General features: G+C 37.5%; 5 protein-coding genes and 1 pseudogene across 5 annotated transcripts; 3 read left to right on the top strand and 3 right to left on the bottom strand.

Annotated features, from left to right (window-relative positions):
* The first annotated feature begins 11,574 nt into the window (after positions 1–11,574).
* On the top strand, positions 11,575–12,510 carry LOC136320594 (olfactory receptor 51A7-like). The gene has a single exon (XM_066253751.1). The coding sequence runs from the start codon at positions 11,575–11,577 to the stop codon at positions 12,508–12,510; it is 936 nt and encodes a 311-aa protein (XP_066109848.1).
* Positions 12,511–19,053: 6,543 nt separating this feature from the next.
* On the bottom strand, positions 19,054–20,031 carry OR51T1 (olfactory receptor family 51 subfamily T member 1). The gene has a single exon (XM_066252783.1). The coding sequence runs from the start codon at positions 20,029–20,031 to the stop codon at positions 19,054–19,056; it is 978 nt and encodes a 325-aa protein (XP_066108880.1).
* A 19,816-nt stretch (positions 20,032–39,847) lies between these two features.
* On the bottom strand, positions 39,848–40,679 carry LOC136319597 (olfactory receptor 51H1-like). Its single transcript, XM_066252782.1, is given in 2 exon segments — positions 39,848–40,204; positions 40,206–40,679. Coding segments are annotated over 2 exon segments (831 nt in total).
* A 9,530-nt stretch (positions 40,680–50,209) lies between these two features.
* Positions 50,210–51,154, top strand: LOC136320593 (olfactory receptor 51H1-like). Its single transcript, XM_066253750.1, has one exon. The coding sequence runs from the start codon at positions 50,210–50,212 to the stop codon at positions 51,152–51,154; it is 945 nt and encodes a 314-aa protein (XP_066109847.1).
* Positions 51,155–58,390: 7,236 nt separating this feature from the next.
* LOC136319596 (olfactory receptor 51H1-like) lies at positions 58,391–68,898 on the bottom strand (annotated as a pseudogene).
* Positions 68,899–69,686: 788 nt separating this feature from the next.
* LOC136319595 (olfactory receptor 51S1-like) lies at positions 69,687–71,491 on the top strand. The gene is given in 3 exon segments (XM_066252781.1): positions 69,687–69,882; positions 70,341–70,425; positions 70,714–71,491. Coding segments are annotated over 3 exon segments (1,059 nt in total).
* The last annotated feature ends 598 nt before the right edge of the window (positions 71,492–72,089 follow it).

Below are 72,089 nucleotides of genomic sequence, written 5' to 3'. Positions count from 1 at the left end.
CTTATTTAATGTGGTACTAGAGGTTCTAGCCAGAGCAATCAGACAAGACAAAGAAATAAAAGGCATCCATATCGGAAAAGAAGAAGTAAAGGTATCACTTTTTGCAGATGATATGATCCTATACATCGAAAACCCCAAAGAATCCACAAATTCACGCATCCACAAATCCACAAATCCACAAAGCCAATACAGTAAGGTCGCAGGATACAAAATTAACATACAGAATTCAATAGCTTTCTATATGCCAAGAATGAAACAATTGAGAACGAACTCAAAAGAATAATCCCCTTCACGATTGCAACAAAAAAAATAAAATACTTAGGAATAAACATAACAAAGAATGTAAAGGACTTATATAATGAAAACTATAAACCATTGTTAAGGGAAATCGAAAAGATATAATGAGATGGAAGAATATACCTTGTTCTTGGCTAGGAAGAATAAATATAATCAAGATGGCTATATTACCCAAAGCAATATACAAATTCAATGCAATTCCCATCAAACTTCCAATGACATTTTTTAAAGAAATAGAGCAAAAAATCATCAGATTTATATGTAACTATAAAAAACCCTGAATAGCCAAAGCAATCCTAAAGAAAAAGAATGAAGCTGGGGGCATTACAATACCTGACTTCAAACTCTATTATAGGGCCATGACAATCAAAACAGCATGGTATTGGCAGAAAAATAGACACTCAGACCAATGGAACAGAATAGAAAGTCCAGAAATAAAACCACATATATATAGTCAAATAATTTTTGATAAAGGGGCCAACAACACACAATGGAGAAAGAAAGCCTCTTCAATAAATGGTGCTGGGAAAACTGGAAAGCCACATGCAAAAGAATGAAACTGGACTACAGTCTCTCCCCCTGTACTAAAATTAACTCAAAATGGATCAAAGATCTAAACATAAGACCTGAAACAATTAAGTACATAGAAGAAGACATAGGTACTCAACTCATGGACCTGGGTTTTAAAGAGCATTTTATGAATTTGACTCCACAGGCAAGAGAAGTGAAGGCAAAAATTAATGAATGGGACTACATCAGACTAAGGAGTTTTTGCTCAGCAAGAGAAACTGATAACAAAATAAACAGAAAGCCAACTAAATGGGAAATGATATTTTCAAACAACAGCTCAGATAAGGGCCTAATACCCAAAATATACAAAGAACTCATAAAACTCAACAACAAACAAACAAACAATCCAATAAAAAAATGGGAAGAGGATATGAACAGACACTTCTCCCAGGAAGAAATACAAATGGCCAACAGATATATGAAAAGATGCTCATCTTCTTTTGCTATTAGAGAAATGCAAATCAAAACTGCAATGAGATACCACCTCACACCTGTTCGATTAGCTATTATTAGCAAATGTTGGAGAGGCTGTGGAGAAAAAGGAACCCTCATCCACTGTTGGTGGGAATGTAAAGTAGTACAATCATTATGGAAGAAAGTATGGTGATTCCTCAAAAAACTGAAAATAGAACTACCTTATGACCCAGCAATCCCTCTACTGGGTATATATCCCCAAAACTCAGAAACATTGATACGTAAAGACACATGCAGCCCCATGTTTATTGCAGCATTGTTCACAGTGGCCAGGACATGGAAACAAACAAAAAGCCCATCAATAGATGACTGGATAAAGAAGATGTGGCACATATACACTATGGAATACTACTCAGCCATAAGAAATGATGACATCGGAACATTTACAGCAAAATGGTGGGATCTTGATAACATGATACGAAGCGAAATAAGTAAATCAGAAAAAACCAGGAACTGCATTATTCCATACGTAGGTGGGACATAAAAGTGAAACTAAGAGACATTGATAAGAGTGTGGTGGTTACGGGGGGGGAGGGGGGAATGGGAGAGGGATAGGGGGTGGGGAGGGGCACAAAGAAAACTAGATAGAAGGTGACAGAGGACAATCTGACTTTGGGTGATGGGTATGCAACATAATTGAATGACAAGATAACCTGGACTTGTTATCTTTGAATATATGTATCCTGATTTATTGATGTCACCCCATTAAAAAAATAAAATTATTTAAAAAAAATTCTAAGTAAAAGAAATCCAAATTACTTCATTTTTTAATGTGAAATTTTAAAATTTATCTACATTTTAATTAAACCCTTATTTTTTTGTTAAGGTCTTTATTAAGGAGCTAAAATTATATTATAAAAAGTACAATATATAACATTGTGACTTATTACCAATTTTTTTGAGCTCCGGATATCCCAATGTTGAATAATCAGTATACATCATTGGAGAAACATATATATCCAAGTTAAGCATTGTACATCCCATCTACATCTTATTAGCACAAAGAATACATGCATAAATAAATAAAAAATATTTAAATTAATAATTTCAATTGCAAAAATAAAAGACAAAGATCCAAATATAAAGGCAGAGGCAACAAAAGGCAAGAATTAACATGTAACTTAATTATAACCAATTTACTAGTTTATCATGACACATAGTTATCTTGGGAAGTCATACATGGGTATAGCTAATCACATTAATACACTTGTTATCAATTTTGACACTCTAAGCCTTGCCACACATTTCAAACATACGGAGTTATCAGAAAAGGGCATACACTGGTTACACCTAAGTCACTCTTAGTGGTTTTATGTTTACTATACACATACCAATATATATGGTGAATGTAGCCATATTATTTTCGGAGTACGTGGAATTTAAAACAAGTCATATTACCAAGAAAAAAGGAGAGATTTTGCAAAGATAAAAGAACTCATAACAACCTTACTGCTTATACAATTAATAGGAAAGCTTCAAAGTACACAAAGAAAAAGTAACAACCAAAACAGACACATTTGTAATCAGATTCGGCAACTTTAGTACTTCTCTGGTTGAATGCTGCTTTTTTGCATATGTAGATAAAAATCACTGGAGCTGATCATTTCAGATTTCTGCATCATAATATATATAAATTATATTTTAATCATAAATTCTCTGGGGCAGAACCAGTTCTCTTTGGTAATGTTCAGGTCTCCACAGTCTGTGGAACATCCCAGCCTGAATTAAAACAATGGTCCTGAACCAGACCCTCTTCTGGGAATTTCCAGGAAATTTCTCAGGGAAATAATTTGTTTCAAGAGGGTAGCAGAGCTGGAGGAACTGGTGTCCCATGAGAGCAAGTCAGGAGACAGCTCAAGGAATCTGAGATCTATAAATAAAGATCCTAGACACTGAAGCTAAGAAGCCTTTTGCCTAAGGTCAGTTCTCTTTCTCTCTGGGTGAAATGGTAAGTTCAGCAGAGCCCTAACATAATATTGCTTTTATAATATGTCTCTGTCTCCTGAAGTGTGTCTGAAATATGTGTACTGTAAGAACTGGGACTTAGAGAGGACTATAAATAAATAAGGCTGACTAAAAGCACCATAATTTTGATGCAGGAGGGGCTTAAATTAAAAACAATTATATATATATATAATTGCCACAAGGGAACAGGGAGAGCTTTTTCTTGGAATTATACTTGCCAGACAAGATGACAGTTTAACTTAAATTTGGGGAGGAAGCTACAAAAATAAAACTTCACTCAGTCTTCTTTTAGCCACTGGTTGTCACTATTCACTTCACCTATCTATAACTAGCAAAATAAATAGATGCCAAAAAAGCATCTAGTTATTCACGCAAAGTTACATAACTGGTTGAATGTTAGATAAAGTCAGAACTCTATGTAAGACAGAATCTAAAAAATAGGAAAACTAGTCTGATGAAAGGCTAAATTTTCTTAACCAAAAAATTGAAAGATAGGCATCCCAGGTTCAGAAGTCAGGACAAGGATAACAGTCTCGGCCACTAGACTAAAATCAGAGCCAAGGGCTTTGGTCTAGGAAGTGAGGAAAAGTGATATGACATTATGATCTCAGGTGTGGATGAAAAAGGGGCCACATGCTGAGCCTGAGAAGCTTAGGGGAGACCCGCATGCAGAGGTAGATTTAACAGCAGGCACACCAGGTGCACCCTGGGCCCCGACTTCTGAAGGGCCCCACAAAACCCCAACTTGACACTTTTTTCTAATGACACCAAGTTGGGTTTTATATATGCAATTTTAACATTAACTGTACATAATATTTTTTATTTATTTAAAAATATGGTTAGTATGTATTTTTATTTTCCCTGTCTCCCTCTATTTTTTTAAGAGGCCCAGTAATTTCTTCCTCCAATGACCTTAATACGCCTCTAACTGCATGGTGGCCTTGCAAACTCGGAGACTTAAAGTAACCACACAGGATGGTCTCAAATTAAAGCTTTCTAACTAAAAACAGTTTATGGTGGGTATTCATGTCCTAGAAAGGGTTTTTTTCTCTAACAAATGTTAATGCTTACCTTAATTGAACCTATCGTTTTTTGCATCTACAATAATGTACCTGATAACGTGCCTTTGAAATGTATTGTAATCTTCTTTTTCTGCCCCTCTCAGGTCAGGCATCCCAGGAGAGCAGAAAACACAACCCTCCTCATTATTATTATTAGCATGTTAATTAACTATTAACTATCTTATGCCTGCCTACATAAAAGAAGTTTGAGTATATATATTTTTGCATTTTTCTAATCCAAGAGATCTCCCCACTTTGCTTTCTTCTGCTCCCTAATCTATCACCAGTGGGTTTTCTGTAACCCCTTGATGTCTTCTCCTTTGATTTATGTTGGGCAGATAAAATGTATTATGCTCACTTTGTTAAAGATAACGCTGCCCACGTGGAGGCCGTTGCCCAGGTAATATTAATGTGTGTTGGGGGGCAGGCAGGATTGTTGAAGCCTGGGGCTTTGTTTTGGGACTAAGCCTTTCCCACCCTTTTTGATGTGGGGTGGTACAATCCAATCATGCCTCAGAGAAGTGACTTTGTATTAGAGACTTCCCTATTTTGTATATTGGATTAAAGGTTTTGAATCTACACTATAAAATGGGGGCAGAACGAGAGTTTGCTCTCTTGGTTCCTGGGATGATTAGCATGAGAGAGCAGAGGGAGCAGAGCAGAGAGCAGAAAGAGGCCATGTGGCCAGGAGAAGCAGCCAAGATGGCGGAGTGCTGAGTGAGATGCCAGTTTATGCAGAGTTTGTATCTGGGATAAGGAAGGAGATGGGGAACTGAGGAGAATAAGGCTGGTGAGCTAGAAACCTTTGATTCTAGGAAACTCGGATAAGTCAGTGGCTTTGTGAGCACTGAATGTGAGTGGGTTTTAGAGCCCAGTGTGTGTTTTTACTTGCCCGCCGGGTGCAAGCTAGAATTACAGAAAATGGCCTATCAGTTTTTGGCTCCATTGTTTCTTTACCGACTGTCCGAATCCAATGCGAACCTGCATGAGCCAGGAGGCTGCTTTGATAGTGTCCGTGGCTTCTGGCTTTACAATTTACTATATAAAATAAACAGTAAAACTGCCATTTTCTGGAGCACTTTCTCAATCCATTGAGATTTTGCTTCCCAAATGGTCAGCAGTTTGGCTCAAATAAACTCATAAAAATTCACACAGGTTGGAAAGTTTCTTACATTAATACAGGTTATTAGAACTTTAGAATAGAAACCAGGTAACAACCTAATTATACCAAATAAGTCATATGCATTTGGAAAGGAAGTAATATAGAAGAAATATAGCATAGAGCTTGGCATTCCTCAGGAGAGTAAGACACTCCTAGGTTTGAATTTCAGTTCTATCTTTTGCTAGTTGTTTCTTTTCTTCCCCCTAATTTATAAAGCAGATATAATAGTGCTTGCTTCATAGGGTTGCCCTGAGAATTCAATAAAATGATGTCTAGAAAGAGTTTAAGATATTATTTGTCCGAGAGAATATCCCTAACTTTTAATTCTTATTAGTAATAAAATTTGGGCCTTTTCCTCAAGATAATCAATATACTTAAGAAATATTTGAGTAGTTTTTCTACATAAGACACTGTTCTTGAAAAACAAATACATTGGGCCCTTCTTGACAGTAACTATTATCCTAAAAGTAATTCTGCTATTTTACTACTTTCTATTCATCAGTAAGTCTATGATGCTTCACAGATAAACATCTGTTTTCAAGTTCACATAAAAAGTAGAGCAAACATTTTGAAAATGGATCTACATGTAAAATTTGTCTAATATATAGACATTGTAAATGTTTGCACATAGTAATTATTCCCAATATTCTTTATTTTCTCCTTTAAAAATATCTACCTTTTTTCCCCCCTCTCACCTAGTCAGAGCCATCTCTTACCTTCCTCACCTCTGGATCTGGCTGAGCAGGTATTGATCATGTACCTTTGCTTTTACTCTTCCACAGCTGGTGCCGCTTACTGGATTTGGCGACCAATTATTTCTACGGGCCATTTATCGCTCCTCTGATATGATTTTTCTTTTTAAGGATGAAATTAAAGTGACTTGTGTTGATTAAAACAGCTCTAGAGCTAACTTTATAAGGTATTGGAACTGGCAATGTAATAAAGTTTAAGGTTTTAGCCTTTCTTGACATTTATGTTACTTATTACCTCACTAATTTTTTATATATCCTCCATTATAATGCAATTTTCTTGGGATTTATTCCTTTTTTAAACATATTAATTGAAACAGGATAGAAAAAATATAATTGAAAAGCTTAAAATCAGTTCAAAATATATGCCTGTTCATAACAATATGGTTTTTTTTCAAGAAATTAATAATTAGCATAATCTCTCTCTGTTTCGGTTTTCAAACTAGGGAAACAGGAATAATAATACCATGTCTATTAAATAAAATAACAAATATAAACAACCAGCACAATACAATGAAGGTTAATAATTATCCCTCTCATTTCCCTATTTTCTCTTTCAATCCATTCTACTTTCCATCGTCTTTTTTCCAAAACTTAGAATCTGAGAATAAATTAAGTGTCCTGTTTATCTATCTATAAAGTGATGTATTTATTAATTAGATAATGCAATATACAAAGGTTAAGAGCTATCCTTTTTAGTTTTACATGTTTTATTTATTGCACTTAAATTGAATTACTTTCATGTTTTATAAAGAATATTTTTTAAATTAATGCCAGTCTTAAGACCTTCTAAATTGTATTTTTAAAATATAGAAAATATTTTGTTACATTAACAAAAAATATCCTGATGGTATCTTAATAAAGATCATCTATTTATTTACTTATTTTATCTAACCAATATTGTTGAGATAATATATGTCTGTAAACAAAAATCTAAAATTTTAAAGAGTTTTTATTCAAGTACTAATTTGCAAACCCAGAAATGTAGCCCTCGGTATGAACTGAGAATGTATTTCTGAATGGAAGAATTTGAGCATGGCTTATAAAGGGAAAAGTTTCAAGGAAGTGATGATTAAAGAGATAGATGAGTTACTAGGGGAAACAAGACCATAAACTTATATCATTTGTTTTCTGATTGGTGGAAGCAACTGAACTTTCAATGGTTGGCTGACTCAGTAATTGAGCAAGTGGGATTGTAAGGTAAGAATAATAGGTAATATACAATTAAATATTTATCAAGTCCAGTTTCAGCACAGGCCTGTAGAACACAAAGGCTGTCTTTGATCATACGGGGGTATTATTTATCAGTGATACGAAGAGTACAATTTATCAGACAGTACACTCAACTTAGGGGGCTGCTGGCTCTGTAGGTAGTTCTGGAGCCCAAAGGAGCAAAGTCATGCCTTGCAAAGAGCTTCAGAGATCAAGCTACAAAAATCCAAATTTGGGGCCTCAAGGTATGATATTAAAGGTCTTATAAGTCCTCATGCCAGGGGTGAATAAAGCAAAGTTAGTTATGCAAGTGCATTTGCCTACTTATAGTAAGTAAATGTTATATAAGAACTATTTAAAAAAAATAAAAATAATAGAATAGAGGGTGACTGAGGCAGTTAGAGTGAGCATGAAAGTCCTCCCAAGGGATGTGATTTTGGAGAAGGAGCAGTTAGAGCCAAGGAAATAAGCAATTATAGCAGTCCTGAGACAAGAAGACTGTTGCAATTTCTTACAAGCAGCAAAAATGAAAAGTGGTTGTAACTTACTAGAGAGGTTTCTAGAGGTCTTATCTTATTAGTCATTATCAGTTACATTAAAAACTATAGATTTTATTATAATCATGAAAGAAAATACCAAAGAAATGAAAGATTCTATGCATAATACTCTTCTATTTATAATTTTGCTGCCTTTATGTTGATAATTAAACATTTAAATAAAAGTTTATCTAATTTATTTTCTACATAAACCAGTTTTGCAAACACTCTGGGTAAAAAGGAGGACATTAAAAATTACTTTGACAATGGCATATTGAATGAGGTTGAAAAAAGGCCCAGGGAATCAGGAAGAGAGACAGAAGAAACGAGCACCGTTTCTGGTCCTCCCAAAGCCAGAGGGTTAAATCCATGCTGAAAGAAGATTAATTTTGACAGAGGAATATTTAGGGGTAAAAAATGCTTTGTGGGTTAAAGGAATTTGTCATCGTGATATTGTGATTTATAACAAGATATATGCATTTGATCTTCCCTGTTCCTAGCATAAAACTCTCTTGGAATTTCTGAAGTGCTGGGAGCAATAAAGGTGTCTTTTGTCATGTTAATTATGTGGCTTTTGGACCTCACTTAAGATTGGGGGTTGGTTGCCAGGAGAACTAACTACATGATTAGAAGATTGAAACTTTCAGTCCCAGTCTTGACCTCTGACCTCCAGGGCAGAAAAAGTGGCTACAGGTTGAATCAATTGCCAATGGCCAATGATTAATCCATCATGACTATGTAAAGAAGCATCCACAAAAAAACAAAACGACAGGGTTTGGAGAAATATCAGGTTGGTAAACACATGAAGCTGAACACATGGAGATGTGGAAGAGAGTGGCACACTCAGAGAAGCATGGAAGCTCTGGACCTTTGCCATACACCTTGCCCTGTGTATCTCTTATATCTGGCTGTTCCTGAGTTATGTCCTTTCATAATACACTGATAATCTAGGGAGTAACTGGGTTTCTTTAGTTCCATAATCTGCTCTAACAAAGAAATCAAACCAAATGAGAGGGTTGTAGGAACTTCCTCTGTTCATAGCCAGTTGGTCCTAAGTATAAGTAACAACCTAGACTTGTGACTGGCATCTGAAGTTTAAGGAGGGGATGGTGGAACCCTCCAATTTATAGCCAATTGGTCAGAAAGAGTTGATAATCTGAACTTTTGATTGGCATCTGAAGTTGGGGAGGGGATTTATTTTATAAGACTGAGCCCTTAACCTATGGGATATGATGCTTTTTTAGAATGGATAGTGTCAGAATTGAGTTGAATAATTTTATGACATCCTGTTGGTGTTCTAACAATTGCTTGGTGTTGTATGGAAATACCTCTCTCTTTCCAACACATGTTGGAATTCGGTCTCAGAATGGAAATCAATTCAGTTTAATAAGGTTCAATTACTAGAGCCTGAATGTGTCCTATTTGTCAGGAAATGTGCTTGGTGTTGCTACTATCAAAATCATTAACATTAAGGGATAAATTGATCTTAATGAACTTACTGACTACTGTGAAAAGCAGACAGGTATTTACAAATTAACAAATCACAGGATAACTTCAGTACTCTAATAGAGTTAGAATGCAAATTAAGATAGAAGTACATAGTCCTAGCCGGTTTGCTCAGTGGTGGAGCATCAAACCTTGTGGAAGTCCCAGGTTTGATTCTCAGTCAGTGCACACAGGAGAGGCGACCATCTGCTTCTCCCCACTTCCCCCTTCTCCTTCTCTCTCTTTCTCTCTCTTTTCTTCCTGCACCCATAGCTTGATTGATTTTTTGAGCACATTGGCTGGACACTGAGGATGGCTCCATGGAGCCTCCACCTCAGGTGTTAAAAATAGCTCAGTTGTGAGCAGCCCCAGATGAGCAGAGCATTGGCCTCAAATACGGGTTACCAGGTGGATCCAAGTTGGGGTTCATATGGAAGTCTGCTCTGTGTCTCCCCTCCTATCACTAAAAAAATAAGTTAGAGGTACATAAACTCTGCTTGGAGTGATCAGGATAAAGACTTCGAGGACCAGTCTTCTCATTTTAATTAGTTGACCTAATTAGAGTTGCAAAGATCTAGTAACACTATTCTAAAGGACCTCTGCATACTTCTGGTTGGGGATTTCAGAGGTGAGGGTGTGGCCAGTACCCAGATTATGATTTAACCACTGCTTTATCCTTTTGGGAAGACAGCTCAGGTTCCTAGAAGATGATTGGTCCTTAATGACAATTTATTATGTCTCATTCTAGAGGATGAACTAATTGAAAAGCTATGTTTCTGATTCTTAATACTGTTGCCAAGAGTCTGCTAACAAAGCTGAGCCTCTCACTTAAACTCTCACTTTCTTTAGGCAAAAGATATACTTTTTGTATCATAGAACCTCATTGTCTATGATGAACTTCATTCCATAAAGAGAAACCTCTAAATGTTCACAGTTAACTCATTTGTCTATGGAGGGGGAAAAAAAAAAAAAAAAAAGGTCTAAAGTTATAAAATCTATTTTATGGTGTCAGAAAAAAAAAATAGATTCAATTTCAATCTCCTTCATCACCAACAATCCAGATGACTAAGCTACTTAGTGATAGTCTATATTGGACTGTAGAGAAAGTCCAAGGATCTCTTCTCTCCTCCCAAGGATGGAGAGCGCTGGTATGGATTAGTCAATTTTAAGGTCACTCTGCTTCCATACAAAAACATGGGATTTTTCACTGTTCTGTGAGAGAAGGTTGACAGTCAAGCTCACAAGACCTGTTTTCTGTCTTTTTTTTATACTGCTTCCTGTGGGAAATTGGGCAAAATTACCTTTAGAAGCTTCAGTCCTGGACTGAAAATTGTTTCTAGCAAAAAACAAAACAAAACAAAACACCTCCAAAAATGGAAAAAAGCACTTATTATTGGATCTCTTAAAATCTAATTCTTGCATTTTCCTTTTTTTAAAAAAAAACATATTAGGCTTACTCTGGACCAGGGGTCCCCAAACATTTTACACAGAGGGCCAGTTCACTGTACCTCAGACCGTTGGAGGGCCGCCACATACAGTGCTCCTCTCACTGACCACCAATGAAAGAGGTGGCCCTTCCGGAAGTGCGGTGGGGGGCCGGATAAATGGCCTCAGGGGGCCGCATGCGGCCTGCAGCCGTAGTTTGGGGACGCCTGCTGGACCAAGCAAAAAGAGTTACCCTGTAGTTTAAACTGACTATAAAAACTTTTTCACTGGGTTGGGAATAGGGAAGGGCAAATTAAAAGTAAAAGAGGTTTTTTTTGCAGGTCACTGCTCCTTACATGGGTATTTTATTCTGAGGACCTCGCAGAAAAGTGTGATTTATCAAGACAGTACTTACATTTTTGGCTGTCTTTGTCAATTAACATTATCTCTATTATTAATTGTTTGTTTAGAAGAAATATTTTATTCTTTTATTCTCTAATATGAGAAATCTCTCAAAATGGTATTTTCTTTGTTTATGTCTCAGACAAAACTGCTGAAAGGAGGATGATGAGTATAATAGACTTGTGTTGAAAGAGTCCTTTCAGATCTGGGCATAAATTTTTTCCAACTGATGTGTCATGAACACTCTCAATTTCTCTAACACTGAAATCACCACCTTCTCCCTGGTTGGAATCCCAGGACTGGAGCATGTTCATGTATGGATCTCTATTCCCATCTGCCTCATGTATCTGGTGGCCATCCTTGGCAATTGTGTCATCCTCTTTGTGATCAAGACGGAACCCTCACTCCATGTACCCATGTACTATTTCCTTTTCATGTTAGCAATCTCTGACCTGGGCCTGTCTCTCACATCCCTTCCCACCATGTTGACGACCTTTGTTTTCAATGCTACTGAGATTTCCCCAAATGCCTGCTTTGCTCAAGAATTCTTTATCCATGAATTCGCAGATATGGAGTCCTCAGTGCTCATGGTTATGTCTTTTGACCGCTTTTTGGCCATACGCAACCCTCTGAGATACAGCTCTATCCTCACCAATGCCAGAGTTGTAAAGCTGTGCATGGTGCTTTTCATTAAAAGCATGCTCTTAATGCTCCCATTTCCTTTCACTCTCAAAAGCTTAACATATTGTAAAAAAAGCCTGCTTTCTCACTCCTATTGTCTCCATCAGGATGTCATGAACCTGGCCTGCTCTGACAACACAGTTGACTTTTTCTATGGTTTTTTTATTGCCTTCTGTATGATGTCAGACAGTGTGTTCATTGCTGTGTCCTACATATTCATCCTGAAGACCGTGATGGGAATTGGATCCCATAAGGAACGGCTCAAGGCCCTCAACACCTGTGTCTCACACATCTGTGCCGTGCTCATCTTCTACGTGCCCATCACTGCTTTGGCCTTAATGCACCGTTTTGGCAAGCACAAGTCTCCAAGTGTCACGATCCTCACTGCTGACATTTTCTTGCTAGTGCCACCTCTGATGAACCCCACTGTATACTGTCTGAAGACAAGGCAAATTCGTGAGAAGATTCTGGGGAAATTAGGTCTAAAATAAAGGTATGGGAGCCTGACAAGACAGTGGTGCAGTGGGTAGAGCATCAGCCTGGGATTCCGAGGACTCAGGTTTGAAACCTCGAGGTCACCAGCTTGAATGTGGGCTCATCTGACTTGAGCGTGGAGTCACTAGCTTGAGCATGGGATACTAGACATGACCCTATGGTCACTGGCTTGAGCCCAAAGGGGGTTTGAAGCCCAAGGTCACTGGCTTAAGCAAGGGGTCACTTGCTCCGCTGGAGCCTCCCAGTCAAGGCATAAATGAGAACCAATCAATGAACAATGAAGGTGCCACAGTGAAGAATTGATGCTCCTCATCTCTCTCCCTTTCTTTCTGCCTGTCCCTATACCTCTCTCTTTCTCTCTCTGTCTCTCTCTCTCATTAAAATAAATAAAATAAATGAATAAAATAAAATAAGATAAATGTATGAGAAAAAGTGAAGTAGATCCAGCCAGGAACAGAGAATAAAATAATACCTTTCTAAATAAGTATTACAGATAATTCATTCTTATGTTTTTTAATCATACTTACAGTCAGTTCAACATATAGACTGGGCACTGAGGTCTGTGAACTTGGAACTGAAACAAGTACAGACAAGTGTGTTTGCAATATTATTAAAATCATGAATCAGTACACTGATGTGAAAGTTTAGTTACACTGTGTATAGCATAATAATAAAATATACAAGGATGTAAAGATTTGTCCCATTATAGAGAATGAATATTAAAGGAGCTAGAAGGTAAAAGATGTTACCCCAATCAATTCACTGATTTTCTTTCAGGCAGCCTTCAGACATGCTGTATTTGTTGAGGAGTCTTCAGTCAATTTAATGAAAATTCTTGATCTCTCGTTCAAGTGGAAGAATTCTGTTGTTAACTATGAGTTGATTTAAGATTTTTCTCCCTTTGCTCTTTCCTTAATAATCAAAAATGAATGACCAATGATTCTCTTTAATTTATAATTCCTTTAGCCTTGAGTTATGAGAATAAACTCTCTTTAAGACAGACCTTTTTTATTTTTTACAGTAGGGTTCCAAAAAGTTATAGTTATTAAAAGGAGAACAGAGGGACTATTTCACTATAGGAGAGAAATAGGAAAGCTAATAGCATAGAAAATTTTAAAGCATTGATGTTATCAATTACTCTAAAATACATGTTCTAAAATAATGGCTCTCATTTCTGTTTAGATACTTGGTTTTGAATTAAGATATTTGCAATTACACTAAACAAGCTGGAAATCATTTTAAGCTAGCAGAAAATATGACCATATATTAAGTGATATGAAATCATATTCATGCATATATGTTCCATTTTTAAAAGATAAATAGCAAACTAAAAATGATTGGCTATCTCAAATTATTTTCTATAACATTCATTTGTTTCTTTTCCATCTGTTATTTGTAAGTACTTTGTAGAGACAAAGGTAAAAAACATAAAATTTAGAATAAGTCAACTAACCTGTAAAAATTTTGTACTGTTAATGGGGAGAAAACTATGGATAATAAATTTAAAGCTTTGCCCTGGCCAGTTAACTCAGTTGGTTAAGAGCATTGTCCCAAACCAACAAGTTTGAGGATTCCATCCTTGGTCAGGGCACACATGGGAAGCAACCAATGAATGCATGACTGAATGGAACAAAAAAAATGAATGCTTCTCTTCCCCCTCTCCTCTCTCTCCTTTCCTCTCTCTGTCTTTCTAGAAATCAATCAATAAATTTAAACAAAAATTAAGCCCTGACCAGTGGTGGTATTCAAATAATTTAATAAACAATTCTCTGCCTTAATGACCATTTTCAGTATAAAAAGACAATATACCAAAAGGTAGTTTATTATTTCATGCATTTAATACTTAAATAAGACCAATAAAAGAGGTACACAAAACTAGATTATGTTATCAGTTTTAAAATATTAATGAAAAAATATTAAATAATACCTGACAAAAAACAATAAACCTGTTAAAGATATTTCCATATTGCTTCTTGATTAGCATCCTCTGCAATTTTTTTCACATATGGACTGAATGAACATTACTACAGGCACAATATTACTGTTGCACAGATGAACGTTAAAAAAGAGGAAGGAATATAAATTTGTGATTTCCACATTGTGTTGCTGCCCAGGCATCCACCTTAGGGAGAACCCTGATTACAAGTGCCATTTTAACAACAGGTTTGCCTAACTCAACAAAAAATTAGGTATCAGTTCTTCCAAACCGGCACAAACTAGCTGAATCCCACCACTTGCCCTGGCCTAATAGCTTGGTTAGGTGAAGCATTGTCCCAGAGCGTGGAGGTTGGCAGTTTGATTCCCTGGTCAGGGTACAAACATGAGCAGTTCAATGTTCCTGTCTCTTTCTCTCTGCTTCTTTAAAAAACAACAACAACAACAAAAAACAACCAAAGTTTTACTACCTGAGGTGAAATCACAAATAATTAATATTATTTATGTTTTAAAGAATTATTTTGAAGAAGTTCTCTGATGAATAAATATTATTATATATTTTGTGTCCCCTGGTAAGTTCAACTGATTTCTTATTGTTCAAAGCTGACCCTGTCTAAACTCACAGCCTAATCCAGGAAAGGAAGGACAACTTTTTGTGCCTCTTCCCAGGTTGTTTTCAATTATGCTGTAATCATTAGTTTACATGTCTGTCTCTCTTGCTCACATTCTGTTTTCTCAAAAGAACTCTACACATCAAATTTGTTGGCATATGTCCAGTACTTTTACAGTGTATATAAATGACACACTTCTCAACTTGTGTAGGGGAAAGAAAGCCAATCATAGCTGCAACAAAATAAAAGGCCTTTGATGATCCAGAATATGATGATAAATTATAAGCACTCAGAAAATCTAGAATGATAGAAAACTTATTACCAAAATAAATAAGGAGTAACTATAAATTTTAAGTCAAAACAGCTACTCTGAAAAATATTTTATGTCTTGTGTGTAAGCACAAGGAAAAGTGAGTAAGTAGGTCATCATGAAAATAACATGAAAGAATACTTAGCCTTCTTTTGGTTTTTGCCCTTGACTCAGAAATCCAAATCTACCAGCCAGAAACAGGCCAAGGCATAAGATGTCAATAAATGGTTATTTCTGGATCAGAATAGTGAATAGGCTAAAATTTATTTATTTTTCTTAATTATAATAAAGGTTTAATGCATTTTTAATTAAACTTCCAGTAACATTTCTTGAGAATTTCCCAAAATAATTCTAAAACTAGATTTACAAGTGTAAACTAGAGAATATAAGATAAATAATAGAAACTATAATAAAATTTCATATGATAGTGACATTTTTAAACAGTATAAAATTGTGAGTAGTTTGTCTAACAAATTAATTAAAAAAAAAACAACAGAGAATAAACACACTGCAATATACCATACATTGTATGAAAATAGCCTGTTCAGGTGGTGGCGCTATGGATAAAGCATCGGCCTGTGACACAGAGGACCCAGGTTCGAAACCCAAGGTCGCCGGCTTGAGCATGGGGTTGCTGGCTTGAGCAAGGGGTCACTCAGTCTACTGGAGCCCCCCCCCCATCAAGGCACATATGAGAAAGCAATCAATGAACAACTAAGGTGCCACAGTGAAGAATTGATGCTTCTCATCTCCCTCCCTGTCTGTCCCTATCTGTCCTTCTCTCTGTCTCTCTCCTCCACTCCAATAAAGAAAGAAAATAATATATAGTTAAGGAATATCAGAACACTACTGAAAATAGTAGAAAAAATTACAACCTATTTTTAAAAACAATATTTGTGTGTTATTGCTTATTCACACACACACAATAATAAACTAAAATATGTAAATTAAAAATTAAATATAAAAACTAATTTTGAAATTTACTTAAACATAAATAAATAAAGTAATCTCTGGGAACAATTTTCTAAGAAAATGACAAAAATAGAAAGGCAAGAATAAAGTGTTAAGTATTTTTTATTGAAAAGCAATTAGGTATATAAATAACATTTAAATAACTATAATTTAGAAGATAATAACATAGGATATATACTCAGTGCTTAGCAGATACCAGATATTGAGCTACAAATTAGCCCGAGAACGGAGGCTGGAGGGCTGGGTGAAAAAGATGAAGAGATTAAGCAAAGAAAAAGAAAACTTATAAACACAGACCACAATGTGGAAGTTACAGGAGGGAAAGAGGTGGGGAGAGGTAGAGGGGGGCGGGGTTGTAATAGATGGTGATGAAAGGAGACTTGACTTGGGTCATGAACACACAATGCAGTATATAGATGGTATATTGTAGAGTTGTGCACCTGAAACTGTATAATTTTATTAACCAATGTCACCTCCCCAAAATTCAATATATATTTTTAAAATTTACATGTATTAACTCCATTAACTTTTGCAAGAATATGGGAAGTTAGATCTCATTACATCCCTCTGTTTTGTGGATTAATAAAATAAACTTATGAAAAGTTAAGCAACATTTCCAAGGACAAAAATATAAAGTGTTAGGATCTTGAATTTAAACCTATGTAGTAGGTTTCCAGAGTTTACAACCTCATTCACTTCACTAAATGAACTGTCATTTTGCCTCCTTCGAAATTTAATAATTCATATTCTTGAAATCTGAGAACAGAATCAGAGATATAATCAAATATGTATTTATAAGAATATATATTAAGGGTTATTTCTTATGATAAAAATACCATAAACTATTGAAATGTTAAATAATAAGAAATGATAACATAAGCCATGATACATAAATTATATTAAATATTATCCACCTAGGCAACACAGCATCAACCACTAAGTGATATTAATAAGCACGGCATTAGCTGTTAAGGATTAAATGAAACATAAAACATCAGCCTACTATCAAGGAGCTAACAGTCTAGTAGTAAAGTAAAAAGTAAACAAATAAATTCACCAAGTAAAGTATGGTAAGTATAAGCACATGTAGGGAAAAAAAGCACAAATAAAAGAATGACAACTTGCCAATTTTAGTGGAGAATCAAAAGAAAACTTCCTAGAGGAAGTAAAATCTGATATAAAATATGATTTAACAAAAAAAATCAAACAAATAAAGAAGATATTCTAGTTTATAATATATTGGTGTACTAGAAAAGATTAGGTTATATATCATATCATCTCTCAATAGTAAGATTATGAATAATTATTATCTTTTTAACACTTTTCTCAGTGTCTCAATATATTCACAAAATTTTAATAATATATAATATATATAGTTATATATGTATATATGTGCCATTTACAAATATATCAAAAACATTCCTTGAAATATAACAAAGAAAAAAATCATGTTGTATTAGCAATTACAACAGAAAATGTTTTTGTATTGAACAGGTGAGTTGCATTTTGAGTCGGATGTGAAAAGGATATTTAGAGTAATAAAAGATTAACATGTACATTGCAAACTGCATTATACATTGACCATCACAAAACCGGTAAAATGACTGCACTTTTCTATAATTTTTTATCTGAAACCCTTGGAATTTATAATTTCTCAAACTTCAAAAAGACACTACCACCTTTGAGGCACTACCCTGCACTAAAGCATAGCTACGTTTCTAAAGTGAAATGTTTGACTATTTACTCAATATTGAATAAATAATGACCATAAATATATACATATCTGTTCATGTTACTCTTTGCTGACAATAAGTTTTGTCACCAAACTTATGGAAAAATAATTTTAGGTGTTTTTCCAGATGTTTTAAAACTTATGAATTGTGAATAGTTGTGGATCTAAAAAATAACCAAAAACTTTGAGAAAGGTCTTCCAAAGAACTAATTAAAGAGCCATTGATATTAGTAAGAACTAATGAGGAAAGTTTGTTTGGTTAGATTAGGGTGTGGTATGGGATTTCTACTCTGCACCGGTTGATTGCAGGGTCAGAATCTCCATGGTTGTGGGATGCTCTCTTCCTTCCTGTTTCCTAGTTTATCTCCACTGGCCTTTCTTAGCTGCTGGGCAGGCCTTTTCCTTCTCTAAGCTCAGCAATGTCTAAGATCGAAGTCATGGGCTCTTCTAGAGGTTACTAAAAACTGAAATGAATGTGTCAGAATTTCCTAGAGTTTTAAATCACAAATTTCTATGTATATACTTTTGCACACATCTGTAACTTCTTCATTTACCAGGTCAAAATAAAAATATTTATTGTGGTATCTAGGAAATTAGACCATAGAAATAAATGATTTTGTTCAACTGAAAGCAAAAGTAAAATTATTATCATTTATTTTTGGCCTAAGAATTACTGTTTTTAGGCAGATAATTAAGTTGTCCAGATGGAACAATATGCTCTTAGTGTGCTTTTCACATATACAGGAGTCCTTGGAATTGTTTTGAATGTTGGAATAATATACATAATTAATTTGGTTTTGAATTGTAGTGGTTTTTGAAAACTTTTTGATGAGTTTAGGAGAAAATTATTCTCTTCTTCCTGCTCTTATAATTTAATTGAAACTGCCTCGGTAACCAGAATGCCTGAGAATGAGATGAACCCAAATACCTTTCCTTCTTAAATCTAATTTATGTTACTGGCAATTTCTCCCCTTTGCTACTACCTATCTCTCAGACTCCTCACATGGGGGCCCCACAGACTTTTAGATCGGAGCAGCTGAAGCATAGCCTGGCGAATGGTCTTGGTCTTCCAGCTGTAAATTATAGGGTTCAGTACAGGTGGCAAGAGCAAATAAATATTGGCTAAAATGCTACAGACCACCGGAGAGGTGGAGTTGAGGAGGCGATGTACAATGGAAAGGCTGATCATTGGCACATAGAAAACAGTGACAGCACAGAGGTGACAGACACAAGTACTGAGAGCTTTTTGTTGCTTCTTAGGAGTCACAGCGCTCAACACAGTGTGCAGAATCATGGCATAGGAGAAGAGAATGAACAGTAAGTCAGTGCCACTCAGGTAGAGCAGAAAAAACATGCCCAAAAAGCTGCTGATCCAAGGGTTGGAATATGAGTATTTGATCACATCTGGATGGTAGCAAAATGGGTGGGAAAGCTCCTGGCCTCCACGGAAAGAAACACTCTTCGAGGCTAGACTCATGAAAAATACAAAAATTACTTGTCGTAGGCAGATGACCAGTCCAATCACCATGATCATAAAGTCTGTGAGGACGGTGACATACTTCAGAGGGTTACAGATGGCCATGAAGCGGTCAAAGGCCATGGCTACCAGCACTGAAGACTCCAGGAAAGAGAAGGCATGTAAAAAGCTCATTTGAATAATGCAAGCTTTAAAGCTGATCTCCCGGGCATGAAACCAGAGAACCCCAAGTACAGTGGGAAGCGTTGAGATGGTCAGACATAGATCAACAACTGACAGCATGGAGAGGAAATAGTACATGGGCTTGTGGAGACGCTGCTCAACAATAGTGACAAGCAGGATGATGCTGTTTCCCAAGAAGGCAATGGTGTAGAGACAGAAGACAGGGATAGAGACCCAGACATGAGCTGTTTCCAGCCCAGGAAATGCAGTTAGGAGGAAGTTTGAGGAGAAGGATGTGGTGTTATTTAAAATTACCATGGTGAGTTAAGGGTGCACCCTGAAAAGAGACAAAAATGAGAGAATTTGTCATATTGGTCCTTTATTAAAACCCTGACTTTTCATAAACTCTTCCTAAATTACACAGTTGTTTCTCTGCATTCAAAATCCCAAATCTAACTATGGTGCCTCTCACAATATCCCATAATATCTTGAATTATTCTTGTCAGAACCTAACCTCATTTTTACTCCTCTGCTCTTTCCCAATTATAATCATCAATCTCTCTAGGCAGATTCTTACCTACCCACAGCCCAGATAAGCCCTGACCTGAAATAGAAAATCCTTATAGATTTATCACACACACACACACACACACACACACACACCAACAAAACAGTAACAATGACAACCAATAGGTCTTTGCATTAAGTTTCCAAATTATATAAATTGCTCGGAAACGATGGAAAAATACATAAAAGCAACTGGGCACCTAGGATAGCAAATTCCATGATGTTGCTGGAAGCTGTTCTAAGATATTGTAGCCAGAGATATTCTTGTACCTGAATCTTTGGCTACCTTCTCCTAGTAGATGCTACTAAAAGTATCCTTTTATATCAAGGATTCTTTATTCCTTTTCCTATAATTTATCCTGTGCTCACTTGTGCTCTAATTCTCTCTCTACTTTTCCAGATCTACTGAAATAATGTTTCTTGTTATTCTTTTCTCTGTCTTACACCTTAGGGTACTAGTTTCTACTCCTTCCCATGGATATTTACCATGTGACTTTGAGCCAACCCAAGATGAATTGACTGCCCTATGAATCCTGTGAAAAATTTCAAACAGTGCTCTGGAATACATGACTTGAGGCATCCAAATCTAAGCACAAAAGTAAGCCTAAGTGAAACACCATATGAGAGGTATGGGAGCAACATGTGATGGATGACTTTGTAAAAAGCATGAATAGGATAGAAGGACTAATAACTAGAAGAGAATCATCTGGGAACAAGTAGACATTGCAAATATCAGGTGAAATTACAATTTGAAATGTCAAGTAGTTCATTGAGTGAAAAAGTCCACCAAATGGTAGTTGCAAAGAAAATAGAGATGATGTCAAAAAGGAGGAAGAATCTATAATCTATATTTAAGATGACCATTGCAATTCTATTCAGGACTTATTCATTGAGTGTTGGTGTCATCACTGCTGAATATTAAACTTTTACTTAATACATTTAGTCATTGACAGAGAGCTAACAAGGACTGATATACCTAGCCCAGTTGTTATGCCATATAGTCGGCCATAGTATTCTTATTTTTCAGTAGTCTAAGCTTTCTACCTTTGTGTCTAAGTAGATACAAGGAATTTGTATCAGAATAGATATAAGAAATTTGCTAGTACCAAACCCTGCCAGTTGTTATATAAAAACAAATATGAGGGATTGGTAGTAATTTTCTCCCCCTTCTCAGTCTACTAAATATAGTAATAGAAGTAACCACTTATTACTCCGAAGGGGAAAAAGAAACTAATTGCTCTGTGTGCTATAATGTTTAATATTATTATATTATATATGGTTGAAAAATAACACTCAGAATTAGAAAATCTAGTGCTAAATGAAGTCTGGTTTAGACATGCTAAATTAAATCAACCACTCTAAATGACTATTTTAATGTCAATTACTTTGTGGATTGCCAGGGAAACAGAAATAAGTAAACAATAGTTTCTATATTCTAAACTCTCTCAACACTGGGGAATGTATAACATGAGAAGCCAAGAAAAAATAATAATAAAAAGCAATTACTACATGGGAAAATGAGGCCAGACTAGCCAAACAAGAAAACTGAAAGCTGTTAAGATTTTTCTTTCATTTTTCTTCTTCTCAATCTGATAATTACAGATATTAAAAGTGAATTTTCTTCTCTGTGATAACAATTCAGGAATCTCTCTGCAATTCAAAATCACTCAGTCTATTCATTCTTCTCCAATAGTACTTTATATATGCTTTTTATACCACTAAAATCCTATTGCCTGATCACATTTTCTTCTCTCTCTAAAATACTGGCTTCCAGAGAACATAAAATATATGTGTTAATTTTTATGTTTTCTCCCAAGACAAGCACAGTTATTGGTACATGATAGAAACTCTAATAATGTAATTTATATTAAATGTATTGATGGATGGATAAATGATAGATAATACAGGGATGGATAAATATAGATTGAGCCTGGAAGTTCTGAGGGGAAGATGAGCCAGAAGAAAAGTATTTCCTCAGACATCAGGGAACATAGGAGTGTAGTAGTCTTCTCATTGATTGGGAGAAAAATAGGATAGAGTAAGAGGAAAGGAAAAGAATTAAGATATTGTGTATATGTCAACATTGATAGCCATCTGATATATAATTTTATGTATCCCCCCAAAAAATGATATAAATGTCTTTCACCTATTTTAAAGAAAGAACCCTGCAAGGTAAAATGATTTTAAAGGTAAAATAGTTAGATACAGATTCAAAATTCTAAACCAGACTTAACTCCAAAGTTTTCTTTTTTTTATATTAACCCATAGACCATTTAGAGAAGTCAGGCTTATGAAATAAGTTGAACTGTTGGACAGTATAATTTTCTTCTTTTAAAATATAAGAATTGCTTATATTCTGTTTTATTTCTATATGATTTGGAGGAGGAATAGACAGATAAGTAAAAGAGAGAAGAGTGTCCTCACAACTTATTTAAAAAGAAAATTTGTGGAGATAGTCCATGTGTGCTTAAAAGAATGTGAGTGTCCTCATATGTTTGTATTGTGTATGTCTCCATGTGCTAGCATATGTAGAAAGGAGTTTTAGAATGGAAGAGTAATAGATAAAGCTGACAATTTCTATTTTCTGTTCTTTGCACTGTATCTCATACAGGACAAGAAGATGACAATGGTTGATATAAGGGTTGGGAAGAGAAGAGACAATGGCTCATTTTGCTGGTGGAAAACTTGTTTCCTATAGAATGCAGACATGTGGACAAGAGAAGGAATGGAGGGCCTTTTCTCCTAACCCGGTGAGCTCAAACATTCTAGAGCCAGCTGTAGGACAAAATTTGTGCTTCAGTTCATCAAGGTTTTCTCTGCATTGCTCACTAACCAGAAAAATAAGCCAGATTTTCTCTCTTGAGTTCTCCCTCTGACTGACCAAGGGAAAAGTAACATCTTCTAATTTGTATACAGAAGGCTAGATTAAATGAGGATATAATCCACCCAAATCAATAGCTTAATGACCCAAGGGGCAACATTCCAGCTTTCTGGCATCAATAATGGTATAGACTTATCTTCTTAATTTACAGATTTCCATCTCTGTTTATTTCTCAACACTGAAATCTATTTTTTCCACAATCTGGAAACTGCACTGACAGCTTCAGGCCATGTTAACCTGAAATTTACTCTTTGCTTCTAAATATCTGTACCACCTCATGTCTGTACCTTTCATTTGACTCAATAATGAGGCATGGCTGATATTGGTAACTTTTATATACAGGTATCATCTCCTTTATCTGCCTAACATGTGAGTCCCTTAAAAGTTTGGGCATGCCTATTTTACCTCTCTCGATGTGAGCTACTAGAGTAGGATCTAGAATAAAGAGAGCTTTCATTAATAATATTGGCTGATTGCTAAATAATCTTGACCGCAGACAGAGAGTTCTGGGTCCCATTTCTTTTCTTTTTATTCTTTTTGTTCCTTCATATCTTCTATACCCTCATCTCAATTTTTCCAAGACTCCTTTACTTTCTTTTATTTCTTCATCCTATTTTACTCATAGTTTCCATCATTTACTTACTCATATACCCTCCTTCTCTCAGCATTCCTCATTCTTTAACACCTCCCCTCCCATCCTTTCCACTTATGCACTCTTCTTACCTGCTCACATCAGTGGGAAACACCACCAACTCATTCCCATCACAGAACAGGAAAGCTCATAAGGGTGTAAGCTTTATAAGTAGCTTAGAAGAGTTGCCAGGCAACAGAAAGCTATTTTCATTAATGACTGAGTGTACTGGTTGTAGGAAAAGATACAGAAACCATATGAATATGTTCCTCTACAATAGCTCAGACATATCTCCCTGACATGGTTTAAACCTTGCTTGTGGGCCCAAACAAACACCATATGTCATGGGCTGAAAGCACAGCTCTGGCCCTAGAGGCTGACAGTAATGGGTACCTTCAAAAACTGCCTGCCTGGGTCAGCTAAGTACAACCATTCTTCTTCATCTCGCCGTAGGCTGCCTATTCTCAGCCAAGAAGGCTCCCTGAATGTCAGAGAGAAATCAGGAGAGTACAAAGAAAGTCATCCTTGTTTTTTGTTTTTTGTTTTTGTTTTTTTAATTCAGTATGTACTCTTCCTAATAGTTCTCACTGATCCCTTAGTCATTCCCATGTCCCTCCTCTTATTCAGGTACCTCTCTTAAGAAGCCATCCTATTAACTGAGCCACATATGCAGGCCACCTCCCCTTCTAAACATAATTGAACTAGTATTTAATTTTGGAAGATTGTATGATTCTAGAAATTTTTCTGTTTCTCCCAGGTTGCCCAATATGTTGGTATATAGTTGTTCATAATATATGTATTCTTACAATCCTTTCAACTTCTGTGGTATCAGTGTCTACTTCTCTTTCATTTCTGATTTTATTTATTTGGGTCCTCTCTATTTTGGGTCTGGTTAAAAGTTTGTCCATCTTGTTTACCCTTTTAAAGAACCAGCTCTTGGTTTCATTGATTTTTTAAATCATTTTTTTAGCCTCTATGTCACTTGTTTCAATTGTAATCTTTATTATTTCCTCCCTTGTACTTACTCTGGCTTTGTTTTTTGTTCTTTTTCTAGTACTGACAGGTGCAGGTGTAGGGTTAGACTGTTTGAGATTATTCTTTCTTCTTGAGGAAGACACTATGAAAAGTAGTATGGAGTTTCCTCAAAAAATTAAAAATGGAACTAACTTTTGACCCAGAAATTCCACTTCTGTGAATATATCCAAAGAAACCTAAAACACTAATTTGAAAGAATATATGCGCCCCTATGTTCACTGCAGCATTATTTGCAATAACCAAGAAAACAGCTCAAGTGTCCATCAGTAGATGAGTGGATAAAAAATCTGTGGTACATTTACACAATGGAATACTACTCAGCTCTAAAGAAGAAGGAAACCTTACCTTTTGAGACAGCATGGATGGACCTGGAGGGTATTATGCCAATGAAGTAAGCCAGTCAGAGGAAGACAAATACCATATGACCCCACTTATACATAGAATCTAATGAGCAAAATATTTTAACAAATAAAAAAAAAACAAAAGCATAGATACATAGAACAGACTGACAGCTGTTAGAGGGCAAGGAAGTTGAGGGGGCTAGGTGAAGAAAAGGTGAGGAGATTAAGCAAATATGTATATATTACACATAAGGAAAATGATGAGGGTAGGTGGAAGAGGACAAAGTGGGAATAAATGGGGACAGAAAGAGATTTTACTTTTGGCGATGGGCACACAATGAATGCAGAGTGCATATAATGTTATGTTGATTAATATACATAAAACCTATATGGTTTTGTTAACCAATGTCACCCCAATAAATTTAATAAAAAATAAACTGGCATTTCATAAATTCATAATGCATACTAAAAATTGCACTATACCTTTTAAACATATCATTGCATTTATTTGTTATCAAATTATGAGTTAATTACTATTCTCCAAAATTTCTCAGTTAAAGAAATTAAAAATTCAGATTTTAAATAACTTCAATTACCTAAAAGTTAACAAATTACATAGCTAATATGTAAGCCCATGCTTGTCTTACTCCAAAGCTCTTTCTTAAGCTTTAACCAATAACCATCTTCTGTAGTCAACTGCTTTGCAATACATGGTTATCAATATGGACTGCTTGATTTCTCTTAGGTTTCATGTCTTTAACCCTGCCAGTAAGTCTGTTTCAGGGCTTTCAGCAAATGACTAATCACAAAGGAATGTCTAATGTCACAAGCCAAAAAGTCCTGGCAAACTTCCATAAAAGACCCTCCTTGGTCTAGCAGCCAATGGGCTAATGCCCCACGACCCATCTCACTCCCCCTGCCAAAAGCCCTTAAAACCCAGTCCCAGGCTGTGCCTGGCACATGACTCCCCTTGCGAGTCAGCCCAGCAGGGTTTCTTTCTTCCTTTCAATAAAGCCTGCTACTCTGGTCTTTTCAGACTTCCATGGATTCCAACATTTGGTGCTGAAACCCGGGACAGGGTACTAACTGCCTGGATGATCCCTCTTTGCCATCCAAACTTACAACCAGGGAAGCAATGGGCAGCAGCAGCTTGTCCCAGGCTTACTCCCTGATTCTGTTTGGACGTGTAATTATAGGTTGATTGGCCGGCAATCTGTCCCTGTCCTGAACCCCTGCTGGATCAGAAAGGTAAGGAGTTTCTCCCTTCCCTCTCCTGGTTGGCTTTAATTTGACCCATAAATCCCTAATCCATTGTCAGACAGCTTTCTCCGGTCAGCCTCATATTTTGAGGGGTTCGCCATTTTTCTGTCCCAGGGACAGCACATTCCAAAAGTCTAAGCACCTAGCCAAATCCCTCCACATTCTGTTTGAGCTCCTTCTTAGGTGGTGATGACCCCTAAGCAGGATGACTCCACATTCCCAGGAGAGCTTTCTCCTTTGAGATTGTGATTGGAGCGGGGGACACCCTCTCTAGATCACTAATCTCCACATTGATTGGGCTCTTCAGAGTCAAAGCCATCTGACCAAACCCCATTAGACTGTCTTCTACTCATTTTCTTTTGCAATACTGCCTGGCCACAATATAAACTAGACAACAACTTCCATTGGCCTGAAAACAGGACGTTTGATTACTGTATCCTGCGAGGCCTTGACAACTTTTGCCACCGGACAGGGAGGGCATCAGAAATTTCTTATGTGCAGGCTTCTTTTTACTTTCTCTTCTGTCCTTAATTTCTGTACTGCTTGTTCTACATGCAGGCCATTTTTGGCCAGAGAAACCTCACCTAAAACCTTCTCTCCTAATCTTTCCTTCTCCGTGGACTCCCAACTCTCTCTGCCTCCTGCCTGACCCCTGAGGGCACCCCTCTCTCGGGACCCCTCTCTGGTCCCTCTGCAAATATCTTTCACTTGAGTCTCTTCCCTCCAGAAAGACCCTCCCCTCCTCTTCTCTGAATCCTCTTTTTCATTCATCTGCAAATACCATTCTCTCCTTCTCCTCTCCTGCTGGAAAAAGGGAGAACTATGCCCTTCTCCCCTCATCCTCTCCTCTCTCTTCAGAACTCCAAATCTTTTTGACTCCTCTAACTATGTGGTGCCACCACTAGCACTTCAACCTCCTCCTTCTCCTGCATATTCTGACCCTCCTTCTTTTCATACAGTTGTTTACACTGTCCATCTGTCTGCTTTCTCTCTTTCTCCCCTCTATGCTGACAACTCCCTGCCATCTCAAAAAGCTTCAAAAAGCAGAGTTGTCTATTGAGCTGTGTGAGTGAGTAATCTGTTTTGTCTCTTTGTTTGTCAGAAAATATCTCTAGTATAATTTTAATTGAAATAAGTAAAGCATGCTTATTTAAATTCCTTAATTCATAATGTGTATCTGAAGTCTTTGTTTAACATGTAACTGTGTCTGTTTCTAAGGCCTTAAACCAATAATTACCCACTTCTTAAATCAAGGCTTACTCATTCCCAGGGACTCTCCCTGCAATACCCCCACCCTTCCTGTTCAAAAACCTTCAGGGGCTATCACCTCATACAAGCCTTACACCTAATCAATGAGATAGTAGTTCCCCTCCATCCAGTAGTCCCTAATCTCTACAAGTTACTGTCACACATTCCCTCAAACACCACTCACTTCATGGTCCTAGACCTCAAGGATGCCTTCTTTACCATTCCTCTACACCCTGACTCTTACTTTCTGTTTGCATTCACCTGGACTGACCTGGACACTAATGCAGCCCAGCAATTTACGTGGATTGTCTTACCCCAGGAGATCAAAAATAGCCCACACCTGTTTGGGCAGGCACTAACTCAGGATTTAGCAGCATGCAATCTCAAAACTAGTACTCTCTTACAATATGTAAATAACCTACTCCTCTACAGCCCCTCCCTGCCTGCCTCAAGGAGACATACCACCACCCTTCTTAACTTCCTCACCATAAAGGGATATCACGTCTTTGCTACTAAGGCCCAACTTCACTCTTATTTCATAGTCTATCCAGGCATCACCTTAACCTCCACCACCTGAAGTCTCACCTTAAATCAAACTCAGACCCTCCGCAGTCTCCAACCACCTACCACCGCAAATCAAATCCTTTCTTTCCTTGGTCTAATAGGCTTCTTTAGACACTGGATTCCCAATTTTGCTCTCTTAGTCAAGCCCCTCAGTGAGATCTTCTGAGCATGGCTTTTAAGGTCTATAATGGCCAAGGAAGTAGCAGAAAAGGCGAATAAGGCCCAAAAGAGGTCAGGAAATACCAGCTTTTGGCATATGCTCTTAAAGGCTCCAGTTCCCTAAAGGGCTTCAAAAGATTCCTTTAGGGCCCTGTTCCAGAGTGGAAAGAAAGGTCATTGAACTGATGCCTGTGAGACTTCCCAACCCCACCAGTTCACATGTCTCTGCTGTGGAAAAGGGACACGAGAAAGTAAACTGCCCCCTTGCTCCATGGAGGGAGGATTCAGTCTCTTCTAGCCCTGCTCCAGCTACCTGTGACCTGACCTTGCCCAGCATGCTGGGAATTGCCACTGAAGGCCCAAGGACATCATTCATGAGCCTAAGGTATTTCTTTCAAGTAGCAGATAAACTGATCTAATTTCCTGTAAATACAAGGGCCATCTACTATGCCTTGTCTGAATATTTGAGTTTTATCCCTCAAAGACCTCTACTGTGGGTATTGACAGTCTGATTTTGTTGCTTTAATGAATAATATCTCCTTTATTCCTCTTGTCTCAATGCCCCATGCCTATTGTAGGCTAGGACCTGCTGCTAATTCCAGCTAGAAGCAGTGGTCACTAGAACTTAAACTCTAGCTGCAAAGTGTAGAAATGTAACCACCTTTCCCTAGGTACTTGCAGGATTTACAGGTTACTCAGCAAACTGTTCAAAGACTATCCAAGAGGTGCTTCCAGCAGTACATCACCCAAAGACTGACTTTCACATGGACAGGTCCATACACCATGATCCTGACAACTCCCACTGCTGCTAAGGGCAACTCTTTCCTCCAACCTGACCATCTGGAGCTCAGAAACAGAGAAACAAAACCGACCCCTTGTCCTATTCTCTATTCACCTCTCAGCCTACCTCACCCAATCAGGTGCTTTCTACTTGTGTGGGACCAACACCTGTATGTGTCTCCCTAGAAATTGGACAGAAACCTGTACCCTAATCTATCTCACCCCAAATATCAACCTAATCCCACCCCATGAGCCTCTTTCAGTTCCTAGTACACTATCCATCAATCTAAGGACCAAACGAGCTATACAGGTAATTCCTCTTCTTGTTGCTTTAAAAATTTCTATAAAAATAGGTCTAGGGGCAGGGGGACTGGCCACTGCCCTGTCTTATTCCTACTCTCTCTCTCTCTCTCTCTGAAGTCCAGTAAATTCGTAAAAAACAAACTGAGTCATGAAATCAGTGGTTTCGCACAAACTGGGTGTCTTGACAATTGCCTTTCATTAGTCCACTCACTCTCTTATTTATTTTTCTAACTTTTAGACCCTACCTCTTATGTTTGTTCACTAGTTTCTTACAGAACCACATGCAGACCTTCACCAATCAGAAAATTGGAAAAATCTACCTAACCCTACACACCAACCCTGAAACCTGCCCTCATGAAACAAAAAAATCTGGAACCCTATAAATACACTCCTACCCAACAAGAAGCTATCACTGCATCTCTCTACCCCCCACTGAGAGTGATCCTTAGGCCAAAACCCCTCACCGCCCCTACTCAGCAGGAAGAAGTTACAGAAGATAATGACCTCCGTCCCTTTTCCCTTGAGGACTCTCTATGAACCACTCTCTTTCTTTTCTTTTTTTATATATCAAATAGTTGGGAATCTTAGGTTTCATGTCTTTAACCCTGCCAGTAAGTCTGTTTCAGGGTTTGCAGCAAATAACTAATCACAAAGGAATGTCTGATGTCACAAGTTGAAAAGGCCTGGCAAACTTCCATAAAAGACCCTCCTTGGTCCAGCAGCCAATGGGCTAATGTCCCACAACTTGTCTCACTCCCCCTCCCAAAAGCCCTTAAAACCCAGTCTCAGGCTGTGCCTGGCATGTGACTCCCCTTGTGAGTCAGCCCAGCAGGGTTCCTTTCTTCCTTTCAATAAAGCCTGGGTCTTTTCGGACTCTCATCTTTTCAGATCTCATGGATTCCAACAATTTCCAACTGCATGCCCATATCTGGTTTGAGCCTCATTTGACCAGAATTCAGTTCTTTATAGTAAGCACTGAATAAATAATACTGACCATATCAAATGATATCTGACTTTTTATTCTCCTTAATATATTTTTCATCTATATTCTCAGTATAATTAGGCACACTGAGTAAAACTGCCTATCCTAGTAAGTATCTAGACAGACTAAGTAATTCTATAAAGTTACATAGTAAGTAGATTAATATATGTAAAAATACCACCACTTTTTACTGGTTCTCATCAGGAAAGAAATAGGAGCCTCTGAAAATTTTGAGTGAGACTTACTAATATTAAATGAGACAAAGAGGTCAGAAAGCATGCAGTCAATCTTGACAAAGTACAGTTTTCATTCATCTTTTAACTCAAAAAATACCTATTGAGTGTCCTTCATATGTTCTGAACTACATTGAGTATTTGTGATAGACTAAAGTGAAATAAAAAGGGTCCTTGTTCTTATAAAGTGCATAGAACAGCAGGGAAGATATGCTACTAGGCAGTTATAGTACAGTGTGAGAAACTCTAATATAGTAAAAAGAATGTCAGAAAAGCTTTCTGGATGAAAGGAGGTTGAAACTGTTATCTAAAAGTATATAGAAAGGACTTTCCACTGAATGCACCATATTCTCATACTCTTCACATGCTATTTTCTTTTTAATATTTTTCTCTCTTGCTTCCAGTTCATTGCACATACACACCTTATTTTTATTAAAAATGTTTTAAAAACATATAAATAAACACAAAAGGCAAAATAAAATAAATATGCTATGCTCAAATTGAATACCAGCATGATTATAATGGAGCAAAAACAATCTGGAAATTTTTCTTAAAAAAGTTGTGAAATGTAATACTACTCAGCAATCCAAAGAAATTAATTACCAATACACACAACAATATAGGTGAATTTCAAATGCATTATGCCAAAAAGCTGACATGGAAGACTGCATACTTCATGGTTCCATGACACCTTGGACAAAGAAGAGTTATAGGCATGAAGAACACATCAGCTCTTCTCAAGGGTAACCGATAGAGAAGCTTACTACAAAGGGAAAACATGAGGAAATGTGGGAAAGTAAGCTAATTTTTCAGTATCTTTGTGTCAGTGGTGGTTTTATGACTCATGTATTTGTCAAAGCTCATAGCACTAAATACCAAAAAAAGTAAATTTTGGAGAAGACGTCAGAGTAATGGCGGAGTAGGAAGCGATACCGATAAATCTCCCCCAAAACTCAACAAGATCTTCAACCAGAAACAGAAAAACCTATACTTGGAGCTTCCAGATTCTTCGCAATACACCCAAAGGTATGATTGAGTGAAAAATTGGCTAAATATATAACCAAACCCCGAAGGAAATAGGGAGTAAGAAATGCTCCGCCTTCCTCACTAACCTAAACAGGGCGGCTTTCTCTGGTAATTGTGAATATAGAAACTGAGGCGGGCAAAGGGGGTGAATAGATCCAGGCCCCCGCAGCAAAAACGGCCGAACCAGGCTGTGGCTCCGAGATCCAAGCCGAGGAAAATCTGATCCTGTGGCAACCCGGGCAATACAAGCTAACACTCGCGCCAAACCCAAACAAAGAAAGACAAGCGGAGCGGCCATTTTACCCGGTCTCCTGGTCGGTGCGCAGTTAGTGGAAGAGAGATTTCTTCCTAAGCCGCGGAAGTGGGTGCCCGTGTTGCCCCACGGAGAGGCAGGGTCAGAGGCCTTTCTGTGGGCTGAGGGCAGAGTCTCTGGGAAAGCCACGCACGGGAGGGAGTGAGAACTAATCCCAACGGTGGAGATTTTCCGTGCTGGAGGCTGTTTCACTCAGAGGGAACCACGGCCGGCCTCATATCCTGGTTTGCGCGCGCAGATAGGGAGTGGGCGATTCCTCCGAGTGCCTCGGCGGTGCGCGCCCGTGTTATCGCAGAGAGGGGCAGAGTCAGGGGCCTTTGTGTGGGCCAAGGCGGAATCTCGGGCCGCCCCAGCGCCTTGCAAAAGCCGCACACGGGGACGGAGCGAGACTTAATTCCAGCGCTGCAACTTTTCCCTGCGGTTGGGGGTTTCACTCAGAGCGTGAGACTGCTGGCCGGATATCCTGGTTGCAGACAGTGAGTGAGAGTTTCCTCCAAGTGCCCTGGAAGTGGGTGCCCGCTTGTGTTACCGGATAGAGTGGCAGAGCCAGAGGTCTTCGAGTGGGCGGAAAGCCCGCCTGATTATGCTAGCAGCTCTGACTGACTGAGCCTTACCCAGAGCCCTGTGCTGAGTGGAAATAGAGTGGGGAGTTGCCAGCAATTTGAGCCTCTTACTATCCAGGCAGAGGCAGCAGCAACCCCATACCTGGACTATCAGGCTACTAATTGAGGAAGGAAAGACTAGGAGAAAGGCTCCAGGAACACAGACTCTCTCACTGTCGGAGCCTATAAATGCTAATGAGCCTCGACTCCCAACGAGAATAAAGCACAATACATGACATTGCCATAGAGACTTATCAACTGCAAACCTCTACCTGAGCGTGCCAAAGGAGCAGAACCCGGGGTACAGAGTCACCGACCAGGAAGAGGGAGAGAAAAGAAAAAGCAAGAAGATAACCTCTCAAAATCAAGAATAATCTGCAGACTTTATAACCTATCCCATTTTATTATATTTGTTCGTTTGTTTCTCTTATCTTCATTCTTGATACTTTTTTTTCCTCCTCCAATTTGGCCGATTAACTCCCTACCGGTCTTACTCTCTCTTCTCCTTGAACTACACTACCCATAAGTGTTACATCTCCCATTATCATTTCTCTTCTCTTCCTTTCTCTCTATGAGGGTTGCACTCCAAAACCCTTAACTCTCTCTCTCTCTCTCCTTTCTTTTTTCTTCTTTTAGTGGTTCCCTCTTTCTTTCTCTCTCTCTCTTTCTTTTCTCCCTCTATAGTAGTTTCTTCCTTTCTCCTTTACATCTCCTCTCATTCAAACCTCAATAACAAACAAATTATCTTATCTGGGACTCAAACCTATGTTTGTGGCATTTTGGGGGGTTTTTACTTCACCTTTTTAACTCACTAGCAGTGCTCCCATCCCTGGCTCTCCATATTATCTAGTTCTTGTTCCACTAAATACAATAGTAAGTTTTTAATTTGTCCCCCCATTTTTCCATTTTCCTCTTATTCCTCTCATCATAACTCTTAGAAAACCAACACCTAAAAGCAAATCATTTTATTCTTGACCCAAATTTTTTCCTTATTTGCTTTTTGTGGGTCCATACGCTCTTTTTTTTTTTCTTTTTTCTTTTATTTTTTTCCTTTTTTTTTTTTTTTTTCTTTCTCTCTTTTTTGCCCCTTTATTACTTTTCCCCAATTCAGGCCCTCCATCACAGGCATTGTTTGTTATGACTCACAGTCCACCACAAGATTTTCTCAAGAAAGAGGGGTGAGGAAAGGAGAGGAAAAAAAGAGGGGGGGGATAATTTCCTTTTTTAAAAATTTTTATTTTATTTTATTTTTCTTTATTTCATTATTAATTTTTTAAAAAAAAAAAACAACTCTTTTCGATTTGTTATTTTTTTATTTTTTTTTAACTTTTTATTCTTTATTAAATCTCATTAATACTATCAACAAAACCACCCTCAGATGCCATTAAGGAAGAGAAAATCGAATATCATGGATACAAAAGAAAGAGAGGTAACACAGCTAGATGAGGAAAAATCTATGGAGAAAAAATTTAATATATTGGAAACCTTGGAGCTAAATGACAGAGAATTCAAGATAGAAATCCTAAAAATCCTCCGAGATATACAAGAAAACACAGAAAGGCAATATAGGGAAATCAGAAAACAACTCCATGAACACAAAGAATATATGTCCAAGGAAATTGAAACTATAAAAACAAATCAAACAGAGATGAAAAACTCAATTCATGAGCTGAAAAACGAAGTAACAAGCTTAGCTAATAGAACAGGTCAGATAGAAGAGAGGATTAGTGAAATAGAAGACAAGCAACTTGTGGCACAACAGAGAGAAGAAGAAAGAGACTCAAAAATTAAAAAAAATGAGATAGCCCTACAAGAATTATCTGACTCCATCAAAAAGAATAACATAAGAATAATAGGTATATCAGAGGGAGAAGAGAGAGAAAATGGAATGGAGAACATACTTAAACAAATAATTGATGAGAACTTCCCAAGCCTGTGGAAAGAACTAAAGCCTCAAGTTCAAGAAGCAAACAGAACTCCAAGTTTCTTAACCCCAACAAACCTACTCCAAGGCATATCATAATGAAATTGACACAAACCAACAGCAAAGAAAAAATTCTCAAGGCAGCCAGGGAAAAGAAGAATACAACATATAAAGGAAGACCCATTAGATTATCATCAGATTTCTCAGCAGAAACTCTACAAGCTAGAAGAGAGTGGACCCCAATATTTAAAGTCCTGAAAGAGAGGAACTTTCAGCCACGAATACTATACCCATCAAAGCTATCCTTCAAATACGAAGGAGAAATAAAAACATTCACAGATACAGAAAAGATGAGGGAATTTATCATCAGAAAACCCCCACTCCAGGAATTACTAAAGGGGGTTCTCCAATCAGATACAAAGAACAAAAAAAAAACAGAGCCACAAGTAAAAGCTCCAAGAAGAACACAATAAAACCAAATTTAAACTGTGACAACAACAAAAAGAAAGAGGGGGAGAAGACGGAGATTAACAGTAGCAAAGGACGATGGAGTGCAAAAGTACTCACAAAATAGTTCGCTACAATGAACAGGGTAGGGACCCTTTTCATTACTCAAAGGTAACCACCATTGAAAAAACCACCACAGAAGCACATGAGATAAAAAAGATAGCAACAGAGGAAAGATGTATGGAATACAACCAAATAAAAACAAAAGATAAAAAAACGAAAGAGAAGGATCAAACAAGACACAAAACTAACAGAAAGCAAGATATAAAATGGCAATAGGGAACTCACAAGTATCAATAATTACACTAAATGTAAATGGATTAAACTCACCAATAAAAAGGCACAGAGTAGCAGAATGGATTAAAAAAGAAAATCCAACTGTATGCTGCCTACAGGAAACTCATCTAAGTAACAAGGATAAAAACAAATTCAAAGTGAAAGGCTGGAAAACAATACTCCAAGCAAATAACATCCAAAAAAAAAGCAGGTGTAGCAATACTCATATCGGATAATGCTGACTACAAGACAGGAAAAGTACTTAGAGACAAAAATGGCCATTTCATAATGGCTAAGGGGACACTGAATCAAGAAGACATAACAATTCTTAATATATATGCACCAAACCAAGGAGCACCAAAATATATAAGACAGCTACTTATTGATCTTAAAACAAAAACTGACAAAAATACAATCATACTTGGAGACCTCAATACACCGCTGACGGCTCTAGATCGGTCATCTAAACAGAGAATCAACAAAGATATAGTGGCCTTAAACAAAACACTAGAGCACCTGGATATGATAGACATCTACAGGACATTTCATCCCAAAGTGACTGAGTATACATTTTTCTCCAGTGTACATGGATCATTCTCAAGAATTGGCCATATGTTGGGCCACAAAAACAATATCAGCAAATTCAGAAAAATTGAAGTTGTACCAAGCATATTTTCTGATCATAAAGCCTTGAAACTAGAATTCAACTGCAAAAAAGAGGAAAAAAATCCCACAAAAATGTGGAAACTAAACAACATACTTTTAAAAAATGAATGGGTCAAAGAAGAAATAAGTGCAGAGATCAAAAGATATATACAGACTAATGAAAATGACAATACGACATATCAGAATCTATGGGATGCAGCAAAAGCAGTGATAAGAGGGAAGTTCATATCGCTTCAGGCATATATGAACAAACAAGAGAGAGCCCAAGTGAACCACTTAACTTCCCACCTTAAGGAACTAGAAAAAGAAGAACAAAGACAACCCAAAACCAGCCGAAGAAAGGAGATAATAAAAATCAGAGCAGAAATAAATGAATTAGAGAACAGAAAAACTATAGAAAAAATTAATAGAACAAGGAGCTGGTTCTTTGAAAAGATCAACAAAATTGACAAACCCTTGGCAAGACTTACCAAGGAAAAAAGAGAAAGAACTCTTATAAACAAAATCCAAAATGAAAGAGGAGAAATCACCACGGACACCGTAGATATACAAAGAATTATTGTAGAATACTATGAAAAACTTTATGCCACTAAATTCAACAACCTAGAAGAAATGGATAAATTCCTAGAACAATACAACCTTCCTAGACTGAGTCAAGAAGAAGCAGAAAGCCTAAACAGACCTATCAGTAGAGAAGAAATAGAAAAAACCATTAAAAACCTCCCCAAAAATAAAAGTCCAGGCCCTGACGGCTATACCAGTGAATTTTATCAAACATTCAAAGAAGACTTGGTTCCTATTCTACTCAAAGTCTTCCAAAAAATTGAAGAAGAAGCAATACTTCCAAACACATTTTATGAGGCCAACATAACCCTCATACCAAAACCAGGCAAGGATGGCACAAAAAAAGAAAACTACAGACCAATATCTCTAATGAATACAGATGCTAAAATACTAAACAAAATACTAGCAAATCGAATACAACAACATATTAAAAAAATAATACATCATGATCAAGTGGGATTCATCCCAGAATCTCAAGGATGGTTCAACATACGTAAAACGGTTAATGTAATACACCATATCAACAAAACAAAGAACAAAAACCACATGATCTTATCAATAGACGCAGAAAAGGCTTTCGATAAAATACAACACAATTTTATGTTTAAGACTCTCAACAAAATGGGTATAGAAGGAAAATATCTCAACATGATAAAGGCCATATATGATAAACCATCAGCTAACATCATATTAAATGGCACTAAACTGAAGGCTTTCCCCCTTAAATCAGGAACAAGACAGGGTTGTCCACTCTCTCCACTCTTATTTAATGTGGTACTAGAGGTTCTAGCCAGAGCAATCAGACAAGACAAAGAAATAAAAGGCATCCATATCGGAAAAGAAGAAGTAAAGGTATCACTTTTTGCAGATGATATGATCCTATACATCGAAAACCCCAAAGAATCCACAAAAAGACTACTAGAAACAATAAGCCAATACAGTAAGGTCGCAGGATACAAAATTAACAAACAGAAGTCAATAGCCTTTCTATATGCCAACAATGAAACAACTGAGAAGGAACTCAAAAGAATAATCCCCTTCACGATTGCAACAAAAAAAATAAAATACTTAGGAATAAACATAACAAAGAATGTAAAGGACTTATATAATGAAAACTATAAACCATTGTTAAGGGAAATCGAAAAAGATATAATGAGATGGAAGAATATACCTTGTTCTTGGCTAGGAAGAATAAATATAATCAAGATGGCTATATTACCCAAAGCAATATACAAATTTAATGCAATTCCCATCAAAATTCCAATGACATTTTTTAAAGAAATAGAGCAAAAAATCATCAGATTTATATGGTACTATAAAAAACCCCAAATAGCCAAAGCAATCCTAAAGAAAAAGAATGAAGCTGGGGGCATAACAATACCTGACTTCAAACTCTATTATAGGGCCACGACAATCAAAACAGCATGGTATTGGCAGAAAAATAGACACTCAGACCAATGGAACAGAATAGAAAGTCCAGAAATAAAACCACATATATATAGTCAAATAATTTTTGATAAAGGGGCCAACAACACACAATGGAGAAAAGAAAGCCTCTTCAATAAATGGTGCTGGGAAAACTGGAAAGCCACATGCAAAAGAATGAAACTGGACTACAGTCTCTCCCCCTGTACAAAAATTAACTCAAAATGGATCAAAGATCTAAACATAAGACCTGAAACAATTAAGTACATAGAAGAAGACATAGGTACTCAACTCATGGACCTGGGTTTTAAAGAGCATTTTATGAATTTGACTCCAATGGCAAGAGAAGTGAAGGCAAAAATTAATGAATGGGACTACATCAGACTAAGAAGTTTTTGCTCAGCAAGGGAAACTGATAACAAAATAAACAGAAAGCCAACTAAATGGGAAATGATATTTTCAAACAACAGCTCAGATAAGGGCCTAATATCCAAAATATACAAAGAACTCATAAAACTCAACAACAAACAAACAAACAATCCAATAAAAAAATGGGAAGAGGATATGAATAGACACTTCTCCCAGGAAGAAATACAAATGGCCAACAGATATATGAAAAGATGCTCATCTTCTTTAGCTATTAGAGAAATGCAAATCAAAACGGCAATGAGATACCACCTCACACCTGTTCGATTAGCTGTTATTAGCAAGTCAGGTAATAGCAAATGTTGGAGAGGCTGTGGAGAAAAAGGAACCCTCATACACTGTTGGTGGGAATGTAAAGTAGTACAACCATTATGGAAGAAAGTATGGTGGTTCCTCAAAAAACTGAAAATAGAACTACCTTATGACCCAGCAATCCCTCTACTGGGTATATATCCCCAAAACTCAGAAACATTGATACGTAAAGACACATGCAGCCCCATGTTTATTGCAGCATTGTTCACAGTGGCCAGGACATGGAAACAACCAAAAAGCCCATCAATAGATGACTGGATAAAGAAGATGTGGCACATATACACTATGGAATACTACTCAGCCATAAGAAATGATGACATCGGAACATTTACAGCAAAATGGTGGGATCTTGATAACATGATACGAAGCGAAATAAGTAAATCAGAAAAAAACAGGAACTGTATTATTCCATACGTAGGTGGGACATAATAGTGAAACTAAGAGACATTGATAAGAGTGTGGTGGTTACGGGGGGGAGGGGGGAATGGGAGAGGGATAGGGAGTGGGAGGGGCACAAAGAAAACAAGATAGAAGGTGACAGAGGACAATCTGACTTTGGGTGGTGGGTATGCAACATAATTGAATGACAAGATAACCTGGACTTGTTATCTTTGAATATATGTATCCTGATTTATTGATGTCACCCCATTAAAAAAATAAAATTAAAAAAAAAAAAAAAAAAAAAGTAAATTTTATTGTATATGTGTTGAAAAACTTTTTATACACCACTTTGAGGAAGAAAAGTTTGTATTTTTATCAAGTGATATAATATAAATTATTGGTTTTATGAGAACCATTATGCAATAGCTTGTCATAACCTATTAGATTTATACTGTTTAACAAAGCAGTTACAAGCCACATCTGACTATTTAAATTTACATTTTAGTTCATTAAAAATTTAAAATTCAAGTTCATGGTTACACTAGCAAAGTTTCAAGTTCTCTGTAGTAACATTTGATAGTGGTTACTACAACAATAAAGATTTAAACCACTTCTATCACTGCCAGAATTTCTACTGGCCAGTGCTGCAGTTGCTTTACTTCTCTGATGTGATTGCATTTGCATAGAAGTAGTAGCCATTAAGGGCCAACCTGGCCCCCACAAAGCATTCAAAGAATTTGTCGCCTGATCTGCTTGGCCCTAACACTGTACACAACAGGATTGAGCACAGGAGGGAGCAATAGGTAAATATTGGCCATGAGTGTGTGTACTACTAAAGACAAATGCTTCCCAAATCGGTGAATCGGAGTCATGCCAATGAGGGGCACATAGAACAACACGACTGCACAGATATGAGAGAGGCAGGTGTTGAGAGCTTTGACTCTCTCTTCCTGAGCAGTAATGCCTAATACTCCCTGGAGGATTAGAATGTAAGAGACCAGAAGAACCAAAGCATCTAAAACAATGATGAAGATCACAGCCAGCAGGCCATAGATGCTATTAACACGTGTGTCAGCACAGGCAAGCCTTTATAGCATCCTGATGGAGGCAGTATGCATGGGATAAAACATTGGAGTGGCAGAAATGTAACCTTTTGGTAAAGAAAGGCACAGGGAGAACAGCCACCACACTCCGTAGCAGGACTGCTGCCCCAATGTTGCCAATGACTCCATGAGTGAGAATAGTTGCATAGTGTAAAGGGAAGCAAATATCCACAAAACAATCAAAGGCATGGCCATCAGAACACCTGACTACCCCAAAGGTATGGATAAAGAACATCTGAGTGATGCAAGCATCAAGAGTTACTGAGTGCCAGTTGAACCAATGAACACTTATCATGGTGGGCATGAAAAATAGTGAAAGGCTGAGGTCTGTGGCAGCTAGCATAGCCAGAAAATAATACATGGGTTCATGAAGACTTTGCTCAACTTTGATGACAACAAGGATGATGACATTACTCAGGACTGTGGTGCTGTAAAGAAGGCAGAGGGGCAAGGCCATTCAGAAATCCTTCTCTAGCATTCCTGGAATAACAGTCAGGGTGAAGGTCTGGTGGTTATCAGTAGTTCGGTTGGATTGTGGTATAGTATAATGGAATTCTGAGTAAGCAAAAGGAGGAAAACTCATTAAGTCAACCAGTCTTCAATTTAAATTAGTGGCAGTAAGTATTGAGATTATAGTCTTAAGAGAAAGTAACTTAAATATTATTTTAACTCACTTGTGTCTACAGTCTGATACAGTAATAAATAGCTCTGCCCCATGAAGCAATAATTCTATTACTCAACATAATATACTAAAATACCTAGTAGAAAGGAAAGAAAAACTTCAATCCACACCTTACCCTATAAGGATACATTTCATCTGGAAGCATTTAGGAGCTAACTGTCTTGCTTATTTGCTAAGGAAGAATTTGACATTCTACATTTCTGTGAGTAATGAACACTGATGCCAATAACCACACAGAAAGTATTAGCAAACACAAACATGACATACAGAATGTTCATAAACACAGAGATGCAGATGTGTGCATGTGTGTCTATCTTAATCGTGATCATAAATTATTAGAATTTAGACATGATACTCTTTGGGACTCAGTTTTTCCACCTGCATGATATAACACAAAGTAGAATTAATTAAATAAAAAATTATATTTGCTATTTGCCTTGAGCTGGGACTTAGGAGGGAGGAGCAATGATTCACGGGGCTCTTGTTGTTTCTCTAATTATTAGCCATTATTAAATAACATACTCTCTATTTAATTCTCACATCTACAGTTAGAAATGTTCATTTTAATGCTGAAATAGCTCTGTTGGGAGAGCGTTAGACTGAAGAAATTTCCATTTTATTTTAGTGAAAAGGGAGGAGGAAATAAAAGAATAATTCTTGCTGAGACTTTGGTAATTCTATGTTCTTTATAGATATGCCAAAATCACAGGCAACAGATTTATATAATCTATAGACAGACAATAGAAAGGCTAATGGGAACAAATTATATATTATTTTAGTCCTTAAGTAAAATTATCTAATATTTACTGGGCACTTATTTATGCTTCAGGTCCTATTTTTAACCTTTTATGTTTACTCTCTCATTTAATAATCATAAAAACCTTATGAGAAAATTGCTGTTTATTATTGCCTTGTATGCATGAGTAAAACAAGGGTCAGATAAGTTTATTAACTTGAACTAAATCTTAAAACTAAACCTTAAATTGAGGTTCTCTGATCATTGTGCTATAAGTTCTGTTTTTATTCCTAAAAGTGATGATTAACTTTTAGCCACAGGAATAGTGTTTGCCATCAGATTCAAATTCCAGATCAAACAGTGGTCCGAGCTTACCACTCAGTTCTGAGATCAAAAGATTTTTCAATGAATTGTCCATACTATAACCCCTTCCATTCTGTGACAGCATCCTCAGAGAAAGCACTACCCAGGTCTCAGGTTGTTCCCCAGCTCACCCGAAGCCTCATCTAGGAGATGAGAGTTGTTTCTGATGTTGCTACCATAGCAGCACAGCCAGAGCTTTAAAACCAGGGGCACCTTGGCTCAGAATTCCTTCTGCAGTGATCTTCTGGAGACTTGAGCATCACTCTTCCTGGAAATGTTTTCCTGGGTCAAAAGCCAGATGGACTTAGGCTTCTGGACTTATTGGTCTTTTTGTGTTGATCTCAGAGGACCTAGTTTTTCCTAATGTGATGGCAATCTTCCAAATACAGACTCAATCTAAGTCCTACATAAATGGTGCCTCACTAGTTAGATCAAAAAACAAATACATTTTAGTGACTAATCTTTACCATTCTATGACAGAGAGAAAAAGAGAAAGAAAGAAAGGAAGAAAGAAAGAAAGAAAAAAGAAAGATATTAAGAAAGAAAGAGAGAAAGAAAGAAAGAAAGAGAAGGAGGGAGGGAGGGAGGGAGGGAGGGAAGAGGGAGGAAGGAAGGAAGGAAGGAAGGAAGGAAGGAAGGAAGGAAGGAAGGAAGGAAGGAAGGAAGGAAGGGAGGGAAAGAGGAAGGAAGGAAAGAAGGAAGGAAGGAAGGAAGGAAGGAAGGAAGGAAGGAAGGAAGGAAGGAAGGAAGGAAGGAAGGAAGGAAAAAGAAAAGAAAAGGAGTGTAAAAGAAAAGTTCTCTCTTGTTTCCACATGTCTTCTAGTAATTCTCATTTTTTCTCTCTTTACAGTAAAGCCTTTCAGCATGGTGGTCCCTGTTTCCACTTACTTCCCATCCTTTCCTCTCCTGAGAATTCTTTCCTGCTCCACTGAAACTACCTTCACACATGTCACCAATGTTCTGCTTTTTAATAAACCCTGTGGATATTCTTTCCTCATCTCATTCTTCTCAGCAGATTCAATAGTGAAAAATTACCTTGATTTCGAGTTTCTTTTCTGTGTCGTTGTTTTTTGTGACACAATGTTTTCCCTTCTGTTTTAACTTTCACTCCTCAATATACTTTGATGGCTTGTCTTCCTCTTACATCATTAAATGTGAATGTGCTTCATTTAGACTTTTGCTTTATACATTAATCTATTTCCACTCTCACTGAATAATATTATTAAATCTTATTGCTTTAAGTATTATCTGCATACTGATTACGTTCAAAAGGATATCTTCAGTCCTGAATTCTGCTTTGGTCTCCAGATCAGATTCCTACATCATAATTCCACTTGGAAACCAAATAAACTCAAAATTAACAATGAATACTGTAAAACAAAAACAAACCTTTTTCTTTCTATTTGCTAATGGTTAACTTCAATAAATCACACTAACCATACCACAGTCCACTTAGTTGTATACATTGTGTGCACAGTCCACACAATTCATACAATTGTGAGACAACAAATTGGTTTTATTTTTTAATAAATTTATTGGAGTGACTTTGGTTAACAAAATTTTGTTTCGGGTACATAATTTTACAATACATCATCTGTATGTTGTATTGTGTTCACCACCCTAAGTCAAACCTCCTTTCATTACCCCTCATCTTCCCTTTGCCTTCTTCTACCTCCCCACCCCCTTTCTCTCTTATAATCATGATACCCTTATCTGTCTATGAGTGGGGGGTTTTTTTGCTTAATCTCTTCACCTTTTCACCCAGCCCCCTAACCCGCATCTCCCCTGAAAGCTGTCAGTCTGCTCTCCATATCTATAAGACTGTTTTTATTTTGTTAGTTTGTTTTGTCCAAACTGGTGTTAAAACTTCTGTCACGGCCCTGGCCGATTGGCTCAGCGGTAGAGCGTCGGCCTGGCGTGCGGGGGACCCGGGTTCAATTCCCGGGCAGGGCACATAGGAGAAGCGCCCATTTGCTTCTCCACCCCCATCCCCTCCTTCCTCTCTGTCTCTCTCTTCCCCTCCCGCAGCCAAGGCTCCATTGGAGCAAAGATGGCCCGGGCGCTGGGGATGGCTCCTTGGCCTCTGCCCCAGGCGCTAGAGTAGCTCTGGTGGCGGCAGAGCGACTCCCCGGAGGTGCAGAGCGTTGCCCCCTGGTGGGCGTGCTGGGTGGATCCCGGTCGGGCGCATGCGGGAGTCTGTCTGTCTCTCCCGGTTTCCAGATTCAGAAAAAATACAAAAAAAACAAACAAACTTCTGTCACATAAAAAGATTCTTCCTGATGGTGGTTTGAGGTCAGCTGTGGGCCTGTCTCCAGCTCTAGAAAACTATGAATATGCTTTTTAAAAATAATTTGCATTTACTAGAAAATTCATATAAATGGAATAGCACAATATATTGCCTTTGTGTCTGGTTTCTCTCCTTTAAGATAATGTTTTGAGGTTTATTCATGTTACTGAATATATTTATGGTCTATTCCTTTTCTTTATCCATTCACTGGTTGATATACATTGGATTGTTTATAGCATTTGACTATTATGAATAATGCTACCATAAATGTTATCACACAGTCCTTTTGTGGACATGTTTGGACAGATATCTGGGAGAGAAATTGCTGGGTAGCATGATAGGTGTTTGTCTAATTTTGAGGAAAATATCAAGCTTTTTAGCAATATGGCTGAACCATTTTATGTTCATATCATTAGTGTATAAGAATTTTAATTTCTCCACATTCTTTTTTTTTTTTTTGTATTTTTTTGAAGTGAGAAACAGAGAGGCAAGAGACAGACTTTTGCATGTGTCAACAGGGATCCACCTGGCAAGCCCAGTAGGGGGCAATGGTCTTCCCATCTGAGGCCATTGCTCCATTGTATCTGGAGCCATTCTATCGCCTGAGGTGGAGGCCAGAGAGCCATCCTCAGTGCCTGGGCAAACTGCTCCAATTGAGCCTTGGATGTGGGAGGGGAAGAGAGAGAAAGAGAGAAAGAAGAAAGGAGAAGTGTGGAGAAGCAAATGAGTGCTTCTCCTGTGTGCCCTGGCCAGGAATCGAACCCAGGACACCCACACGCCGGGCCAATGCTCTACTACTGAGCCAACTGGCCAGGGCTCAATTTCTCCACATTCTTGACAAACATGGTATTGTCTAGATAAAATCATAAAGTTTTATTAAATATACAGAAACATTTATGATAAAGCACCAGCTTTATGTTTATGGCATAGGTGGTTTTCTGTAGGTTTTAATACACAATGGAGAAGAAATGGGTTTAGAAATAAAAAATATAAACTTCTGTCATAATTCTTTGTTGTACCTGAATAAAAAGAATATTATCATATAAATTATTTATGTCTCACTTTTGTTTTCTGCAGTCCTAATGTGACCATGCCTATGAAGGAAAATAAATGAAGCCAAAATGAAGGAGGATAAACTAGAAGAATGCAGAAGAGTGGGTCCTGAAATATCTGGGGTCTTACACTCCAACCCGTGACCTCAGTGTTCAGGAGCAAGGGCAAACAGAAAAGTTTGGAAAATAACAAACCACATCTATGGACCTTGCTTTTTATTAGTTCCTAGAAATGAACTCACAGCTCTAGAGAGAAGAATAAGTAATAAGTCAAGGATAGACCCTCTCGCCTCCTCTCTTTCCCCCTCCCTTCTTGGAGACACAAAAGTCACGTAGGCCTGTAGACAAAGAAGTCATAGAAATCAGACATTTGTCACTTGAAAGCTAAAGCTATAAAGGTATATAAGATGTAAGAAATATAACTTTAGGGAGCTTGTGTTCTATTGCCTCTGCTTCTCACTTCATGCTGCTCTGCCAGCTATTAAAATCCTACTTTCTTTATCAAGTTGTCTGGGTGTTATTTGTCCTCCTTTGATTCCTGCAACAAAAAGAAACATGAAGAGGTGGTTGACAGGGTCTGTGAACAATTTATGGACTAACCACATACAGGTACAAACTAATGGAATAACCAGCTGTTTCTGTAATTTTTGGAATTACCTCACTGATGAAAAATTATCATTTAGAAATACATTAAAACAGCCTGACCGGGTGGTGGCGCAGTGGATAGAGCGTCGGCCTGGGATACGGAAGGACCCAGGTTCGAGACCCCGAGGTTGCCAGCTTGAGCGCGGGCTCATCTGGCTTGAGCAAAGAGCTCACCAGCTTGGACCCAAGGTTGCTGGCTCCAGCAGGGGGTTACTCGGTCTGCTGAAGGCCCACGGTCAAGGCACATGTGAGAAAGCAATCAATGAACAACTAAGAAGTCGCAACGCGCAACGAGAAACTGATGATTGATGCTTCTCATCTCTCTCCGTTCCTGTCTGTCTGTCCCTGTCTATCTCTGCCTCTGTAAAAAAAAAAAAAAAAAAAAAAAAAAAAAAAGAAATACATTAAAACAAATAAAAATAATTATATTCAATATATTGAAATAATAACATGGGAAACCACACAATTCCAACAAATTTAAAGAACTTGTCTTCTGTGTTCCTGATGGAGAGTTTAGTTAATCTTTCTCTCCGTTCAAAAATAACAGTAGAATAAACAATTAAAATGCTATAGAAATGTTTACCTGAAACCTATAGCTATCTATTGATCAATATCATCCCATTAAAATTAATTTCTAAATAAAAAAATTGTATTAAAAAATAACAGTAGGCCCCAGTCCTATTTCAGGGTAAATCACAACATTACATCATCACTGAGACTGAGGCTAGCTTTGGAGTCAGAAGATGTGGATTGACATTGAGCTGGAATCCTAGAATTTATTTAGTGACTTAACTCAAGACAGATATATACATAGTCATGTATGTGTACATGAGAATAGGAGAAGTAGATCCTTCTTTCTTTAAACTTGACTGAGCAGACACAAATAAAATAAAAATTAGAAAAGATTTTGAGATGTGTTTATAGAAGAATGTACAGTTTAACAGATGAAAAAAAGGGGTTGGGGTTCTCAGGGAAATCCAGGTGGAATAGGCCAGATGGTACTACCTAACACACCTCACGGGATTTTTCCAGTGCAGTTATAAAATTGTTGTAGAATCATGATGGCTCCAGGTGCCACCAGAGATTTCAGAATTCTGTGTAAGTACTCTCTTTGCTAGTCTCAGAGAAAGAAAGAAGCCTAATGAATTCTGAACTCGAGTCCAGAGGTTGATACAGGTAATACATTAATCTTAAAATTATTTTACCTGCCTTCCACATAGCAAGCTCTGTCTAAGATTATTTATGAATATTATTTTATTAAATCCTCATAGCAATTCTAGTAAGAGGAATGATAAGGACAGGTGAGAAGTCCGTAGAGTGTAATGGGTGGCAGAAAGCAAAGAAAAGATGGCAAAAAAGTAAAATATAGATGTTTTATCAGAAAAAAAACAGAAGACATATGTGGGGGAATATCTAGTACACAGAGAAGAATGAAATAAAGATAGGATGAAAGAGTAAATGAGAATTAAATTGGAAACTAGAGAAAAGAGGGGGGCTGAAAATTTGGGGAGAATGAAAAAGAAAAGATAAAGAATAGAAAAAGGAATGAGAAAAAAAGAAGATAAGCTAAAACATATATGTATAAAAAAATCAAAATCAGTAAAAAGGAAGAAAAAAATTTAAAAATCAACAATCTCCATAGAACAACAGTGTTTCTGCAGACCCTGGGACTTATTCAAAGGTTATCAAAGATTTTTCAAGTTCTTCCCAAGAAAACCATCCAGTAAGGATGAACCAGACTACTACTCTTCCCTAGTGAAAGCCATCAGAATTCCTTGAGATGAGGAAACAGCAGTGAAGAGCCTGTATTTTACCATGTAGCATTGTAAAGCCCCTTTGTCCAAGCCCAGAGTTGGGGTTAGACTACCACCACGGTATGGTTTGTTTAGATCTAAGCATTGTGATTTATTGGGAAAGAGGCCTGGATTCTGTTTCCCATACACAATAGAGCCTTTGTAAGTGGACTACACTATCTTTCAAGGAACACTCAGAATCTGCAAAATAACTTCTTTGCGGTGTTGTCTCCCAAAGAGAAAAGAAACAGGAAGTGAATGAGCAGAAAAGACCACCTGCTCGTGTGCAGTAGACCACACCCATGCCCCCATGCTGCCCCACCTAGGCTCAGCATTCCCAAAACAGCTCTAAAGACTTTTTTCTTCCTTCTTTCTCACAGTCAGTAACTAGGTGAGAACAAAAACATAGTAATACCTCACAAAGACTCCCCATTTAAGTTTCTTGTCTGGGCTCTTTTGGGAAAACAGATTTCTCATTTAGTTAATGATTTTCAACCCACATAAAGAAAATCAGGGAGAGTCTGAAAGTTTCCAAGACTTCTAGAAAAAAGAATGATTTCAGTCATTCATATTTATTTATTGTTTAATTCCTTTTTTCAACCATATGCAAAAGTTATTGTATGCTTAGCATATGACCTATTAGGTGATGAGCAAATAAATATTCCTTTCTTTCAAAGAGTTCAACTTCTAGTAGGAGAGATAGATATTGAACAAATCCTTATGCAATATTTAATTAACTGTACTCACTTAATAAGAAGAAAATGCCCAGAATATAAAGACGGCAAATTGATGACTCTTAAAGGACAGTGGACATTTGGGAAAAGGATTATTGGGAAGGGCAGATAGGCTTTGATTAGGCAGAGGAATGCATAGGAGGTAGAGAAAGGCATAGGAATAAAGGAGAATATATGTGGAAATCATGTATCAGCAATTATGTTAGTGAGAACCAGAAATTCAAACACTAAAAATTTGGCTGGATTGAAAAGACCAAGCTGAGAGAAACATTGTGAGTTGGTGCTAGAGAGGGAGATAGGGGCTGAATCCTGGTAAGTCTTGATGGCTAAGATAAGGGTTTGTGACTCTGTTCTAAGTACAATGGAAGCCCTTTAAGGAGCTTTTATTTGTGATGAATGAATATATTCCAAATTTTCAGTTTTTTATGACTACAGAATGAAGAATTATTAAAAGGAGGACCATCAGTTACATAGCCTGGGAGAAGTGGGCTATATTATTTACTGGCTATATAAAAAGAAGTAAAGGGATAATTATTTAATATGTTTTGAAAACAAGTTTGAAAGTGGTTAAGTGCTGTTTGAATAAAGAAGAGCTTTTAAGAATGCCCGTAGGTTTCTGGTGAATTATGAAACTTTCAAAATAAAAATCCTATTAAGTGATTACTCTCATGTCTCATGTGTGGTTATGAGTCACTAACCATTATTCTCACCTGACTAGGAAGTGGCACAGTGGATAGAGCATCAAACTGGGACACAAAGGACCCAGGTTTGAAACCTCAAGGTCACCGGCTTGAGCTCAGACTCATCTGGTTTGAGCAAGGCTCACCAGCTTGAGCCAAGGTCGCTGGCTTTAGCAAGGGATCACTCAGTCTGCTGTAGTCCCCCAGTCAAGGCACATATGAGAAAGCAATCAATGAACAACTAAGGTGCTGCAACAAAGAATTGATGCTTCTCATCTCTCTCCCTTCTTGTCTGTCCCTATCTGTCCCTCTTTCCCTCTCTCTATCTCCCTCTCTCTCTCTCTGTCACATACACAAAAAACATAACCATTATTCTCTGTTCCCTGAAAATTTAAAGTGAGGTTATGAAAAATTAAAAATTGTTAAAATTTGTAAAGATTAAATACTTATTTGAATAGTTTTATTCACTAAATTGTCTATTTACAAATGTAGATCATAATAAATACAGTGAAATAGATACCAACTCATGTGGAAGAATAAACACACACACACACACACACACGCATTCATGTGGACATGGGTTTGTGAAAGCAGTGGAATGTGTTTAGCTGTATGTGTGTGGTAATGTGAGTTTAGTTCTTTTTCTAATTATTTAGCAAAATTCTCTATGCTATTTAGTTCCTGAGTGTTACTGCTTCTTTTCTGCCAACCTTTAAGAGCTGTTAAAGGAGGGGTTATCCAAATGTTTTATTGTCTAAACACTAGGGGTTTAGCCTATCTTCATTTTTTGGATGAACAAATTAAATTCAAAAAAGGTCATTCCATGTGATTACTTAGGAAGTAAAAAGACAATAATTCAAAAACCTATTAGATGTTTTCAACTTAATTTTCTTCTGTGTTATTCCATTTGTATATTCATAAAGCCATTTATCTGTCTTAAGTGAAAATATATTTTCAATTTAGGAACTGCAAACTAAGTGGGAGAATACAGCCTCACCCAATGATGAAAACACGCATGATGAATTCTAATGCATCGGCTGTCAACCACCATACTTTCATTCTGACAGGTATTCCAGGGATGCCAGATAAAAATCCATGGATGGCTTTTCCTCTGGGATTTCTCTATACACTAACTCTCTTGGGAAATGGTACTATTTTAGCTATTATCAAAGTAGATCAGAGTCTACATGAGCCTATGTACTACTTCCTCTCCATCTTGGCTCTAACTGATGTTAGTCTCTCCATGTCCACCTTGCCTTCCATGCTCAGCATCTTCTGGTTTAATGTCCCTGAGATTTCCTTTGATGCATGTATCACACAGATGTTCTTTATCCATGGATTTGGAGTGGTAGAATCAGGAGTATTAGTGTCCATGGCCTTCGACAGATTTGTGGCCATCTGCGACCCATTACACTATGCTTCCATTCTCACCCATGGCATCATTTGCAAGATTGGAATAGCTGTCCTCACCCGGGCAGTCTGTGTGGTCTTCCCTGTGCCTTTCCTTATAAAAAGGTTACCATTTTGCAGTTCCAATGTCTTGTCTCATTCATACTGTCTCCACCAAGATACAATGCGACTGGCTTGTGCCAGCACTCGCATCAACAGCCTGTATGGCCTTATCATAGTCATCTTCACATTGGGGCTGGATGCCTTCATCATTCTTTTTTCTTACATGCTCATCCTGAAAACTGTGCTGGGCATTGCTTCCAAAGCTGAAAGACTCAAAGCCCTCAATACTTGCCTTTCTCACATCTGTGCTGTGCTTCTCTTCTATGTTCCCCTTATTGGAATCACCATGATTCACAGGTTTGGAAAGCATTTATCACCAATAGTGCATATGCTCATGGCCAATATCTATCTGTTACTGCCCCCTGTACTAAATCCTATTGTCTACAGTGTGAAGACCAAGCAGATACGAAGCCGGATCATCCATGTGTTCCAGACAAAAAAGAACTGAACCTAGGAAAATGGGGAAAATGTGTAAAATTTGGAATACTAGCATTTTAAGCAATTATATTTAATCATTTAATGCATTCAAATTATACGCATCTGATAAAAATGCAAGAGAATACAAGACGTGAGTAAAGATACAGCACAGGTCATTCTTGGTCTGCATACATTTCATTCGAAGATGTATATATTTTGACATCTGCAGTCACAAACAAAATTTGATTTAATTAACATTGTAATTTTTTTTCTGAAACTGGAGATGAGCATTAGTGATAACATAAATTATCACCTGTTTGTCCAGATAATATTTATGAATGTTTATTCATATAATGTTAAGTAATATCTTTTACATTAACAATTGAACAATAATTACATTAAGAAGGATTAGGAGCCTTATAACACTGCTGAAGAGCTGAGTTTCTGAGATAGTATTTTTTCTTAAAATAGAGCAAAAAAACCTTACAGAATTAAATAGCGTTTGTTTTTATGTTTCATTATTTATTAGGTAAAGAGTGCCTATAATAAAATTAAATGAACATACGTGAATTTATTGGAGTGACATTGGTTAATATAATTATATAGATTTCAGGTGTACAATTCTAGAATATATTATATTGTATATTCACCACCCGAAGACAAGTTGTCTTCCATAACTATTTATCCCCTCTTTACCCTCTTCTACCTCCTTCTACAAACTTTCCCTCCTGTAATCACCATAATGCTGTCTATATCTATGAGTTTTTATCCTTGTTTAATCTTTTCACCTTTTTTACCTACTCCCTCACCATCATCCGCTGACAACTGTCAGTCTGTTCTTCATATCTATAAGTTTGTTTCTTTTTTGTTAGTTTCTTTTGCTCATTACATTCTACATATGAGTACAATCAATGGTAGTTGTTTTTCTCTGACTGGTTTATTTCACTTAGCATAATACTCTTCAGGTTCATCCATGCTGCTGCAAAAGTTAAATTTTTTTTTTTGTACAACTGAATAATATTCAATTGTGTATATGTACCACAGCTTTTTTATCCATTCATCTGCTGATGGGCACTTGCACTGATTTCAAATTTTGGCTATTATAAATAACACTGCAATGATAATAAAGGTGCATATATTCTTTTGAATTAGTGTTTCAGGTTTCTTTGGATATATTCCCAGAAGTGGAATTGCTGAATAATAAGGCAGTTCTATTTTTAATTGTTTGATATATCTTAATAATGCTTTCCATAATGGCTGTACCAATCTGCATTCCCACCAACAGCACACAAGCGTTCCTTTTTCTCCACATTCCCACCAATGCTTATTTGTTGAGTTATTGATGACAACCAGTGGTGGGATTCAACCAGTTCTTACTGGTTCCATAGAACTGAGACCTATTTTTTTGTTGAGTTTGGCATACTAGTTGTTAAAATGGCACTTGTAATCAGGGTTCTCTCTAAGGTGGGTGCCTGGGCAGCCACCCAATGTGAAAAACACAAATTCACATTCTTTATTTTTTTAATGTTCATCTCAATAGCATATTCTAAGCACCCATAGTAATGTTCATTCTGTCATAAATGAAAAATATTTAATGCAGCTATGGTGGTAATATTTATTTATTCATTTCATAAAATTCATTATACCTTTGATGATATACTACATTTTAATTCCTTCACGTTTATTACTTCAGTAAACAAATATATAATGTAAAGAGAAAAGGTACCAAATGACTAGGGGTGACAAGCTATCATTGGAAATATCTTAAAACAGTTTTATTTTTTTTGTCAGGTATTATTTAATATTTTTTCATTAGTATTTTAAAACTCTTTCTTATAATATATTCTGTTTTATGTGCCTCTTATTGTTTTTATTTTAGTATTAAATGCATGAAATAATAAACTACCTTTCACTAAATCTTTTTTTATACTTAAAAAGGTCATTAGAGCAGAGAACTGGGCGTTAAATTATTTGAATCCCACCACTGATGATAGCCATCTGATAGGTGTCAGATGACATCTCACTGTGATTTTTTTTTTTATTCAGTGAGAGGAGGGGAGGCAAAAAAACAGATGCTTGCATGTGCCCTGACTGGAATCCACCTGGCAAGCCCACTAGGGGGTGATGCGCTCTCTGCCCATCTGGGGCCTGCTCCATTGCTCAGCAACCAAGCTCTTTTTAGCATTTAAGGTGGAAACCATGGAGTTATCCTCAGCATCCAAGGCCAGTTCACTCCAATCGAGCCATGGCTGCAGAAGGAGAAGAGATAGAGACAGAGAAGTGAGAGGGAGGAAGGGGTGGAGGAGCAGATGGGTGCTTCTTCTGTGTGCTCTGATCAGGAATTGAACCCAGGACATCACACACGGGGCCAACACTCTACCACTGAGCTAAACAGCCAGGTCCTCTTTGTAATTTTAATTTGCATTTCTCTGGTGATTAATTACATTGAGCATCTTTTCATATGTCTATTGGCCATCTTTATGTCCTCTTTGTAGAAGTGTTTATTCAGACCATTTCTTAATTGAATTGTTTGATTTTTTTGATGTTGAGTTTTATAAGTTCCTTAAAAATATTTATACCTCTTCTTTTAAGGGATATTACTTCTTTATAGATTTATAATAGTTCTAGTTTTCTGCTACATACTTAATAGAATAATAGGTGTTCTGACTTTACTCTTTTGACTCAACATGAGTGAAGTCTGTTTTGCTGCGTACTGAAGAATTGAGCAAAACTTTACCAAATAAAATTACTGATGGGTTTTGCATGAGGACAAATGAAAACTTTCAGCACTGGAAAAAAGTTTAAGAAAACAGTGGACATTGCCTAGCCTGTAGTGGCTCAGTGGCTAGAGTGTCAACCTGGAATGCTGAGGACACTGGTTTGAAACCCTGGGCTTGCCCAGACAAGGCATATATGACAAACAACCAATGAACAACTAAAATTAAGCAACTATGAGTTGATACTACTCATTGTCCCACCCTGTAAAATCAGTAAATAAAATCTTAAAAAAGAAAAAGAAGACAGTGAGTACAAGTGTGGGGATGAGTATGTCAAATGCAATATGCCTTTATATCAATGCTTGTACCTGCTTTAAGTATTTTGTTAATTATTACAATCAAGTGCTGAGGGGATTATTTACTCATTTGGTAAATATACGTTTAGCACTAATGATATGCCATATATGATGTTAGTTGACTCTGCAGATACAAAGAAAAATCCACCAATTTTCTGCTCAATTCCTGGCATTTTCTCTGCAAGAAAGTATGTATACAATTAAAAGTTGAATAGAGATTACATGACAATATTACATTAATTTGTTAATAATAATGCTAGTTGCCTTTAAATATTATTTCAATAAATTCTCCCAAAAATATTTGAGAATAGATGTTATCAACATGTTACACATGAGGAAAATGAGATTTAGAGCAGTTAAGTAACTTGTTCTAGGTCATACAGTTTCTAAATTGCAGAACTAAATTCAAATTTAGATTTGATTATTCTAAAGCCTGAACTGAGACTTGAATCATGTCTCAAAGTGTTCTAAGCTTGCAATCAAACTCCAGGGAGAGAGAAGAAACCAGTGATTCTAACTTCATGCATAGAGATGCATGAAAGCAGGTTGGTAATTAACATTGTTGAATCTTTAAGTAAGAGCTTCAGCTTGTCAGGATGAAACTAGACAGAGAGGTAGATAAAGACTAAATCTGCAAGATTGATAGAGTTTATATTTTCAATGGAAATTACATGAAAATTTTTGATTTGTGAAGAATGAAAATATCAGCAAGACTTCAATATTAATGTTATCTAAATGTAAAACATGAATCTCAAACAGAACACATTAGTATCAATTTGCCTACAAAGAGAAAATTAAAAAATTTATTTCTACTAAATTTTATCTAATTCTTCAAAATAATTTTAATATTTTTTCTTAATGAGTTACCATATACATAAGATATTAGTGTAGTAGTGTCTGTGTGCACTTTTCAATGAACAAAATCAAATATAAATATATTAGAAAGTGTCCATTTTATTTCCTTGTACAGATACATAACCAAAAATTTGAAAACTATCACTCTAGACCAGAGGTCTCAAACTCAACTCAGCATGTGGGCCGCAGAGCAAGATCACAGCCATTCGGCGGGCCGCACTAGGTCTACAAAAGGCAACTGTTACGCAACACTTTTCTCACTGCAGTTGAAAACAAAAAAAAATCAGTACAACAAGCACAATCATACATGCAGTTTACTCAGTGTCACAAAACGACCAGAAACTGTAGTTCGCATCACAACTGCTGTTAACTAAGCTAACATCTAGCTAGGATGCTAGAGAAATGAAAAATACAAGTAGGCCCCTAGGCTTACTTAATTTTATCCAAAATATTTTGAACTTTGTGGATTAGTCTGCGGGCCGCACAAAATTGTTCGGCGGGCCACATGCGGCCCGCGGGCCGCGAGTTTGAGACCCCTGCTCTAGACTAAGGAAAAAAGCCAATCCTGCATAATATATTTCCAATGTTCATAAATTGTGATAATAGAGACAATTACCTAAAAGTGCCTTTTAATGCCATCATTCTCTCTTTCTCAGATGGGACCACTGGATAGCAAAATCAAAAATATAAATTATTTCCTGGCAATCTGCACACATACTCCACATCCTCACTGCAATACCTTCTTTAGCTCCTGTAGTCTGACTTTGGTCTCCACTGCTGTATGAAAGCTATGTTTTTCTTGGCTCAGAATTCTTTCTAATTAACTCATTAACTATTTACTCTCATTTTTCTGTCAAATTGATTTATTTGGATGAATTATAAATATTTACAGTCTCTTGTTTGTTAATCCTGAACTGAGAGTAATAACATAGTGGAAAATTATGGCTGTACCTACTTACTTGCTATGTGAACTTCACAAAGTTACATAATCCTCTATGCCTCAGTGTGTTTTTTCTCAATTGAGAATAATAATAATAATATCAACTGATATTTATTCAATGCTTATTACTTTCAGGTCCAGGGGCCTAAGCCTTACATGCATTTTAACTCCTTTAATCTTTACAACTCTAGGAAACAAACAATAGTTCTATCTGTATTTTGTTGATGAGAACAATTAGCATTAAATAAATTAGCTCTCTTACCCAGATTACACAGATAATAAGTGGCACAGCCAGAACTTCAACTCAGGGGTGTCAATATATTCACTCATAGAGTTCATCCTGAGAGCAATGAGACCATGTCTAAAACACCTGTTTATTGCAGTTATTATTTAGTTTATGGTATTGCAGTATTACTACTACTAGTAGTACTGTTCTAGCTGTGGCTATCATCATCTTTGTCTTTAAAGAAGAAAAATGAAGAAGACAGAAAGGACGTAGGGTAACCAACTAACTCTTTCACCACTACATTTGTTTATGAGGTCAACCTTTATGTGTACTTTATGTCTAAGGTCACCAAAGACAATGGCTATAAAAAGCATTTCTGTTTGTCTCTAAAAGGTAGAATGTGATTTAGAAATTTTTGGCATAGATTAAGTGACAAGCACCACATATAGATAAAAACACCCAAGCCCTGAAAGTCCTCAAAGAGACTTGTTCATTCCCTGAGGTTCATCCCCTGCTTTTAAGGACCTTTCCCCATGTCAAGAGAACAGATATGGACCTAGCCTCTTAACAATAACAAGAATAGCTCTGGGTTGCATTCCCTGCTCCAGACTTGAGACTATGATGTGTTGACAAACTTTTAGCAAGTGCATCCAAGAGTGGTAAAGCTCAACTCTTTCTACAGTCCAGAATATTTAAATAATGTTTTATATTTTAGTTTTGTTAAATGTCTGAAATGTGCTTATGTTTGTTAAAGAATTAAAAAAGAACAATAAAGATTAATTCAGTAAAGCTTCTAAGATTAATTCAGTAAAGCTTCTTGAGCCTGAAAGTAGTATTTAAATAGAAATACTCATTTTTGAATGCATAGTTGCATAGTCTTATTGAATTAATCTTAGCTCGGTTAGGGTCTGCCTTAACATACTTCTAAAATAGCTACCCTTGATTTGAGTAATAAATAATTAAACTCAGTACTCAAGTCACAAAGAATCTTTCATCTTAAATTTTAACAATCAAACAATAAATACTTTAGACAAAATCATTTGGACCGTTGAAAGGGATACATATAGCTCAGTGTATACATATGTCATTGTTCCTCCTACTTTTCATACTTAGTTTTCCTATCAAACAATACACATAATGATTTTTCTAAACCTCTATTATAAGTGTCTTCCCCATTCTGCCAACCCCTTTTTATCTATTTATCATGATATAGATGGTGTCCCTCATTATCCAGGAAATCCACCTGTGTAAACCAACAAATATATTGTTTTGTGCCATGATATCTTCATATTAAAAGAGTACATAATACTCTTTCTTGTGAGAATGCTATAATTATTAAATAAGATAACACATAAAAAGCTCTGATACAATGTGTTTCAATTAGTGGCTAATGGCTAATATATATATATATATTCTCTTATATTTGATATTTTCAAATACTTCATAGGTGCACAACACTTCAAACTTTATAAGTAATTGTATTTATATAATTGAATTTAATTTTGTAACAACATCAGAACCCAAGTGATATTATTTACATTTTCAAAATGAAAAATAGGAGTGAAAAGAAAGTAAGAAGTACCCAATGTCACACACAGAAGAGCTCAAACTTACCCTGAATCACTTGATCCTAAAGTATGCAACACAGTCCCTGCTCAACTGTATACTTTTACATAATTAATCATAAAATTTGATCAGATTTTTATATCTACCTTATTTAATAATGTATTATCTCTAGGTGTTCTCTTTATTTAATGAGCATAGTTTATTTCTTTTTCATTAAGCTGTAGAAGCCATTCTTAACTCAAACTAGAATGTTAAATTAAATCAATTTAATGAGCTTTAATTTAAAAAGCATAGAATTAATGGCTTATTCTTTTGAAAAGAGTTACTAAAAAGTGAAATTAACATTCTCTGGTTTTAGCTGTTATATGCTATCTTATAGGCACAAGGCTAAAGAGCAGTACATTAATCAGTTCCTATAGATGTCACTCTTACTGTACTGGGCAAAAGACAGTTTAACATAAGAAAAGGAAAATATGCTCTAAGAGCAATGAAATCTCCTTTTGCCCAATTCAAGTCACACAGAAATGTGAGAAACAATATAAACCTTTACTTGTCATAGTCATAATTGAGCTCTTAATAGATTCTTTCACTTTCAAATTGGCGGACTTTAACTCTCTGAAATAATCTTGGTTTGAACAAATATTTGGATGATCTTCTTTCATATCTCTTTGGTCTTCACAGTATAGACTATGGGGTTCAGCACAGGGGAGGCATTAGCCATGAGGGCATGAGTCAGCAGTGAAAGATGTTTTCCAAAATGATGGATGACAGACACCAATGTGCAGCATATAAAAGATAAGTGCTGCACAGATGTGTGAAACACAGATGTTGAGTGCCTTTAGCTGGCCCTGCCCTGAGGCAATGACCATTACTGTGTGAAGTATGAATGCAAGGGAGAGGAGGATGGAGAGGGAATCAGAACCCTTTGTGAAGGTGACAGCAATGAAGCCATAGAGACTATTGACAGAGGTGCTGGCATAAGCAAGGGTTACAACATCTTGGTGGAGGCAGAAGAAGTGGGACAAGATGTTGGAGCAATAGAAGGGAAGTTTCTTGAGAAAAGGCAAGGGGAAGATCACACAGACAGCCCTTGCCAAAATGACCGCCCTTGTTCTGCGGACCACACAATTGGTTAAGATGGTGCTCTACCTAAGGGGATTCTGGATTGCTATGACCCAATCAAAGGTGATAGTCACCAGCACACCAAACTCAGTGGCTGAGAAAGTATGAATGAAGTACATCTGAACAAGGCAAGCATCAAAGGCAATGGATTTGTAGTTAAGCTAGAATATGCCCAGCATAGAGGGCCAAGTACAAAGAGCCAGTCCCATGTCTGCCAATGCCAACATACACAGAAAGTAGTAAATGGAAATACTCAGGGACATTCAGACATGATGGTAGAAATGATGACATTGCCAAAGAAGGCAATGACATATATATTGATATATAGCACCCAGTAGGAGTGCCATCCAATAGTACTTTTGTACAAGCCCTGGAATTCCAGTTAAGACAAAGTAAAGGTGTTGAAAGTGGGAGTAGTTATTATTTGCTATGAAGCTAATGTGACATAAGCATGAAGAGGGAGCTTGATCTTGGTAGATGACTTCCTAAAAATACAGTCATGGGATTAACAAGGTATTAGATTCCAACTTCTCTGGGAGTAGAACCATTTTATTTTCACATGGGTGGGGAAGGATGTAAGAGGGAACTAAATACCTGAAATTACTACCCCAAAGTATATCCTGTTGAGAAAGCTTCTTCTGGCCCAAAGGAAAATGACCCACTCAAGCACAAATAAGTAATATTCAGTTTAAAGCACACAGGGTATTTCCAATGCATTATATCAAAAGTTTTGCCTCTCTTGATCTTTCCTTCTTCCTTCTAATCAATAGCTTATAAACTATTGATTCAAAGGTTGAGGACACAATAACTAAGATAAAATCAATATGAAATATGAATTATTTGTTCCCCAAAAAGGATGTCGTTCATACCCATCACACTCTGTCTGCCCAGAACTCTCATGAAGACAATAAACCTTGTATGTAGAGCACAGATGGAAATGCCTAGTGCACACGCCAGTGCTTCTATTTGAGTGTGACCTTCCTTCATTTAGCTTGAGCCTGGATGTGGCCTCAGAATCATTCTCATCGCAGGAAACTCAGAGAGCCACTTCTAATTATAGGAAATAAAATTTATTTACCATCTTTTATCTATTGAAATTTTAGCAGAAGGGGAAGTAAATTATACTTAGGAAAGCAATAACAATTCTTTTTTTTAGAGGAATTGTATTCTTCCAAAAGGAAGTGAGACCCCCACAGCTTGCCTGATACTTTCTTTCTTTTCTTTTATTTATTTTTTATTGCTAAGTCACAGTGATCATTCATAATGGCATGTTACACTCTGATTGAGAGTCAGTATAGAGACCTTAGTAGAGATCTAGAAGACATGCTCGGATCAGTTGCCAGAATCAATAATTTTATTTATTCCAAAAGGACACCTAATGGGGTCATTCAACTTTAGACATAAATGCCAGTAGACTCTCTTTGAGAAGCCCTCAGCCCTCAGATACTCATCAGTTGCCTTTAATAATTGATTAAAATCATATTGACTAAGAAGCAATGCTGTATTAAGAACACAGACTATAGGTGCACACATCTTGTTATCAGATTCCAGTTCCCCCTGCTCCTCAGTATAGCCCTAAAAATGTAATACTTGTACAGTAATAATACCCTACAGTGGTCATGTGAGGATTAAAAATTCAAAAGCTTTAGAAAACAAAATATGTGCTTTTAACTCTGACTGCTCGGAATAAAAAGGTTTCTTCATATGTTCTCAATGTTAATATTAGAGGTTTTGTTGTTTCTTTCCTATTTTTTGTTTTGTTTGTTTGTCTGTTTTGAATTTTTGGCCAGAATTCTTTGCGGTTGGTAGAAGTAAAAACTGATAGATTCTCTAAAGTAATATTTATCTTTGTGGCTCTTGTAACTTTTTAATAATCTACCTCCTGTTCTACAAATATTGAGTGTCTGTTCTTCAGTCTATGTATATACTTCCAGATACCCCTGTTCATGATGCATCAAAAAACATATTTTAACTGTTTTTGAAATCTTCCAAAAGAGTCTCTTTGAAATATTTCTGATTCAGATTTCCCCTCAGCCACTGTTTGGTCTTCAAACATTTTTCCTTTTTATATAAAATATGCTATTTTTTGCATCACTATTGTGAAAGACAGCAAGTTAGTATAGACACCTGGACTATTAAATTGCTAGCATACATTTTCTGTCCTTCCACTATACCGGGGTCGGGAACCTTTTTGACTGTGAGAGCCATGAACGCCATATATTTTAAAATGTAATTCCATGAGAGCCATACAATAACCTATGTACATTATGCATTATGCAATAAAAATTTCGTGTTGTCCCGGAGGACAGCTGTGATTGGCTCCAGCCACCCACAACCATGAACATGAGTGGTAAGAAATGAATGGATTGTAACACATAAAAATGTTTTATATTTTTAACGTTATTATTTTTTTATTAAAGATTTGTCTGCGAGCCAGATGCAGCCATCAAAAGAGCCACATCTGGCTCGCAAGCCATAGGTTCCCGACCCCTGCACTATACTGTTGTTTTAGTTTTTATGTATTTCAGTGGTTTTTGAGAAAAAAAAATTAAGTTTTTCAAGTAATTATAGGACAATGCAGAAATGAGAGAAAATTTAAGAGATAAACAAATGAGAGAGGGAAGTAGAAAATAAGATGAGGGGAAGAAAGAAGAGAAAAGGAATAAAAAGCCGAAAACAGAAATATCCAACAAATAGCAGAAGTAAAAGTTGACCTACTACTTTACATTTTACTAATAAAGAAATTGAAGCGTAGGTAAAGAAAAGAACTTTCCCTGAGTCAAACACCGCCTTAGGCCTGACCAGGCGGTGGCACAGTGGATAGAGCGTCGGACTGGGATGTGGAGGACCCAGGTTCGAGACCCCAAGGTCGCCAGCTTGAGCGCGGGCTCATCTGGTTTGAGCAAAGCTCACCAGCTTGAGCCCAAGGCTGCTGACTCAAGCAAGGTATCACTCAGTCTGCTGTAGCCCCCAGTCAAGGCACATATGAGAAATCAATCAATGAACAACTAAGGAACCTCAATGAAGAATTGATATTTCTCATCTCTCTTCCTTCCTGTCTATCTGTCCCTATCTGTCCTTCTCTCTGACTCTCTCTGTCTCTGCCACAAACAAACAAACAAACAAACAAAAACCCCGCCTCCTTAGTATCAAAACGGATGAGAAGGTGGGAGGTGAGGTGTATGTGAGGCAGAGCCTTGTTGAGAAAAATTGCAACTTAAGTGCAATAGGGCTTGAGGTTTTAATTAGAGAAGACCAAGTGGCCAAGTCAAAACTGAATCTGGAGGTTTCTTTTTCTAATTTTGATTTTTAACTGAATTTATTTGGGTGACACAGGCTAACAAAATTATGCAGGTTTCAAGTACACAATTCATTACACTGTATATTGTATTTTGTGTTCACACCCCCAAGTGAAGTCTCTGTCCATCACCATTTATCTTCCCCATACCCTCCTCCACCTCCCCCCACACATCTGGCAATCGCCACATTGTTCATGTCTGCCCAAGTGTACAACAGTAGATGAGTGGATAAAGAAGCTGTGGTATATTTACCTAATGGAATACTTCTTGGCAACTTTCTAACTCCCTGATGTGGGTCTTCAGATTTTGTTCTTTATTGGTATTGTTCAGGATCTAGAAAAGAGTTGAGTTCAAGTCTATCCCCTGAAGATTAGGTTCTTAGATTCCCAAGTTCTTCCTTTGAAAGTTTCATCTAGCTCTGACCTGCTTCTGTCCATACTGCCACATTTATAAAAAATATAGACTGTGTGTTTACATATTCTGTAGGCTATCACAAGATATATGACCTCATTATATAGTATATTCTAGATTGAAGGGGCAGGTGAATAAAATAAAATTACTAAATTTTTCTATTGTGTGAATAGTAGCAAAAAACAGAGTTCTATTTGCTAAAAGTACTAGGGAAACATTCAGGTTTTGAGGCATTCTCAGGCATTTATGGATGATAGAATAAGGGACTGGCCTTAAAAGAACTTTACTGATTAGTGCTTCATTATACCAAAATGTATGATAAGCAGGGTGGACATGCAGAAACAAAGAAAAACTCTCCTGATCTAAATATTAATTGTAATAAGTCTTCACCTGATGGCAGAGGCAATTTCCCTTCTCAAGGGGAAATTCTTAAACACCAATCATTCTAGGTTTTTAGATGAAAGGAATTTTAAAAGTCTAATGTTTAACCAATATAGTAATACTCATACAGTACTCTATAGGTGAGAATTACCTTCTGCCTATGGTAGATCAAGTGATTGGGAGCTTCATGCTTTCTAAAGCAATTCATTTACAATTGGAAATCAGATATACTGCATATCCATCTCTGTGAAAAAGATGACTTATTCATCACGAGGCTTAAGAATCTGTCTTCACATCTTTCCCTCATAGCAGGTCTGAATGAGCAAGAAGATGAGAAAACAAGGGCATGGAGTGCTTGGGCTGGAGAATGAAGAAGAATGGAGAGATAAAGGGACATGAATAGAAGTGCTTGGGGGACAATTAGAAACTTCATTGATGATATCTTACAATATTCTGTTGATAGACAAATTTTATCTGTGATTTTGTCCTAAAATTTACCTGTTTGCTAAGTGTTCCCAGCTGGGAGAAGCTTCTAAGCAATCTGAAGCTCTCTTGGCAAAAGCATTGCAGCCACCCACATAAGAAATTTTATTTCCTGAGCTGCTCCCAAACCCCTCCTCAAACCCTATCTGGAGAGTTTCAAAGATCAATGAACAAGGTTATTGCCTGCAGATTGAGATGGAGTTTCTCTAGGACTATACAGTCACCTCCTGGATTCTCATGTCTAACAAATGAGATAGGGTTAAAGTGGCTAAAGAAAAACATGTGTGTGTGTGTGTGTGTGTGTGTGTGTGTGTGTGTGTGTGTGTGTGTGTGTGTGTGTGTGTTTGGGGAGTTCCAGATGTTGATTCGTGCTCAATCACAGTCTCTCAGAGCTATCTTATTCATCTCACTCTTTCCATGCCTTTATTTGTTTCAGAACACAGAAAAACTAATGTACAAAATTATCCCCCAAAAAAGTGACGGCATGATTCCTCATTCCATTTTCCCATGAATTATAAAGGTAAAATGACTCCTTAATGTATAAATTTTTCCTCATGTCTAACCAGCATTTTTCAGTTTTTATTATTAACCTAGTAAGTCCTACCATACTATGTGTAAAAGAACAGCAGGGGGCCCTGCAGAGTCATTAATAGATGTCTCAATCAATCAAGAGATAATTAATATTCCACAATATCCAATTATCACTTTCAGATAATACTACTGTCCCTACCTGCCTTCTGATTAATCAAAATATCAACAGTAGCATTAATAATAACAGCATAATATCTACTATTAATTCTGACCTTATCAGTTCTTTAATTTATTCCATTTGTATTATCCTTTAAGCATTATAATCCTCACAAATACTCATTATTTTAATATTTCTGTAGCATGCATTATCTAAATATTATTGCTACTGACACTGGGCTCAATTTTTTTAATTTTATTTATTTATTTTAGAGAGGAGAGAGAAAAAGAAATGGGGGGAGCAGCAGGAAGCATCAACTCCAATATGTGCCTTGACCAAGCAAGCCCAGGGTTTCGACCTGCAAATTTCAGCATTCCAGGTTGATGCTTTTATCCACTGTGCCACCACAGGTCAGGCTGGGCCTGAATTCTTGACATAATTGTAAGAATTTGATTGTAGAAATTTTCTTAGCATAGAAATAATAGGAGAGGGGATCCTCACTGTTCCATGTATGTTCTGGACTTCCTGAATCATGAAAGTTACCATGACAAGGTAAGGGAAAAATATTCATGTAGACTGAGGCTCATATACCATATTTTCCCACGTATACGACACACCTTAATTTTGGGGCCCGAAATTTGAAAAAAGAGAATGTATTACATAAAGTTATTGAACTCAAGTTATATTCACCATAAAATTCATACAACTCCTCATCACTGTCAAAATTCCCATCCATTAGCTTGTCCTCATCTGTGTCTGATGACCAATCACTGTCTTCATATACTGCCTCATCCTCAGTTCCATCTATGGCATTTGAAATGCCACACCACTGTGTAAGACACACTCAGATTTTAGACACCAAATCTTTCAGAAAAAGGTGCATCTTATACATGGGGAAATATGATACTAAGCTCTTATTCACTTACCATTTAGCTACATGATAGTTCCAGAGTAATTTAATATTAATGTAGATTACTCTTTCAGTACTATAGACTCTCAAAGTATTGTTTTTTAATTCAAAATTTATTTCTACATCATGTAATTATTTGAAGTAATTAAAATGTAGAATTCTTCTCCTTGTAATATATAAACCTCTACATTCCACTTCTCATTATAAATGTGGCATCTTATGATGTTGAAGTCATGTTTTATTCATATTTTTCTTCTGCATTGACAAATAGAGTTTTGGAAAAACTGAATGACTATAACTTTATTCCAGTGTCTCAGCCAACATTATTTTTGTTTGTTCTTGTTTTTTACTTATGCAGGTTAAAAATTTGTATCTCACATTGACTCTCCATTTCTTTTAACCTTCCATTATATACTACTAGTACAAATATAAAACTAAACAAATATTACCATCTCTTTTATTTTAAAATCTCCAAAAGTGAAAATAAGTAGAGGAGACTGTTTATAAGACAGGTCAGATTGCATGATCATGTATATTTAGACAATCTATCTTTAAAATTAATTAATTTTTTGATTAGATACTAATATCATTCTTGTTAAAAGTTTTTTCAAATATTCACCACATTTCTGACTCCCATTCACTCTTCCTCTCAACATGTTCTGTAGAAAAATCTTTTCCCTACTCCTTCAAAAAATTGTGATAATTTGCCCTGGCCGGTTGGCTCAGCGGTAGAGCGTCGGCCTAGCGTGCGGAGGACCCGGGTTCGATTCCGGCCAGGGCACACAGGAGAAGCACCCATTTGCTTCTCCACCCCTCTGCCGCGCCTTCCTCTCTGTCTCTCTCTTCCCCTCCTGCAGCCAAGGCTCCATTGGAGCAAAGATGGCCCAGGCGCTGGGGATGGCTCTGTGGCCTCTGCCTCAGGCGCTAGAGTGGCTCTGGTCGCAACATGGCGATGCCCAGGATGGGCAGAGCATCGCCCCCTGGTGGGCAGAGCGTCGCCCCATGGTGGGCGTGCCGGGTGGATCCCGGTCGGGCGCATGCGGGAGTCTGTCTGACTGTCTCTCCCTGTTTCCAGCTTCAGAAAAATGCAAAAAAAAAAAAAAAATTGTGATAATTTGTTCCAATATTTCTCAATATCTGCCTCTCTCAACTCCTTCCTGAAATACATTCACACTCATTCTTACCTTCCCAGAATTAAGTAAACTGCCTCTTCCCAGGTTCAATAGTAACTCTATTCCATTCTTAATATTTTAAACTTTATCTTCTATTTAACAACTTGCTTTTCTCCTTTTAACTTCTCCCCGGGCAACTAAATTTACATATATATTCATAGATTTGTTTATATTAGTTATATGAATAAATAGGTATATTAAACTATATCTATAAACATATTTATTCCAAATCTATCTCTCTGATACTGATTCTGGTGTTAAGTTTCAGATAGTTAAATGTATCTGCCTAATTGCCATCATCTTCCCCTCCATATCACAAATAGTTACCAAAATCAATAAATCCGTAACTTTAAAAAGAAAATTTAGGCTTTCTTTTCTATACTTTAATTGGATAATTTTTTCATTTTTGTACCTTAGTTGATAATTCAATTCATCTTGTAAAATAGAAAAATAAATGTTACCAAATAAATAATAAGTCCTAACAATTTACCCCTTAAATATTTAATTTTTTTTCCTATAACTAACAATGATATAGAAATCTAGACCCTCTATTTCTCCTATGTGGACTTTTTCAATAACAAACTAACTTTTTTTTCACGTAAATAAATTGCATTGCTTATTCTTGTTTCCTATGTTTTCTTTTTTCTCATAACTATGAGTGAGTAATAAAGTTTCTCTTAATTTGGTCAATTTCTTTAGAAAATATTAGTCTAATAACATTTGGCACTATCCAAACCTGAATTAGATAGATGTCTTATTACATCTAGTTAAATGATTTCATTGTCAAATAAATTTGATTTTGTATAAAAGCCTCATTAGAAAACATAATCATGAGCAGTTAAAAACACAGGTGCCAATAATTCATAAGACTGTATAATATAACTTGTCTATCCTTAAGCTATTTTCATAACATCAAGATCATTTTTAACATTAATGAAAGTGTGTGTTTTTTTCCAAAACATATTCTTTCTTATGTATTCTGAAAAACTAGATTGCTAGAATTTTTCACAGTTCTTATATCCAAATGGCAGGGATCAAAGACAGGAGAAAAAAAGAAAGGAGAGAAGCAGGCAACAAGTAAGGAATACATAATGAGAAAATGATAATGAGAGGAAGGAGGTAAGAAAAGATGGATGATCCTAAAAAAGGTAAATTTTAAATAAAATTGCAAATAGTCTTATGAGAGTTTCTATTTTTAAAAAGCTTTTGAAATTTATATCCACTGAAATTCACTTTTTGAATAATAATTCTATAAATTTTCACATGCAAACTCATTTGGATTCAGGCAGATGGTAGAGAAACTGCGGAGCCAAACAACGGCCTGCTTTTGGCTAATGAGATAGTCAATGTCCAGTTCCATATTTGTCACTGCTAGCTGTAACAAGTGATGTGACGCGCTTCCGGAGCCGTGACGTGTGCGTCCCATGTCACCGGAAGTAGTACTGTACGTGAACGCCACTGCATCCTGTGCTCCTCTCACTGACCACCAATGAAAGAGGTGCCCCTTTAGGAAGTGCGGCGGGCCCGGATAAATGGCCTCAGGGGGCCACATGCGGCCCGCGGGCCATAGTTTGGGGACCCCTGAGTTATACAATAATTATAATAATTATAAAAGTACCCTTCACAATGTCTCCCTGAGCACTCTGCCCAGGGAGTTACCTGGAGGCCAACTTCTAGCTTTCTACCCAACAATAGGTGTGAAGATCTGTATAATCCAGGGCTATGTCCTTTGAAGAAAATGTCCTTGGTACATTTCTGCAACTGCATGGGAACAGCTTCCTGGTGCAAGAGGGCCTCCACAGGTGCTGCAGCCCCCCTACAAGGACTCTTATAATACTGTCCTTAAGCAGTGTGTCCATCCAGCAAGCAAGCCAGTGCCCTACTCTGGTCACAGTCCAAGAGTCCATTACACCACTCAATGATCAGTCCATGATAGACAACCAAGCTTTCTGTGCAAATTACCAAAGTAAAGGTCCATTACAGGCAATTATCCATATAGCTCTTTATTAATGGACCTCAGCACCTTGCTAAAAGTGCTCTGTCTGTTGCTAGAAGTGCTATTCAAACCCCTTAGCAAGCTCACAAGGCCTGGCAGGATCAAACACATTTAAGGCCTGTGTTGCTTTAACAGTTTTCTCAGCTGCTGCTGCTGTAAAAAACAACAACACCTATTACCTTCTAGTACCAACATCTGCTGCACATTAGCAGGGACCAGTGGGTTGCCAATATCACATGGGGCCTCCAGCCCCTTCCCCATCCTTGTTGGATGGGTCCCTCAGCCTTCCCCCTATTCAAACTGGGAAAAAAGGTCTTGAGGATCTTTCTCTTCCACAGCTGTCTCCAACAAGTAATCCTGCAACCACACAACCTGAATGCCAGCCATTTTCTTGGCAGCTGCCAGACCCAGTTCCCCCACTTTTTCAGTGGCTGGAACTTCTGTTGCGGCTTATGCTGCTTCCAAAGCTCTAACAGAACTTTATTAGGCCTGCCGTCCAATTTCTCACTATCTTCCCTGGCCACAATCAAATCTACCCACATCTGAGTTCTGGCAACCTTTACAGGCTCGTTTCTTTTGCCAGTCAGGGAGCAGCACAGGCAGCAGCCCTCACAGCCTTCAGTCCATCTCTGTTTCAGAGAGCATGATGCCATCCACCCCTAAGTCTCACAACTGCAGCAGCACAGCAACCAACCTGCCAGGGACTCTGTGGATTTTTGCCTGAATTGTACCCCCAACTCCATCAGCTCTATCTGAGCTGCGCCCACCAGCTCAGAGCCACTCCACTGGCACAGCTCCTTCTTCAGCAACCATCTTGACTCCTGCGGCTGCTGGCTCTCAGCCTGAAGCTGAGACTCAAGCTCTTGAACCCGCAGTTGTTTTTCCAACAAATGCTGGTGCCAACGTTCCATTTCCAGGGCAAACTGGAGCTCACAAACCTGTAATTTCTTCTCCAGAGGTCACTCCAGTTCCAAGCACTGCTGTTGTTCAGCCTGCATCTCACACTGCAGCTCTCAAACCCAGTTGGACTCTTTCTCCAGTGCTCACTCCAGTTCACATCATCGTCAGTGCTGTCTCCAGCTGACCCTGAAGCTTTAAACCTCACACAGCTTCTTGCACAGAGCTCTTGGTTTCTTCTTGCAGGATTGTAAAAATCACCTAGCCCATGGTCCCCAGCAGAAGAGCCACCAGGAACAGCCACTCTTCTATTCCATCCTTCAAGGGTGTTGGCAGCTCCATAGCAATCTGATCTGAATCCTCCCACTACACCAGATTTAATGCCAGTGGCCGAGGCCAGGCAGGTCTGCATTGGATTTGGATAGATGGTAGAGAAACTACAAAGATGAAAAGCATTGGGCCATTACCATTTAATAGATTTTCACAATGGCAAACGAGCACACAGACAGGGGAAAACCACTTTACAGGCAAATGAACAGCAAAAATGGCCCTCACAGTGGCAGGCAGGCAATCTGCAATCTGCCTTCCACAATCTTCTCTGAGTACAAGCAGCAATAGCCTTACACAGGCTATGCACATGTGGCCCTTCCATGTGCTCATGCACTACTCAAGCAAAGTGCTTGCAGCTGATAAACCAGTGAGCAAGCCTAACACAGCTGTTTTCCCGACATCCCTGGATTGTACTGTCCCCCCACCTATAATTGGTAGCCTTGTTGGCACTTTGGGGTCAGCAGCTAGAGGTGGCTTTTCAGTTAACTCCCTGGGCAACCAGCACCTGTTCACCTAAGATGGAAGTATATTATTACTTGAGTGCCCAGGGAGATAGCATTATGAAGGGCACCTTTGTAATTTCTTAATGGCCTATAATGAGTTCTCTCACTTTGTTACACGTAAAACCAGCAGATCCTGGTGTACAGGCCAATAAGGTTTGGTACACCAGCCCAGGGCAGCCTCTGGTACCAGCTACTGTTCTAACTGCTGACAAAACTCTAGCCTGTATTCTGCCAGAATGGAAAGATTTGCCTCTCTTAGTGCCACTGCCAACTCTCTCATTTTGCCTATAGCTTGTGCTTTTGTAATTCTGTTGCTGTCGTCTAAACTGTTTCTGTTGATGTAATGTATCTCACTCTTCACACAGGGACCATCACAGAAGATACCTGTTGTGTAGATTGTGAGGCGAACAACCACAAAAGGGTAGAATATGGGGAAAACAGTTGTGTTAGGTTTGCTTGCTGGTTTCCTGGCTACAAGCACTTTGGACAATTAGTGTGTGAGCACATGGCAAAAAGCCACCTGTGTGTGCTATGGATGCTTTCTCTCGGGGGTGTTTCTCCCAGATCGCTCTCCTACCACTGAATAGTGCGGTTCCCTGATTCCCTCAGCCACCACCATGATGGGTGGTTTTCCCCTGCTCTCCACTGCGAAAAGACGTTTTCCTTTGTTTATTCAATTGCCTGTCTCTGCGAGCCTCCAATAAATGCGTAATGGCCCAACACTTTCCGGCTCTGCAGTTCCTCTACCATCTGCCCAAATTCAGTGCAAACCTGCCTGGCTTCAACTACTAGCATTACATCCATTCTGCTGGGTCTTGCCCTTGCTAATGCTCATGCTGTTCCTGCCTCAACCTGCCTCCTGCAGATGTTCTTTTTCCACGTCTTTTCCATCGTGGAGTCCTCTGTCTTGCTTGCCATGGCCTTAGATCAGGCACTGGCTATCTGCCGCCCTCTCCACTACCCAACACTTCTCACGAATGACATCATTAGCCAGATCAGCCTTGCCATTGGTTTCCAATGCTTGAGTCTCTATCTGCCTCTGCTATTCCTCCTGGCCCACATATCCTACTGCCATCCACAGGGCCTGACTCATTCATATTGCTTCCACCCAGATATGGCCCGACTGGCCTGCCCAGGAGCTTGGGGTGCATTTTCCACCCTTTTTGTGGCTCTTTCAACCATGGGATTGTACGTGCTGCTTATTTTCTTCTCCTGTGGCCTAACTGGCAGAGTATTGCGAGGTTTGAGATTCAGTGACGATCACTGGAAGGCTTGTCAAAACTGCGCCACCCACGTCTCCGCTGTGCTCCTCTTCTATGTGCCCATGATCCCCCTGTAACTCATTGACCGTCCTAGGGTGCCAGTCCCACAGTCTGTCCATACTCTTCTCTCCTATGTCCACTTCCTGCTTCCTCCATTGATAAATCCTACTTTCTACAGTGTGAAAATGAAGGAGATTAGAAAGAGGATACTCAAGAGGTTGCAGCCCAGAAAAGTAGGTTGTGCTCAGAGGTAAGGATGTCTCTCCACATTTGGTGACTCGGCGCTACCTGGTACAAAGTTTTCTAAGACTGAAAATTTAGTTCACTATGCATGAAATGGTCACTTGGGTACACATAAGCACATGTAAATGGATGGATGTGCCTATTCCTAAATGTGTGCCTATGTACATTGATGAAACTTTATGAACCCCAGAGAATGGCAGTGGCCTACCCACTGTTACACTACAAATCAATGGCATTGAAAGGGCCAGAATTTAGGTCTGTTACAATCATCTAAGTACGTCTGTTGTTGTTTCGTTTTTGGTCATTTCTATACTATGTATATATCCTGATAACTGAGGAAATTAGAGGAGTCAACCAGTTACACTGAAAAGAAAAAAGATAGAACTATTCTACTCAACTGGATGGAAGACCTTCAATTAATGTCGGGCCTTCATAAAAAGTAGAGATTCTGACATATGCAAAGGATTGAATGAAAGAGGAGGACATAAGTAAGTATCTCATTTAGGTTCTTCACAACAAGAGATGTGCTATATAACTCTGATCAGACCAGGAACAAGTGAAGGGAAAGTAAACCTTTTTCACTCTTTATTTAGTTCAAAATGTTAGCAT

Source organism: Saccopteryx bilineata, chromosome 1, assembly GCF_036850765.1.
Source record: "Saccopteryx bilineata isolate mSacBil1 chromosome 1, mSacBil1_pri_phased_curated, whole genome shotgun sequence".
NCBI classification, from domain to species: domain Eukaryota; kingdom Metazoa; phylum Chordata; class Mammalia; order Chiroptera; family Emballonuridae; genus Saccopteryx; species Saccopteryx bilineata.
The sequence above is the reverse complement of the archived record's forward strand: the minus strand, read 5'-3'. Positions and strand labels throughout refer to the sequence as shown.

What these genes read in the sequence shown, in the direction of transcription:
- LOC136320594 (XM_066253751.1), top strand. Translation starts at nt 11,575, where the DNA reads ATGAACACTCTCAATTTCTCTAACACTGAAATCACCACCTTCTCCCTG.
- OR51T1 (XM_066252783.1), bottom strand. Translation starts at nt 20,031, where the DNA reads ATGGTAATTTTAAATAACACCACATCCTTCTCCTCAAACTTCCTCCTA.
- LOC136320593 (XM_066253750.1), top strand. Translation starts at nt 50,210, where the DNA reads ATGATGAATTCTAATGCATCGGCTGTCAACCACCATACTTTCATTCTG.